Here is a 68,553-nt window from a genome sequence, read left to right on the forward strand (position 1 = left end):
AACCACTTTTCCAAAAACAAGGTCTAAATCATGTTTGATGCACTCTGGATACAATGATTTCAACATAACTGTTCAAACTAGACGTTGGCGACAATTTTCAACAAACTGCAGCAATTAAACTACAGAAATAACCACTTTTCCAAAAACAAGGTCTAAATAATGTTTGATGCACTCTGGATACAATGATTTCAAATAACCACTTTTCCAAAAACAAGGTCTAAATCATGTTTGATTGCACACCGGATACAATGTTTTTAAAACAACTGTTCAAACTAGACGTCGGCGACAATTTTCAGCAAAGTGCAACAATTAAACTACAGAAATAACCACTTTTCCAAAAACAAGGGCTAAATCATGTTTGATGCACTCTGGATACAATGTTTTCAACATAACTTTTCAAAGTTGACGTAGGCGACAATTTTCAGCAAACTGCAGCAATTAAACTACAGAAATAACCACTTTTCCAAAAACAAGGTCTAAATCATGTTTGATGCACTCTGGATACAATGTTTTCAACATAACTTTTCAAACTAGACGATAGGGACAATTTTCAGCAAACTGCAGCAATTAAACTACAGAAATAACCACTTTTCCAAAAACAAGGTCTAAATCATGTTTGATGCACTCTGGATACAATGTTTTCAACATAACTTTTCAAACTAGACGTCGGCGACAATTATCAGCAAACTGCAGCAATTAAACTACAGAAATAACCACTTTTCCAAAAACAAGGTCTAAATCATGTTTGATGCACTCTGGATACAATGTTTTCAACATAACTGTTCAAACTAGACGATAGGGACAATTATCAGCAAAGTGCAGCAATTAAACTACAGAAATAACCACTTTTCCAAAAACAAGGTCTAAATCATGTTTGATGCACTCTGGATACAATGTTTTCAAACTAGACGATTAGGGACAATTTTCAGCAAACTGCAGCAATTAAACTACAGAAATAACCACTTTTCCAAAAACAAGGTCTAAATCATGTTTGATGCACTCTGGATACAATGTTTTCAAAACAACTGTTCAAACTAGACGATTAGGGACAATTTTCAGCAAACTGCAGCAATTAAACTACAGAAATAACCACTTTTCCAAAAACAAGGACTAAATCATGTTTGATGCACACACTGGATACAATGTTTTCAAAACAACTGTTCAAACTAGACGATTAGGGACAATTTTCAGCAAACTGCAGCAATTAAACTACAGAAATAACCACTTTTCCAAAAACAAGGTCTAAATCATGTTTGATGCACTCTGGATACAATGATTTCAACATAACTGTTCAAACTAGACGTTGGCGACAATTTTCAGCAAACTGCAGCAATTAAACTACAGAAATAACCACTTTTCCAAAAACAAGGTCTAAATCATGTTTGATTGCACACCGGATACAATGTTTTTAAAACAACTGTTCAAACTAGACGTCGGCGACAATTTTCAGCAAAGTGCAACAATTAAACTACAGAAATAACCACTTTTCCAAAAACAAGGGCTAAATCATGTTTGATGCACTCTGGATACAATGTTTTCAACATAACTTTTCAAACTAGACGATAGGGACAATTTTCAGCAAACTGCAGCAATTAAACTACACAAATAACCACTTTTCCAAAAACAAGGTCTAAATCATGTTTGATGCACTCTGGATACAATGTTTTCAACATAACTTTTCAAACTAGAACAATTATCAGCAAAGTGCAGCAATTAAACTACAGAAATAACCACTTTTCCAAAAACAAGGTCTAAATCATGTTTGATGCACTCTGGATACAATGTTTTCAACATAACTGTTCAAACTAGACGATAGGGACAATTATCAGCAAACTGCAGCAATTAAACTACAGAAATAACCACTTTTCCAAAAACAAGGTCTAAATTATGTTTGATGCACTCTGGATACAATGTTTTCAACACAACTGTTCAAACTAGACGATAGGGACAATTTTCAGCAAACTGCAGCAATTAAACTACAGAAATAACCACTTTTCCAAAAACAAGGTCTAAATCATGTTTGATGCACACTGGATACAATGTTTTCAAAACAACTGTTCAAACTAGACGATTAGGGACAATTTTCAGCAAACTGCAGCAATTAAACTACAGAAATAACCACTTTTCCAAAAACAAGGGCTAAATCATGTTTGATGCACTCTGGATACAATGTTTTCAACATAACTTTTCAAACTAGTCGTCGGCGACAATTTTCAGCAAACTGCAACAATTAAACTACAGAAATAACCACTTTTCCAAAAACAAGGACTAAATCATGTTTGATGCACACTGGATACAATGTTTTCAACACAACTGTTCAAACTAGACGATAGGGACAATTTTCAGCAAACTGCAGCAATTAAACTACAGAAATAACCACTTTTCCAAAAACAAGGTCTAAATCATGTTTGATGCACTCTGGATACAATGTTTTCAAATAACTTTTCAAACTAGGTCTAAATCATGTTTGATGGGACAATTTTTTAAAACAACAAACTGCAGCAATTAAACTTAAACTACAGAAATAACCACTTTTCCAAAAACAAGGGCTAAATCATGTTTGATGCACTCTGGATACAATGTTTTCAACATAACTTTTCAAACTAGACGTCGGCGACAATTATCAGCAAAGTGCAGCAATTAAACTACAGAAATAACCACTTTTCCAAAAACAATGTCTAAATCATGTTTGATGCACACTGGATACAATGTTTTCAAAACAACTGTTCAAACTAGACGATTAGGGACAATTTTCAGCAAACTGCAGCAATTAAACTACAGAAATAACCACTTTTCCAAAAACAAGGTCTAAATCATGTTTGATGCACTCTGGATACAATGTTTTCAACATAACTTTTCAAACTAGACGATAGGGACAATTTTCAGCAAACTGCAGCAATTAAACTACAGAAATAACCACTTTTCCAAAAACAAGGTCTAAATCATGTTTGATGCACTCTGGATACAATGTTTTCAACATAACTGTTCAAACTAGACGGAAATAACCACTTTTCCAAAAACAAGGTCTAAATCATGTTTGATGCACACTGGATACAATGTTTTCAAAACAACTGTTCAAACTAGACGATTAGGGACAATTTTCAGCAAACTGCAGCAATTAAACTACAGAAATAACCACTTTTCCAAAAACAAGGTCTAAATCATGTTTGATGCACTCTGGATACAATGATTTCAACATAACTGTTCAAACTAGACGTTGGCGACAATTTTCAGCAAACTGCAGCAATTAAACTACAGAAATAACCACTTTTCCAAAAACAAGGTCTAAATCATGTTTGATGCACTCTGGATACAATGATTTCAAATAACCACTTTTCCAAAAACAAGGTCTAAATCATGTTTGATTGCAACTACAATGTTTTTAAAACAACTGTTCAAACTAGACGTCGGGACAATTTTCAGCAAAGTGCAGCAATTAAACTACAGAAATAACCACTTTTCCAAAAACAAGGGCTAAATCATGTTTGATGCACTCTGGATACAATGTTTTCAACATAACTTTTCAAACTAGACGATAGGGACAATTTTCAGCAAACTGCAGCAATTAAACTACAGAAATAACCACTTTTCCAAAAACAAGGTCTAAATCATGTTTGATGCACTCTGGATACAATGTTTTCAACATAACTTTTCAAACTAGACGATAGGGACAATTTTCAGCAAACTGCAGCAATTAAACTACAGAAATAACCACTTTTCCAAAAACAAGGTCTAAATCATGTTTGATGCACTCTGGATACAATGTTTTCAACATAACTTTTCAAACTAGACGTCGGGACAATTATCAGCAAACTGCAGCAATTAAACTACAGAAATAACCACTTTTCCAAAAACAAGGTCTAAATCATGTTTGATGCACTCTGGATACAATGTTTTCAACATAACTGTTCAAACTAGACGATAGGGACAATTATCAGCAAACTAGTGCAGCAATTAAACTACAGAAATAACCACTTTTCCAAAAACAAGGTCTAAATCATGTTTGATGCACTCTGGATACAATGTTTTCAAACTAGACGATTAGGGACAATTTTCAGCAAACTGCAGCAATAACCACTTTTCCAAAAACAAGGTCTAAATCATGTTTGATGCACTCTGGATACAATGTTTTCAAAACAACTGTTCAAACTAGACGATTAGGGACAATTTTCAGCAAACTGCAGCAATTAAACTACAGAAATAACCACTTTTCCAAAAACAAGGACTAAATCATGTTTGATGCACACACTGGATACAATGTTTTCAAAACAACTGTTCAAACTAGACGATTAGGGACAATTTTCAGCAAACTGCAGCAATTAAACTACAGAAATAACCACTTTTCCAAAAACAAGGGCTAAATCATGTTTGATGCACTCTGGATACAATGTTTTCAACATAACTGTTCAAACTAGACGTTGGGACAATTTTCAGCAAACTGCAGCAATTAAACTACAGAAATAACCACTTTTCCAAAAACAAGGTCTAAATCATGTTTGATGCACACTGGATACAATGTTTTCAAAACAACTGTTCAAACTAGACGATCGGGACAATTTTCAGCAAAGTGCAACAATTAAACTACAGAAATAACCACTTTTCCAAAAACAAGGGCTAAATCATGTTTGATGCACTCTGGATACAATGTTTTCAACATAACTTTTCAAACTAGACGATAGGGACAATTTTCAGCAAACTGCAGCAATTAAACTACAGAAATAACCACTTTTCCAAAAACAAGGTCTAAATCATGTTTGATGCACTCTGGATACAATGTTTTCAACATAACTTTTCAAACTAGACGTCGGGACAATTTTCAGCAAAGTGCAGCAATTAAACTACAGAAATAACCACTTTTCCAAAAACAAGGTCTAAATCATGTTTGATGCACTCTGGATACAATGTTTTCAACATAACTGTTCAAACTAGACGATAGGGACAATTTTCAGCAAACTGCAGCAATTAAACTACAGAAATAACCACTTTTCCAAAAACAAGGTCTAAATCATGTTTGATGCACTCTGGATACAATGTTTTCAAAACAACTGTTCAAACTAGACGATAGGGACAATTTTCAGCAAACTGCAGCAATTAAACTACAGAAATAACCACTTTTCCAAAAACAAGGTCTAAATCATGTTTGATGCACACTGGATACAATGTTTTCAAAACAACTGTTCAAACTAGACGATTAGGGACAATTTTCAGCAAACTGCAGCAATTAAACTACAGAAATAACCACTTTTCCAAAAACAAGGGCTAAATCATGTTTGATGCACTCTGGATACAATGTTTTCAACATAACTTTTCAAACTAGACGTCGGCGACAATTTTCAGCAAACTGCAACAATTAAACTACAGAAATAACCACTTTTCCAAAAACAAGGACTAAATCATGTTTGATGCACACTGGATACAATGTTTTCAACACAACTGTTCAAACTAGACGATAGGGACAATTTTCAGCAAACTGCAGCAATTAAACTACAGAAATAAACTTTTCCAAAAACAAGAAATCATGTTTGATGCAATACAATGATTTCAAATAACTTTTCCAAAAACAAGGTCTAAATCATGTTTGATGCACACTGGATACAATGTTTTCAAAACAACTGTTCAAACTAGACTAGACGTAGGGACAATTTTCAGCAAAGTGCAGCAATTAAACTACAGAAATAACCACTTTTCCAAAAACAAGGGCTAAATCATGTTTGATGCACTCTGGATACAATGTTTTCAACATAACTGTTCAAACTAGACGATTAGGGACAATTTTCAGCAAACTGCAGCAATAACCACTTTTCCAAAAACAAGGTCTAAATCATGTTTGATGCACTCTGGATACAATGTTTTCAACACAACTGTTCAAACTAGACGATAGGGACAATTTTCAGCAAACTGCAGCAATTAAACTACAGAAATAACCACTTTTCCAAAAACAAGGTCTAAATCATGTTTGATGCACTCTGGATACAATGTTTTCAAAACAACTGTTCAAACTAGACGATAGGGACAATTTTCAGCAAACTGCAGCAATTAAACTACAGAAATAACCACTTTTCCAAAAACAAGGTCTAAATCATGTTTGATGCACACTGGATACAATGTTTTCAAAACAACTGTTCAAACTAGACGATTAGGGACAATTTTCAGCAAACTGCAGCAATTAAACTACAGAAATAACCACTTTTCCAAAAACAAGGGCTAAATCATGTTTGATGCACTCTGGATACAATGTTTTCAACATAACTTTTCAAACTAGACGGAAATAACCACTTTTCCAAAAACAAGGTCTAAATCATGTTTGATGCACTCTGGATACAATGTTTTCAACATAACTTTTCAAACTAGACGTAGGGACAATTTTCAGCAAAGTGCAGCAATTAAACTACAGAAATAACCACTTTTCCAAAAACAAGGTCTAAATCATGTTTGATGCACTCTGGATACAATGTTTTCAACATAACTGTTCAAACTAGACGATAGGGACAATTTTCAGCAAACTGCAGCAATTAAACTACAGAAATAACCACTTTTCCAAAAACAAGGTCTAAATCATGTTTGATGCACTCTGGATACAATGTTTTCAACATAACTTTTCAAACTAGACGTCGGCGACAATTATCAGCAAACTGCAGCAATTAAACTACAGAAATAACCACTTTTCCAAAAACAAGGTCTAAATCATGTTTGATGCACTCTGGATACAATGTTTTCAACATAACTGTTCAAACTAGACGATAGGGACAATTATCAGCAAAGTGCAGCAATTAAACTACAGAAATAACCACTTTTCCAAAAACAAGGTCTAAATCATGTTTGATGCACTCTGGATACAATGTTTTCAAAACAACTGTTCAAACTAGACGATTAGGGACAATTTTCAGCAAACTGCAGCAATTAAACTACAGAAATAACCACTTTTCCAAAAACAAGGTCTATATCATGTTTGATGCACTCTGGATACAATGTTTTCAAAACAACTGTTCAAACTAGACGATTAGGGACAATTTTCAGCAAACTGCAGCAATTAAACTACAGAAATAACCACTTTTCCAAAAACAAGGACTAAATCATGTTTGATGCACACACTGGATACAATGTTTTCAAAACAACTGTTCAAACTAGACGATTAGGGACAATTTTCAGCAAACTGCAGCAATTAAACTACAGAAATAACCACTTTTCCAAAAACAAGGTCTAAATCATGTTTGATGCACTCTGGATACAATGATTTCAACATAACTGTTCAAACTAGACGTTGGCGACAATTTTCAGCAAACTGCAGCAATTAAACTACAGAAATAACCACTTTTCCAAAAACAAGGTCTAAATCATGTTTGATTGCACACCGGATACAATGTTTTTAAAACAACTGTTCAAACTAGACGTCGGCGACAATTTTCAGCAAAGTGCAACAATTAAACTACAGAAATAACCACTTTTCCAAAAACAAGGGCTAAATCATGTTTGATGCACTCTGGATACAATGTTTTCAACATAACTTTTCAAACTAGACGATAGGGACAATTTTCAGCAAACTGCAGCAATTAAACTACACAAATAACCACTTTTCCAAAAACAAGGTCTAAATCATGTTTGATGCACTCTGGATACAATGTTTTCAACATAACTTTTCAAACTAGACGTCGGCGACAATTATCAGCAAAGTGCAGCAATTAAACTACAGAAATAACCACTTTTCCAAAAACAAGGTCTAAATCATGTTTGATGCACTCTGGATACAATGTTTTCAACATAACTGTTCAAACTAGACGATAGGGACAATTATCAGCAAACTGCAGCAATTAAACTACAGAAATAACCACTTTTCCAAAAACAAGGTCTATATCATGTTTGATGCACTCTGGATACAATGTTTTCAAAACAACTGTTCAAACTAGACGATAGGGACAATTTTCAGCAAACTGCAGCAATTAAACTACAGAAATAACCACTTTTCCAAAAACAAGGTCTAAATCATGTTTGATGCACACTGGATACAATGTTTTCAAAACAACTGTTCAAACTAGACGATTAGAGACAATTTTCAGCAAACTGCAGCAATTAAACTACAGAAATAACCACTTTTCCAAAAACAAGGGCTAAATCATGTTTGATGCACTCTGGATACAATGTTTTCAACATTACTTTTCAAACTAGTCGTCGGCGACAATTTTCAGCAAACTGCAACAATTAAACTACAGAAATAACCACTTTTCCAAAAACAAGGACTAAATCATGTTTGATGCACACTGGATACAATGTTTTCAACACAACTGTTCAAACTAGACGATAGGGACAATTTTCAGCAAACTGCAGCAATTAAACTACAGAAATAACCACTTTTCCAAAAACAAGGACTAAATCATGTTTGATGCACACACTGGATACAATGTTTTCAACACAACTGTTCAAACTAGACGATAGGGACAATTTTCAGCAAACTGCAGCAATTAAACTACAGAAATAACCACTTTTCCAAAAACAAGGTCTAAATCATGTTTGATGCACTCTGGATACAATGATTTCAAATAATCACTTTTCCAAAAACAAGGTCTAAATCATGTTTGATGCACACCGGATACAATGTTTTTAAAACAACTGTTCAAACTAGACGTCGGCGACAATTTTCAGCAAAGTGCAACAATTAAACTACAGAAATAACCACTTTTCCAAAAACAAGGGCTAAATCATGTTTGATGCACACTGGATACAATGTTTTCAACATAACTTTTCAAACTAGACGATAGGGACAATTTTCAGCAAACTGCAGCAATTAAACTACACAAATAACCACTTTTCCAAAAACAAGGTCTAAATCATGTTTGATGCACTCTGGATACAATGTTTTCAACATAACTTTTCAAACTAGACGTCGGCGACAATTATCAGCAAAGTGCAGCAATTAAACTACAGAAATAACCACTTTTCCAAAAACAAGGTCTAAATCATGTTTGATGCACTCTGGATACAATGTTTTCAACATAACTGTTCAAACTAGACGATAGGGACAATTATCAGCAAACTGCAGCAATTAAACTACAGAAATAACCACTTTTCCAAAAACAAGGTCTATATCATGTTTGATGCACTCTGGATACAATGTTTTCAAAACAACTGTTCAAACTAGACGATAGGGACAATTTTCAGCAAACTGCAGCAATTAAACTACAGAAATAACCACTTTTCCAAAAACAAGGTCTAAATCATGTTTGATGCACACTGGATACAATGTTTTCAAAACAACTGTTCAAACTAGACGATTAGAGACAATTTTCAGCAAACTGCAGCAATTAAACTACAGAAATAACCACTTTTCCAAAAACAAGGGCTAAATCATGTTTGATGCACTCTGGATACAATGTTTTCAACATAACTTTTCAAACTAGTCGTCGGCGACAATTTTCAGCAAACTGCAACAATTAAACTACAGAAATAACCACTTTTCCAAAAACAAGGACTAAATCATGTTTGATGCACACTGGATACAATGTTTTCAACACAACTGTTCAAACTAGACGATAGGGACAATTTTCAGCAAACTGCAGCAATTAAACTACAGAAATAACCACTTTTCCAAAAACAAGGACTAAATCATGTTTGATGCACACACTGGATACAATGTTTTCAACACAACTGTTCAAACTAGACGATAGGGACAATTTTCAGCAAACTGCAGCAATTAAACTACAGAAATAACCACTTTTCCAAAAACAAGGTCTAAATCATGTTTGATGCACTCTGGATACAATGATTTCAAATAACCACTTTTCCAAAAACAAGGTCTAAATCATGTTTGATGCACACCGGATACAATGTTTTTAAAACAACTGTTCAAACTAGACGTCGGCGACAATTTTCAGCAAAGTGCAACAATTAAACTACAGAAATAACCACTTTTCCAAAAACAAGGGCTAAATCATGTTTGATGCACACTGGATACAATGTTTTCAACATAACTTTTCAAACTAGACGATAGGGACAATTTTCAGCAAACTGCAGCAATTAAACTACAGAAATAACCACTTTTCCAAAAACAAGGTCTAAATCATGTTTGATGCACTCTGGATACAATGTTTTCAACATAACTTTTCAAACTAGACGTCGGCGACAATTATCAGCAAAGTGCAGCAATTAAACTACAGAAATAACCACTTTTCCAAAAACAAGGTCTAAATCATGTTTGATGCACTCTGGATACAATGTTTTCAACATAACTTTTCAAACTAGACGATAGGGACAATTTTCAGCAAACTGCAGCAATTAAACTACAGAAATAACCACTTTTCCAAAAACAAGGTCTAAAATCAAGGTCTAAATCACAAAAATGAAAAAATAAAGTTAAAAAATCACATTTTTGTGAAAAAATAAAGTTAAAAAATCACTTTTTTGTGAAAAAATAAAGTTAAAAAATCACTTTTTTGTGAAAAAATAAAGTTAAAAAAATGAAAAAATAAAGTTAAAAAATCACTTTTTTGTGAAAAAATAAAGTTAAAAAATCACTTTTTTGTGAAAAAATAAAGTTAAAAAAATGAAAAAATAAAGTTAAAAAATCACTTTTTTGGGAAAAAAATAAAGTTAAAAAAATGAAAAAATAAAGTCAAAAAATCACATTTTTGAGAAAAAATAAAGTTAAAAAATCACTTTTGTGAAAAAATAAAGTTAAAAAAATGAAAAAATAAAGTTAAAAAATCACTTTTTTGTGAAAAAATAAAGTTAAAAAAATGAAAAAATAAAGTTAAAAAATCACATTTTTGTGAAAAAATAAAGTTAAAAAATCACTTTTTTGTGAAAAAATAAAGTTAAAAAATCACTTTTTTGTGAAAAAATAAAGTTAAAAAATGAAAAAATAAAGTTAAAAAATCACTTTTTTGTGAAAAAATAAAGTTCAAAAAATGAAAAAATAAAGTTAAAAAATCACATTAAAAAATCACTTTTTTGTTCTGGTTCTGGTGTTGGTTCTGGTTCTGGTTCTGGTTCTGGTTCTGGTTCTGGACTTGGTTCTGGTCTTGGTTCTGGTTCTGGTCTTGGTTCTGGTTCTGGCCTTGGTCTTGGTCTTGGTTCTGGTTCTGGTCTTGGTCTTGGTTCTGGTCTTGGTTCTGGTTCTGGTCTTGGTTCTGGTTCTGTTCTTTGTTCTGGTTCTGGTCTTGGTCTTGGTTCTGGTCTTGGTTCTGGTTCTGGTCTTGGTTCTGGTTCTGGTCTTTGTTCTGGTTCTGGTATTGGTCTTGGTTCTAGTTCTGATTCTGGTCTTCGTCTTGGTTCTGGTTCTGGTCTTGGTCTTGGTTCTGGTTCTGGTCTTGGTTCTGGTTCTGGTCTTGGTTCTGGTTCTGGTCTTGGTTCTGGTTCTGGTTCTGGTCTTGGTTCTGGTTCTGGTTCTGGCCTTGGTCTTGGTCTTGGTTCTGGTTCTGGTTCTGGTCTTGGTCTTAATTCTGGTTCTGGTCTTGGTTCTGGTTCTGGTCTTGGTCTTGGTCTTGGTTCTGGTTCTGGTCTTGGTTCTGGTTCTGGTTCTGGTCTTGGTTCTGGTCTTGGTTCTGGTTCTGGTCTTGATCTTGGTTCTGGTTCTGGTCTTGGTCTTGGTTCTGGTTCTGGTCTTGGTCTTGGTCTTGGTTCTGGTTCTGGTTCTGGTCTTGGTTCTGGTTCTGGTTCTGGTCTTGGTTCTGGTTCTGGTCTTGGATCTGGTTCTGGTTCTGGTTCTGGTCTTGGTTCTGGTTCTAGTCTTGGTCTTGGTTCTGGTTCTGGTTCTGGTCTTGGTTCTGGTTCTGGTCTTGATCTTGGTCTTGGTTCTGGTTCTGGTCTTGGTTCTGGTTCTGGCTCTGGTACTGGTCTTGGTTCTCGTTCTGGTATTGGTTCTGGTTCTGGTCTTGGTCTTTGTCTTGGTTCTGGTTCTGGTCTTGGTTCTGGTTCTGGTTCTGGTCTTGGTTCTGGTTCTGGTCTTGGTTCTGGTTCTGGTCTTGGTTCTGGTTCTGGCCTTGGTCTTGGTTCTGGTTCTGGTTCTGGTTCTGGTTCTGGTCTTGGTCTTAATTCTGGTTCTGGTCTTGGTTCTGGTTCTGGTTCTGGTCTTGGTTCTGGTTCTGGTCTTGGTCTTGGTTCTGGTCTTGGTTCTGGTTCTGGTCTTGGTTCTGGTTCTGGTCTTGGTCTTGGTTCTAGTTCTGATTCTGGTCTTCGTCTTGGTTCTGGTCTTGGTTCTGGTTCTGGTCTTGGTTCTGGTTCTGGTCTTGGTTCTGGTCTTGGTTCTGGTTCTGGTCTTGGTTCTGGTTCTGGTCTTGGTTCTGGTTCTGGTTCTGGTCTTGGTTCTGGTTCTGGTCTTGGTTCTGGTCTTAGTTCTGGTTCTGGTCTTGGTCTTGGTTCTGGTCTTGGTCTTGGTTCTGGTCTTGGTTCTGGTTCTGATCTTTGTTCTGGTTCTGGTCTTGGTCTTGGTTCTAGTTCTGATTCTGGTCTTCGTCTTGGTTCTGGGTCTGGTCTTGGTTCTGGTTCTGGTCTTGGTTCTGGTTCTGGTCTTGGTCTTGGTTCTAGTTCTGGTTCTGGTTCTGGTTCTGGTCTTGGTTCTTGTTCTGGTTCTGGTTCTGGTCTTGGTTCTGGTTCTGGTCTTGGTTCTGGTTCTGGTTCTGGTCTTGGTTCTGGTCTTGGTTCTGGTTCTGGTCTTGGTTCTGGTTCTGGCCTTGGTCTTGGTCTTGGTTCTGGTTCTGGTTCTGGTCTTGGTCTTGGTTCTGGTCTTGGTCTTGGTTCTGGTTCTGGTCTTGGTTCTGGTTCTGGTCTTGGTTCTGGTCCTGGTTCTGGTCTTGGTTCTGGTTCTAGTTCTGATTCTGGTCTTCGTCTTGGTTCTGGTTCTGGTCTTGGTCTTGGTTCTGGTTCTGGTCTTGGTTCTGGTTCTGGTCTTGGTCTTGGTTCTAGTTCTGGTTCTGGTCTTGGTTCTTGTTCTGGTTCTGGTTCTGGTTCTGGTCTTGGTTCTGGTTCTGGTCTTGGTTCTGGTTCTGGTCTTGGTTCTGGTCATGGTTCTGGTTCTGGTCTTGGTTCTGGTTCTGGTCTTGGTTCTGGTTCTGGTTCTGGTTCTGGTCTTGGTCTTGGTTCTGGTCTTGGTCTTGGTTCTGGTTCTGGTTCTGGTCTTGGTCTTGGTTCTGGTTCTGGTTCTGGTCTTGGTTCTGGTCCTGGTTCTGGTCTTGGTTCTGGTTCTAGTTCTGATTTTGGTCTTGGTCTTGGTTCTGGTCTTGGTTCTGGTTCTGGTCTTGGTCTTGGTTCTGGTTCTGGTCTTGGTTCTGGTCTTGGTTCTGGTTCTGGTTCTGGTTCTGGTCTTGGTTCTGGTTCTGGTCTTGGTCTTGGTTCTGGTTCTGGTTCTGGTCTTGGTTCTGGTTCTGGTTCTGGTCTTTTCTCTGGTTCTGGTCTTGGTCTTGGTCTTGGTTCTGGTTCTGGTCTTGGTTCTGGTTCTGGTATTGGTTCTGGTTCTGTTCTTGGTCTTGGTTCTGTTTCTGGTCTTGGTCTTGGTTCTGGTTCTGGTTCTGGTCTTGGATCTGGTTCTGGTCTTGGTTCTGGTTCTAGTCTTGGTCTTGGTTCTGGTTCTGGTTCTGGTCTTGGTTCTGGTTCTGGTCTTGATCTTGGTCTTGGTTCTGGTTCTGGTCTTGGTTCTGGTTCTGGTTCTGGTCTTGGTCTTGGTCTTGGTTCTGGTTCTGGTCTTGGTTCTGGTTCTGGTCTTGGTTCTGGTCTTGGTTCTGGTTCTGGTCTTGGTCTTGGTTCTGGTCTTGGTTCTGGTTCTGGTCTTGGTCTTGGTCTTGGTCTTGGTTCTGGTTCTGGTTCTGGTCTTGGTTCTGGTTCTGGTTCTGGTCTTTTCTCTGGTTCTGGTCTTGGTCTTGGTCTTGGTTCTGGTTCTGGTCTTGGTTCTGGTTCTGGTCTTGGTTCTGGTTCTGGTCTTGGTCTTGGTTCTGGTTCTGGTCTTGGTCTTGGTTCTGGTTCTGGTCTTGGTTCTGGTTCTGGTACTGGTCTTGGTTCTGGTTCTGGTATTGGTATTGGTATTGGTATTGGTTCTGGTTCTGGTCTTGGTCTTTGTCTTGGTTCTGGTTCTGGTCTTGGTTCTGGTTCTGGTTCTGGTCTTGGTTCTGGTTCTGGTCTTGGTTCTGGTTCTGGTCTTGGTTCTGGTTCTGGTTCTGGTTCTGGTTCTGGTCTTGGTCTTAATTCTGGTTCTGGTCTTGGTTCTGGTTCTGGTTCTGGTCTTGGTTCTGGTTCTGGTCTTGGTCTTGGTTCTGGTCTTGGTTCTGGTTCTGGTCTTGGTTCTGGTTCTGGTCTTGGTCTTGGTTCTAGTTCTGATTCTGGTCTTCGTCTTGGTTCTGGTCTTGGTTCTGGTTCTGGTCTTGGTTCTGGTTCTGGTCTTGGTTCTGGTCTTGGTTCTGGTTCTGGTCTTGGTTCTGGTTCTGGTCTTGGTTCTGGTTCTGGTCTTGGTTCTGGTTCTGGTCTTGGTTCTGGTCTTAGTTCTGGTTCTGGTCTTGGTCTTGGTTCTGGTCTTGGTCTTGGTTCTGGTCTTGGTTCTGGTTCTGATCTTTGTTCTGGTTCTGGTCTTGGTCTTGGTTCTAGTTCTGATTCTGGTCTTCGTCTTGGTTCTGGGTCTGGTCTTGGTTCTGGTTCTGGTCTTGGTTCTGGTTCTGGTCTTGGTCTTGGTTCTAGTTCTGGTTCTGGTTCTGGTTCTGGTCTTGGTTCTTGTTCTGGTTCTGGTTCTGGTCTTGGTTCTGGTTCTGGTCTTGGTTCTGGTTCTGGTTCTGGTCTTGGTTCTGGTCTTGGTTCTGGTTCTGGTCTTGGTTCTGGTTCTGGCCTTGGTCTTGGTCTTGGTTCTGGTTCTGGTTCTGGTCTTGGTCTTGGTTCTGGTCTTGGTCTTGGTTCTGGTTCTGGTCTTGGTTCTGGTTCTGGTCTTGGTTCTGGTCCTGGTTCTGGTCTTGGTTCTGGTTCTAGTTCTGATTCTGGTCTTCGTCTTGGTTCTGGTTCTGGTCTTGGTCTTGGTTCTGGTTCTGGTCTTGGTTCTGGTTCTGGTTCTGGTCTTGGTCTTGGTTCTAGTTCTGGTTCTGGTCTTGGTTCTTGTTCTGGTTCTGGTTCTGGTTCTGGTCTTGGTTCTGGTTCTGGTCTTGGTTCTGGTTCTGGTCTTGGTTCTGGTCATGGTTCTGGTTCTGGTCTTGGTTCTGGTTCTGGTCTTGGTTCTGGTTCTGGTTCTGGTTCTGGTCTTGGTCTTGGTTCTGGTCTTGGTCTTGGTTCTGGTTCTGGTTCTGGTCTTGGTCTTGGTTCTGGTTCTGGTTCTGGTCTTGGTTCTGGTCCTGGTTCTGGTCTTGGTTCTGGTTCTAGTTCTGATTTTGGTCTTGGTCTTGGTTCTGGTCTTGGTTCTGGTTCTGGTCTTGGTCTTGGTTCTGGTTCTGGTCTTGGTTCTGGTCTTGGTTCTGGTTCTGGTTCTGGTTCTGGTCTTGGTTCTGGTTCTGGTCTTGGTCTTGGTTCTGGTTCTGGTTCTGGTCTTGGTTCTGGTTCTGGTTCTGGTCTTTTCTCTGGTTCTGGTCTTGGTCTTGGTCTTGGTTCTGGTTCTGGTCTTGGTTCTGGTTCTGGTATTGGTTCTGGTTCTGTTCTTGGTCTTGGTTCTGTTTCTGGTCTTGGTCTTGGTTCTGGTTCTGGTTCTGGTCTTGGATCTGGTTCTGGTCTTGGTTCTGGTTCTAGTCTTGGTCTTGGTTCTGGTTCTGGTTCTGGTTCTGGTCTTGGTTCTGGTTCTGGTCTTGATCTTGGTCTTGGTTCTGGTTCTGGTCTTGGTTCTGGTTCTGGTTCTGGTCTTGGTCTTGGTCTTGGTCTCTGGTTCTGGTCTTGGTTCTGGTTCTGGTCTTGGTTCTGGTCTTGGTTCTGGTTCTGGTTCTGGTCTTGGTCTTGGTTCTGGTCTTGGTTCTGGTTCTGGTCTTGGTCTTGGTCTTGGTTCTGGTTCTGGTTCTGGTCTTGGTTCTGGTTCTGGTTCTGGTCTTTTCTCTGGTTCTGGTCTTGGTCTTGGTCTTGGTTCTGGTTCTGGTCTTGGTTCTGGTTCTGGTCTTGGTTCTGGTTCTGGTCTTGGTCTTGGTTCTGGTTCTGGTCTTGGTCTTGGTTCTGGTTCTGGTCTTGGTTCTGGTTCTGGTACTGGTCTTGGTTCTGGTTCTGGTATTGGTATTGGTATTGGTATTGGTTCTGGTTCTGGTCTTGGTCTTTGTCTTGGTTCTGGTTCTGGTCTTGGTTCTGGTTCTGGTTCTGGTCTTGGTTCTGGTTCTGGTCTTGGTTCTGGTTCTGGTCTTGGTTCTGGTTCTGGTTCTGGCCTTGGTCTTGGTCTTGGTTCTGGTTCTGGTCTTGGTCTTAATTCTGGTTCTGGTCTTGGTTCTGGTTCTGGTTCTGGTCTTGGTCTTGGTCTTGGTTCTGGTTCTGGTCTTGGTTCTGGTTCTGGTCTTGGTTCTGGTCTTGGTTCTGGTTCTGGTCTTGGTCTTGGTTCTGGTCTTGGTTCTGGTTCTGGTCTTGGTCTTGGTCTTGGTTCTGGTTCTGGTTCTGGTCTTGGTTCTGGTTCTGGTTCTGATCTTTTCTCTGGTTCTGGTTTTGGTCTTGGTCTTGGTTCTGGTTCTGGTCTTGGTTCTGGTTCTGGTCTTGGTTCTGGTTCTGGTCTTGGTCTTGGTTCTGGTTCTGGTCTTGGTCTTGGTTCTGGTTCTAGTCTTGGTCTTGGTTCTGGTTCTGGTTCTGGTCTTGGTCTTGGTCTTGGTTCTGGTTCTGGTCTTGGTTCTGGTTCTGGTCTTGGTTCTGGTCTTGGTTCTGGTTCTGGTCTTGGTCTTGGTTCTGGTCTTGGTTCTGGTTCTGGTCTTGGTCTTGGTCTTGGTTCTGGTTCTGGTTCTGGTCTTGGTTCTGGTTCTGGTTCTGATCTTTTCTCTGGTTCTGGTCTTGGTCTTGGTCTTGGTTCTGGTTCTGGTCTTGGTTCTGGTTCTGGTCTTGGTTCTGGTTCTGGTCTTGGTCTTGGTTCTGGTTCTGGTCTTGGTCTTGGTTCTGGTTCTAGTCTTGGTCTTGGTTCTGGTTCTGGTTCTGGTCTTGGTCTTGGTCTTGGTTCTGGTTCTGGTCTTGGTTCTGGTTCTGGTCTTGGTTCTGGTCTTGGTTCTGGTTCTGGTCTTGGTCTTGGTTCTGGTCTTGGTTCTGGTTCTGGTCTTGGTCTTGGTCTTGGTTCTGGTTCTGGTTCTGGTCTTGGTTCTGGTTCTGGTTCTGATCTTTTCTCTGGTTCTGGTCTTGGTCTTGGTCTTGGTTCTGGTTCTGGTCTTGGTTCTGGTTCTGGTCTTGGTTCTGGTTCTGGTCTTGGTCTTGGTTCTGGTCTTGGTCTTGGTTCTGGTTCTAGTCTTGGTCTTGGTTCTGGTTCTGGTTCTGGTTCTGGTCTTGGTTCTGGTTCTGGTCTTGATCTTGGTCTTGGTTCTGGTTCCTGTCTTGGTTCTGGTTCTGGTACTGGTCTTGGTTCTGGTTCTGGTATTGGTATTGGTTCTGGTTCTGGTTCTGGTCTTGATCTTGGTCTTGGTTCTGGTTCTGGTCTTGGTTCTGGTTCTGGCTCTGGTACTGGTCTTGGTTCTCGTTCTGGTCTTGGTCTTGGTTCTGGTCTTGGTTCTGGTTCTGGTCTTGGTCTTGGTTCTGGTTCTGGTCTTGGTTCTGGTTCTGGTTCTGGTCTTGGTTCTGGTTCTGGTCTTGGATCTGGTTCTGGTTCTGGTCTTGGTTCTGGTTCTAGTCTTGGTCTTGGTTCTGGTTCTGGTCTTTGTTCTGGTTCTGGTCTTGGTCTTGGTTCTGGTCTTGGTTCTGGTTCTGGTCTTGGTCTTGGTCTTGGTCTTGGTTCTGGTTCTGGTTCTGGTCTTGGTTCTGGTTCTGGTTCTGATCTTTTCTCTGGTTCTGGTCTTGGTCTTTGTCTTGGTTCTGGTTCTGGTCTTGGTTCTGGTTCTGGTTCTGGTCTTGGTTCTGGTTCTGGTCTTGGTTCTGGTTCTGGTCTTGGTTCTGGTTCTGGCCTTGGTCTTGGTCTTGGTTCTGGTTCTGGTCTTGGTCTTAATTCTGGTTCTGGTCTTGGTTCTGGTTCTGGTTCTGGTCTTGGTCTTGGTCTTGGTTCTGGTTCTGGTCTTGGTTCTGGTTCTGGTCTTGGTTCTGGTCTTGGTTCTGGTTCTGGTCTTGGTCTTGGTTCTGGTCTTGGTTCTGGTTCTGGTCTTGGTCTTGGTCTTGGTTCTGGTTCTGGTTCTAGTCTTGGTTCTGGTTCTGGTTCTGATCTTTTCTCTGGTTCTGGTCTTGGTCTTGGTCTTGGTTCTGGTTCTGGTCTTGGTTCTGGTTCTGGTCTTGGTTCTGGTTCTGGTCTTGGTCTTGGTTCTGGTTCTGGTCTTGGTCTTGGTTCTGGTTCTAGTCTTGGTCTTGGTTCTGGTTCTGGTTCTGGTCTTGGTCTTGGTCTTGGTTCTGGTTCTGGTTCTGGTCTTGGTTCTGGTTCTGGTCTTGGTTCTGGTCTTGGTTCTGGTTCTGGTCTTGGTCTTGGTTCTGGTCTTGGTTCTGGTTCTGGTCTTGGTCTTGGTCTTGGTTCTGGTTCTGGTTCTGGTCTTGGTTCTGGTTCTGGTTCTGATCTTTTCTCTGGTTCTGGTCTTGGTCTTGGTCTTGGTTCTGGTTCTGGTCTTGGTTCTGGTTCTGGTCTTGGTTCTGGTTCTGGTCTTGGTCTTGGTTCTGGTCTTGGTCTTGGTTCTGGTTCTAGTCTTGGTCTTGGTTCTGGTTCTGGTTCTGGTCTTGGTTCTGGTTCTGGTCTTGATCTTGGTCTTGGTTCTGGTTCCTGTCTTGGTTCTGGTTCTGGTACTGGTCTTGGTTCTGGTTCTGGTATTGGTATTGGTTCTGGTTCTGGTCTTGGTCTTTGTCTTGGTTCTGGTTCTGGTCTTGATCTTGGTCTTGGTTCTGGTTCTGGTCTTGGTTCTGGTTCTGGCTCTGGTACTGGTCTTGGTTCTCGTTCTGGTCTTGGTCTTGGTTCTGGTCTTGGTTCTGGTTCTGGTCTTGGTCTTGGTTCTGGTTCTGGTCTTGGTTCTGGTTCTGGTTCTGGTCTTGGTTCTGGTTCTGGTCTTGGATCTGGTTCTGGTTCTGGTCTTGGTTCTGGTTCTAGTCTTGGTCTTGGTTCTGGTTCTGGTCTTTGTTCTGGTTCTGGTCTTGGTCTTGGTTCTGGTCTTGGTTCTGGTTCTGGTCTTGGTTCTGGTTCTGGTCTTTGTTCTGGTTCTGGTCTTGGTCTTGGTTCTAGTTCTGATTCTGGTCTTCGTCTTGGTTCTGGTTCTGGTCTTGGTCTTGGTTCTGGTTCTGGTCTTGGTTCTGGTTCTGGTCTTGGTTCTGGTTCTGGTCTTGGTTCTGGTTCTGGTTCTGGTCTTGATCTTGGTCTTGGTTCTGGTTCTGGTCTTGGTTCTGGTTCTGGCTCTGGTACTGGTCTTGGTTCTCGTTCTGGTATTGGTTCTGGTTCTGGTCTTGGTCTTTGTCTTGGTTCTGGTTCTGGTTCTGGTCTTGGTTCTGGTTCTGGTCTTGGTTCTGGTTCTGGTCTTGGTTCTGGTTCTGGCCTTGGTCTTGGTTCTGGTTCTGGTTCTGGTTCTGGTCTTGGTCTTAATTCTGGTTCTGGTCTTGGTTCTGGTTCTGGTTCTGGTCTTGGTCTTGGTCTTGGTTCTGGTTCTGGTCTTGGTTCTGGTTCTGGTCTTGGTTCTGGTCTTGGTTCTGGTTCTGGTCTTGGTCTTGGTTCTGGTCTTGGTTCTGGTTCTGGTTCTGGTCTTGGTTCTGGTTCTGGTCTTGGTCTTGGTTCTAGTTCTGATTCTGGTCTTCGTCTTGGTTCTGGTCTTGGTTCTGGTTCTGGTCTTGGTTCTGGTTCTGGTCTTGGTTCTGGTCTTGGTTCTGGTTCTGGTCTTGGTTCTGGTTCTGGTCTTGGTTCTGGTTCTGGTCTTGGTTCTGGTTCTGGTCTTGGTTCTGGTCTTAGTTCTGGTTCTGGTCTTGGTCTTGGTTCTGGTCTTGGTCTTGGTTCTGGTTCTGGTCTTGGTTCTGGTTCTGATCTTTGTTCTGGTTCTGGTCTTGGTCTTGGTTCTAGTTCGGATTCTGGTCTTCGTCTTGGTTCTGGTTCTGGTCTTGGTTCTGGTTCTGGTCTTGGTTCTGGTTCTGGTCTTGGTCTTGGCTCTAGTTCTGGTGCTGGTTCTGGTTCTGGTCTTGGTTCTTGTTCTGGTTCTGGTTCTGGTCTTTGTTCTGGTTCTGGTCTTGGTTCTGGTTCTGGTTCTGGTCTTGGTTCTGGTCTTGGTTCTGGTTCTGGTTCTGGTCTTGGTTCTGGTTCTGGCCTTGGTCTTGGTCTTGGTTCTGTTTCTGGCCTTGGTCTTGGTCTTGGTTCTGGTTCTGGTTCTGGTCTTGGTCTTGGTTCTGGTCTTGGTCTTGGTTCTGGTTCTGGTTCTGGTCTTGGTTCTGGTTCTGGTCTTGGTTCTGGTCTTGGTTCTGGTCTTGGTTCTGGTTCTAGTTCTGATTCTGGTCTTCGTCTTGGTTCTGGTTCTGGTCTTGGTCTTGGTTCTGGTTCTGGTCTTGGTCTTGGTCTTGGTCTTGGTTCTGGTTCTGGCCTTGGTCTTGGTCTTGGTTCTGGTTCTGGTCTTGGTCTTGGTTCTGGTCTTGGTTCTGGTTCTGGTCTTGGTTCTGGTTCTGGTCTTTGTTCTGGTTCTGGTCTTGGTCTTGGTTCTGGTCTTGGTTCTGGTTCTGGTCTTGGTTCTGGTTCTGGTCTTTGTTCGGTTCTGGTCTTGGTTCTGGTTCTGGTCTTGGTTCTGGTCTTAGTTCTGGTTCTGGTCTTGGTCTTGGTTCTGGTCTTGGTCTTGGTTCTGGTTCTGGTCTTGGTTCTGGTTCTGATCTTTGTTCTGGTTCTGGTCTTGGTCTTGGTTCTAGTTCTGATTCTGGTCTTCGTCTTGGTTCTGCTTCTGGTCTTGGTTCTGGTTCTGGTCTTGGTTCTGGTTCTGGTCTTGGTCTTGGCTCTAGTTCTGGTGCTGGTTCTGGTTCTGGTCTTGGTTCTTGTTCTGGTTCTGGTTCTGGTCTTGGTTCTGGTTCTGGTCTTGGTTCTGGTTCTGGTTCTGGTCTTGGTTCTGGTCTTGGTTCTGGTTCTGGTCTTGGTTCTGGTTCTGGCCTTGGTCTTGGTCTTGGTTCTGGTTCTGGTTCTGGTCTTGGTCTTGGTTCTGGTTCTGGTTCTGGTCTTGGTCTTGGTTCTGGTCTTGGTCTTGGTTCTGATTCTGGTCTTCGTCTTGGTTCTGGTTCTGGTCTTGGTCTTGGTCTTGGTTCTGGTTCTGGTTCTGGTCTTGGTCTTGGTTCTGGTTCTGGCCTTGGTCTTGGTCTTGGTTCTGGTTCTGGTCTTGGTCTTGGTTCTGGTCTTGGTTCTGGTTCTGGTCTTGGTTCTGGTTCTGGTCTTTGTTCTGGTTCTGGTCTTGGTCTTGGTTCTGGTCTTGGTTCTGGTTCTGGTCTTGGTTCTGGTTCTGGTCTTTGTTCTGGTTCTGGTCTTGGTCTTGGGTCTAGTTCTGATTCTGGTCTTCGTCTTGGTTCTGGTTCTGGTCTTGGTCTTGGTTCTGGTTCTGGTCTTGGTTCTGGTTCTGGTCTTGGTTCTGGTTCTGGTCTTGGTTCTGGTTCTGGTTCTGGTCTTGATCTTGGTTCTGGTTCTGGTCTTGGTTCTGGTTCTGGCTCTGGTACTGATCTTGGTTCTCGTTCTGGTATTGGTTCTGGTTCTGGTCTTGGTCTTTGTCTTGGTTCTGGTTCTGGTCTTGGTTCTGGTTCTGGTTCTGGTCTTGATTCTGGTTCTGGTCTTGGTTCTGGTTCTGGTCTTGGTTCTGGTTCTGGCCTTGGTCTTGGTTCTGGTTCTGGTTCTGGTCTTGGTCTTAATTCTGGTTCTGGTCTTGGTTCTGGTTCTGGTTCTGGTCTTGGTCTTGGTCTTGGTTCTGGTTCTGGTCTTGGTCTTGGTTCTGGTCTTGGTTCTGGTTCTGGTCTTGGTTCTGGTTCTGGTCTTGGTCTTGGTTCTAGTTCTGATTCTGGTCTTCGTCTTGGTTCTGGTCTTGGTTCTGGTTCTGGTCTTGGTTCTGGTTCTGGTCTTGGTTCTGGTCTTGGTTCTGGTTCTGGTCTTGGTTCTGGTTCTGGTCTTGGTTCTGGTTCTGGTCTTGGTTCTGGTTCTGGTCTTGGTTCTGGTCTTAGTTCTGGTTCTGGTCTTGGTCTTGGTTCTGGTCTTGGTCTTGGTTCTGGTTCTGGTCTTGGTTCTGGTTCTGATCTTTGTTCTGGTTCTGGTCTTGGTCTTGGTTCTAGTTCTGATTCTGGTCTTCGTCTTGGTTCTGGTTCTGGTCTTGGTTCTGGTTCTGGTCTTGGTTCTGGTTCTGGTCTTGGTCTTGGTTCTAGTTCTGGTGCTGGTTCTGGTTCTGGTCTTGGTTCTTGTTCTGGTTCTGGTTCTGGTTCTGGTTCTGGTCTTGGTTCTGGTCTTGGTTCTGGTTCTGGTCTTGGTTCTGGTTCTGGCCTTGGTCTTGGTCTTGGTTCTGGTTCTGGTTCTGGTTCTGGTTCTGGTCTTGGTCTTGGTTCTGGTCTTGGTCTTGGTTCTGGTTCTGGTTCTGGTCTTGGTTCTGGTTCTGGTCTTGGTTCTGGTCCTGGTTCTGGTCTTGGTTCTGGTTCTAGTTCTGATTCTGGTCTTCGTCTTGGTTCTGGTTCTGGTCTTGGTCTTGGTTCTGGTTCTGGTCTTGGTCTTGGTTCTTGTTCTGGTTCTGGTTCTGTTCTTGGTTCTGGTTCTGGTCTTGGTTCTGGTTCTGGTTCTGGTCTTGGTTCTGGTCTTGGTTCTGGTTCTGGTCTTGGTTCTGGTTCTGGCCTTGGTCTTGGTCTTGGTTCTGGTTCTGGTCTTGATTCTGGTTCTGGTCTTGGTTCTGGTTCTGGTCTTGGTCTTGGTTCTGGTTCTGGTTCTGGTTCTGGTCTTGGTTCTGGTTCTGGTTCTGGTCTTGGTTCTTGTTCTGGTTCTGGTTCTGGTTCTGGTCTTGGTTCTGGTTCTGGTTCTGGTCTTGGTTCTGGTTCTGGTATTGGTTCTGGTTCTGGTTCTGGTCTTGGTTCTGGTTCTGGTTCTGGCCTTGGTTTTGTTCTTGGTTCTGGTTCTGGTCTTGGTCTTAATTCTGGTTCTGGTCTTGGTTCTGGTTCTGGTTCTGATCTTGGTCTTGGTCTTGGTTCTGGTTCTGGTTCTGGTTCTGGTCTTGGTTCTGGTTCTGGTTCTGGTTCTGGTTCTGGTCTTGGTTCTGGTTCTGGTCTTGGTCTTGGTTCTGGTTCTGGTTCTGGTCTTGGTTCTGGTTCTGGTTCTGGTCTTTTCTCTGGTTCTGGTCTTGGTCTTGGTCTTGGTTCTGGTTCTGGTCTTGGTTGTGGTTCTGGTATTGGTTCTGGTTCTGTTCTTGGTCTTGGTTCTGTTTCTGGTCTTGGTCTTGGTTCTGGTTCTGGTCTTGGATCTGGTTCTGGTCTTGGTTCTGGTTCTAGTCTTGGTCTTGGTTCTGGTTCTGGTTCTGGTCTTGGTTCTGGTTCTGGTCTTGATCTTGGTCTTGGTTCTGGTTCTGGTCTTGGTTCTGGTTCTGGTTCTGGTACTGGTCTTGGTTCTGGTTCTGGTATTGGTATTGGTTCTGGTTCTGGTCTTGGTCTTTGTCTTGGTTCTGGTTCTGGTCTTGGTTCTGGTTCTGGTCTTGGTTCTGGTTCTGGTCTTGGTTCTGGTCTTGGTTCTGGTTCTGGCCTTGGTCTTGGTCTTGGTTCTGGTTCTGGTCTTGGTCTTAATTCTGGTTCTGGTCTTGGTTCTGGTTCTGGTTCTGGTCTTGGTCTTGGTCTTGGTTCTGGTTCTGGTCTTGGTTCTGGTTCTGGTTCTGGTCTTGGTTCTGGTCTTGGTTCTGGTTCTGGTCTTGGTCTTGGTTCTGGTCTTGGTTCTGGTTCTGGTCTTGGTCTTGGTCTTGGTCTTGGTTCTGGTTCTGGTTCTGGTTCTGGTCTTGGTTCTGGTTCTGGTTCTGGTCTTTTCTCTGGTTCTGGTCTTGGTCTTGGTCTTGGTTCTGGTTCTGGTCTTGGTTCTGGTTCTGGTCTTGGTTCTGGTTCTGGTCTTGGTCTTGGTTCTGGTTCTGGTCTTGGTCTTGGTTCTGGTTCTGGTCTTGGTTCTGGTTCTGGTACTGGTCTTGGTTCTGGTTCTGGTATTGGTATTGGTATTGGTATTGGTTCTGGTTCTGGTCTTGGTCTTTGTCTTGGTTCTGGTTCTGGACTTGGTTCTGGTTCTGGTTCTGGTCTTGGTTCTGGTTCTGGTCTTGGTTCTGGTTCTGGTCTTGGTTCTGGTTCTGGCCTTGGTCTTGGTCTTGGTTCTGGTTCTGGTCTTGGTCTTAATTCTGGTTCTGGTCTTGGTTCTGGTTCTGGTTCTGGTCTTGGTCTTGGTCTTGGTTCTGGTTCTGGTCTTGGTTCTGGTTCTGGTCTTGGTTCTGGTCTTGGTTCTGGTTCTGGTCTTGGTCTTGGTTCTGGTCTTGGTTCTGGTTCTGGTTCTGGTTCTGGTCTTGGTTCTGGTTCTGGTTCTGGTTCTGGTCTTGGTTCTGGTTCTGGTTCTGGTTCTGATCTTTTCTCTGGTTCTGGTCTTGGTCTTGGTCTTGGTTCTGGTTCTGGTCTTGGTTCTGGTTCTGGTCTTGGTTCTGGTTCTGGTCTTGGTCTTGGTTCTGGTTCTGGTCTTGGTCTTGGTTCTGGTTCTAGTCTTGGTCTTGGTTCTGGTTCTGGTTCTGGTTCTGGTCTTGGTCTTGGTCTTGGTTCTGGTTCTGGTCTTGGTTCTGGTTCTGGTCTTGGTTCTGGTCTTGGTTCTGGTTCTGGTCTTGGTCTTGGTTCTGGTCTTGGTTCTGGTTCTGGTCTTGGTCTTGGTCTTGGTTCTGGTTCTGGTTCTGGTCTTGGTTCTGGTTCTGGTTCTGATCTTTTCTCTGGTTCTGGTCTTGGTCTTGGTCTTGGTTCTGGTTCTGGTCTTGGTTCTGGTTCTGGTCTTGGTTCTGGTTCTGGTCTTGGTCTTGGTTCTGGTCTTGGTCTTGGTTCTGGTTCTAGTCTTGGTCTTGGTTCTGGTTCTGGTTCTGGTCTTGGTTCTGGTTCTGGTCTTGATCTTGGTCTTGGTTCTGGTTCCTGTCTTGGTTCTGGTTCTGGTACTGGTCTTGGTTCTGGTTCTGGTATTGGTATTGGTTCTGGTTCTGGTCTTGGTCTTTGTCTTGGTTCTGGTTCTGGTCTTGGTCTTGGTTCTGGTTCTGGTCTTGGTTCTGGTTCTGGCTCTGGTACTGGTCTTGGTTCTTGTTCTGGTCTTGGTCTTGGTTCTGGTCTTGGTTCTGGTTCTGGTCTTGGTCTTGGTTCTGGTTCTGGTCTTGGTTCTGGTTCTGGTTCTGGTCTTGGTTCTGGTTCTGGTTCTGGTCTTGGATCTGGTTCTGGTTCTGGTCTTGGTTCTGGTTCTAGTCTTGGTCTTGGTTCTGGTTCTGGTCTTGGTCTTGGTTCTGGTCTTGGTTCTGGTTCTGGTCTTGGTTCTGGTTCTGGTCTTTGTTCTGGTTCTGGTCTTGGTCTTGGTTCTAGTTCTGATTCTGGTCTTCGTCTTGGTTCTGGTTCTGGTCTTGGTCTTGGTTCTGGTTCTGGTCTTGGTTCTGGTTCTGGTTCTGGTCTTGGTCCTGGTTCTGGTCTTGCTTCTGGTTTTGGTCTTGGTTCTGGTTCTGGTCTTGGTCTTGGTTCTGATTCTGGTCTTCGTCTTGGTTCTGGTTCTGGTCTTGGTCTTGGTTCTTGTTCTGGTCCTGGTTCTGGTCTTGGTTCTGGTTCTGGTGTTGGTTCTGGTTCTGGTCTTGGTTCTGGTTCTGGTTCTGGTCTTGGTTCTGGTTCTGGTCTTGGTTCTGGTTCTGGTTCTGGTCTTGGTTCTGGTTCTGGCCTTGGTCTTGGTCTTGGTTCTGGTTCTGGTCTTGGTCTTAATTCTGGTTCTGGTCTTGGTTCTGGTTCTGGTTCTGGTCTTGGTCTTGGTTCTGTTTCTGGTTCTGGTTCTGGTTCTGGTCTTGGTTCTGGTTCTGGTCTTGGTTCTGGTTCTGGTCTTGGTTCTGGTCTTGGTTCTGGTTCTGGTCTTGGTCTTGGTTCTGGTTCTGGTCTTGGTTCTGGTTCTGGTCTTGGTTCTGGTTCTGATCTTGGATCTGGTTCTGGTTCTGGTCTTGGTTCTGGTTCTAGTCTTGGTCTTGGTTCTGGTTCTGGTCTTGGTTCTGGTTCTGGTCTTGATCTTGGTCTTGGTTCTGGTTCTGGTCTTGGTTCTGGTTCTGGTACTGGTCTTGGTTCTGGTCTTGGTTCTGGTTCTGGTTCTGGTCTTGGTCTTGGTCTTGGTTCTGGTTCTGGTCTTGGTCTTGGTTCTGGTTCTGGTCTTGGTCTTGGTTCTGGTCTTGGTTCTGGTTCTGGTTCTGGTCTTGGTTCTGGTTCTGGTTCTGGTTCTGGTCTTGGTTCTGGTTCTGGTCTTGGTCCTGGTTCTGGTCTTGGTTCTGGTTCTGGTCTTGGTTCTGGTTCTGGTCTTGGTCTTGGTTCTGGTTCTGGTCTTGGTCTTGGTTCTAGTTCTGATTCTGGTCTTCGTCTTGGTTCTGGTTCTGGTCTTGGTCTTGGTTCTGGTTCTGGTTCTGGTCTTGGTTCTGGTTCTGGTCTTGGTTCTAGTTCTGGTTCTGGTCTTGGTCTTGGTCTTGGTTCTGGTTCTGGTCTTGGTCTTGGTTCTGGTTCTGGTTCTGGTCTTGGTTCTGGTTCTGGTCTTGGTTCTGGTTCTCATCTTGGATCTGGTTCTGGTTCTGGTTCTGGTCTTGGTTCTGGTTCTAGTCTTGGTCTTGGTTCTGGTTCCGGTCTTGGTGCTGGTTCTGTTCTTGATCTTGGTCTTGGTTCTGGTTCTGGTCTTGGTTCTGGTTCTGGTCTTGGTCTTGGTTCTAGTTCTGGTGCTGGTTCTGGTTCTGGTCTTGGTTCTTGTTCTGGTTCTGGTTCTGGTCTTGGTTCTGGTTCTGCTCTTGGTTCTGGTTCTGGTTCTGGTCTTGGTTCTGGTCTTGGTTCTGGTTCTGGTCTTGGTTCTGGTTCTGGCCTTGGTTCTGGTCTTGGTTCTGGTTCTGGTCTTGGTCCTGGTTCTGGTCTTGCTTCTGGTTTTGGTCTTGGTTCTGGTTCTGGTCTTGGTCTTGGTTCTGATTCTGGTCTTCGTCTTGGTTCTGGTTCTGGTTCTGGTCTTGGTTCTGGTTCTGGTCTTGGTTCTGGTTCTGGTCTTGGTTCTGGTTCTGGCCTTGGTCTTGGTCTTGGTTCTGGTTCTGGTCTTGGTCTTAATTCTGGTTCTGGTCTTGGTTCTGGTTCTGGTTCTGGTCTTGGTCTTGGTCTTGGTTCTGTTTCTGGTTCTGGTTCTGGTCTTGGTTCTGGTTCTGGTCTTGGTTCTGGTTCTGGTCTTGGTTCTGGTCTTGGTTCTGGTTCTGGTCTTGGTCTTGGTTCTGGTTCTGGTTCTGGTCTTGGTTCTGGTTCTGGTCTTGGTTCTGGTTCTGATCTTGGATCTGGTTCTGGTTCTGGTCTTGGTTCTGGTTCTAGTCTTGGTCTTGGTTCTGGTTCTGGTCTTGGTTCTGGTTCTGGTCTTGATCTTGGTCTTGGTTCTGGTTCTGGTCTTGGTTCTGGTTCTGGTACTGGTCTTGGTTCTGGTCTTGGTTCTGGTTCTGGTTCTGGTCTTGGTCTTGGTCTTGGTTCTGGTTCTGGTCTTGGTCTTGGTTCTGGTTCTGGTTCTGGTCTTGGTCTTGGTTCTGGTCTTGGTTCTGGTTCTGGTTCTGGTTCTGGTCTTGGTTCTGGTTCTGGTTCTGGTCTTGGTTCTGGTTCTGGTCTTGGTCCTGGTTCTGGTCTTGGTTCTGGTTCTGGTCTTGGTTCTGGTTCTGGTCTTGGTCTTGGTTCTGGTTCTGGTCTTGGTCTTGGTTCTAGTTCTGATTCTGGTCTTCGTCTTGGTTCTGGTTCTGGTCTTGGTCTTGGTTCTGGTTCTGGTCTTGGTTCTGGTTCTGGTCTTGGTTCTGGTTCTGGTCTTGGTTCTGGTTCTGGTCTTGGTCTTGGTTCTGGTTCTGGTTCTGGTCTTGGTCTTGGTTCTGGTCTTTTTTCTGGTTCTGGTTCTGGTTCTGGTCTTGGTTCTGGTTCTGGTTCTGGTCTTGGTTCTGGTTCTGGTCTTGGTCCTGGTTCTGGTCTTGGTTCTGGTTCTGGTCTTGGTTCTGGTTCTGGTCTTGGTCTTGGTTCTGGTTCTGGTCTTGGTCTTGGTTCTAGTTCTGATTCTGGTCTTCGTCTTGGTCTTGGTTCTGGTTCTGGTCTTGGTCTTGGTTCTGGTTCTGGTCTTGGTTCTGGTTCTGGTCTTGGTTCTGGTTCTGGTCTTGGTTCTGGTTCTGGTCTTGGTTCTGGTTCTGGTTCTGGTCTTGATCTTGGTTCTGGTTCTGGTCTTGGTTCTGGTTCTGGCTCTGGTACTGATCTTGGTTCTCGTTCTGGTATTGGTTCTGGTTCTGGTCTTGGTCTTTGTCTTGGTTCTGGTTCTGGTCTTGGTTCTGGTTCTGGTTCTGGTCTTGATTCTGGTTCTGGTCTTGGTTCTGGTTCTGGTCTTGGTTCTGGTTCTGGCCTTGGTCTTGGTTCTGGTTCTGGTTCTGGTCTTGGTCTTAATTCTGGTTCTGGTCTTGGTTCTGGTTCTGGTTCTGGTTCTGGTCTTGGTCTTGGTTCTAGTTCTGGTGCTGGTTCTGGTTCTGGTCTTGGTTCTTGTTCTGGTTCTGGTTCTGGTTCTGGTTCTGGTCTTGGTTCTGGTCTTGGTTCTGGTTCTGGTCTTGGTTCTGGTTCTGGCCTTGGTCTTGGTCTTGGTTCTGGTTCTGGTTCTGGTTCTGGTCTTGGTCTTGGTTCTGGTCTTGGTCTTGGTTCTGGTTCTGGTTCTGGTCTTGGTTCTGGTTCTGGTCTTGGTTCTGGTCCTGGTTCTGGTCTTGGTTCTGGTTCTAGTTCTGATTCTGGTCTTCGTCTTGGTTCTGGTTCTGGTCTTGGTCTTGGTTCTGGTTCTGGTCTTGGTCTTGGTTCTTGTTCTGGTTCTGGTTCTGTTCTTGGTTCTTGGTTCTGGTTCTGGTCTTGGTTCTGGTTCTGGTTCTGGTCTTGGTTCTGGTCTTGGTTCTGGTTCTGGTCTTGGTTCTGGTTCTGGCCTTGGTCTTGGTCTTGGTTCTGGTTCTGGTCTTGATTCTGGTTCTGGTCTTGGTTCTGGTTCTGGTCTTGGTCTTGGTTCTGGTTCTGGTCTTGGTTCTGGTTCTGGTTCTGGTCTTGGTTCTTGTTCTGGTTCTGGTTCTGGTTCTGGTCTTGGTTCTGGTTCTGGTTCTGGTCTTGGTTCTGGTTCTGGTATTGGTTCTGGTTCTGGTCTTGGTTCTGGTTCTGGTTCTGGCCTTGGTTTTGTTCTTGGTTCTGGTTCTGGTCTTGGTCTTAATTCTGGTTCTGGTCTTGGTTCTGGTTCTGGTTCTGATCTTGGTCTTGGTCTTGGTTCTGGTTCTGGTTCTGGTCTTGGTTCTGGTTCTGGTCTTGGTTCTGGTCTTGGTTCTGGTCTTGGTCTTGGTTCTGGTCTTGGTTCTGGTTCTGGTCTTGGTCTTGTTCTTGGTTCTGGTCTTGGTTCTGGTTCTGGTCTTGGTTCTGGTTCTGGTCTTTGTTCTGGTTCTGGTCTTGGTCTTGGTTCTGGTCTTGGTTCTGTTTCTGGTCTTGGTTCTGGTTCTGGTCTTGGTCTTGGTTCTGGTTCTGGTCTTGGTTCTGGTTCTGGTCTTGGTTCTGGTTCTGGTCTTGGTTCTGGTTCTGGTTCTGGTCTTGATCTTGGTCTTGGTTCTGGTTCTGGTCTTGGTTCTGGTTCTGGTCTTGGTTCTGGTTCTGGTTCTGGTCTTGATCTTGGTCTTGGTTCTGGTTCTGGTCTTGGTTCTGGTTCTGGCTCTGGTACTGGTCTTGGTTCTGGTTCTGGTATTGGTTCTGGTTCTGGTCTTGGTCTTTGTCTTGGTTCTGGTTCTGGTCTTGGTTCTGGTTCTGGTTCTGGTCTTGGTTCTGGTTCTGGTCTTGGTTCTGGTTCTGGTCTTGGTTCTGGTTCTGGCCTTGGTCTTGGTTCTGGTTCTGGTTCTAGTCTTGGTCTTAATTCTGGTTCTGGTCTTGGTTCTGGTTCTGGTTCTGGTCTTGGTCTTGGTCTTGGTTCTGGTTCTGGTCTTGGTCTTGGTTCTGGTCTTGGTTCTGGTTCTGGTTCTGGTCTTGGTTCTGGTCTTGGTCTTGGTTCTAGTTCTGATTCTGGTCTTCGTCTTGGTTCTGGTCTTGGTTCTGGTTCTGGTCTTGGTTCTGGTTCTGGTCTTGGTTCTGGTCTTGGTTCTGGTTCTGGTCTTGGTTCTGGTTCTGGTCTTGGTTCTGGTTCTGGTCTTGGTTCTGGTTCTGGTCTTGGTTCTGGTCTTAGTTCTGGTTCTGGTCTTGGTCTTGGTTCTGGTCTTGGTCTTGGTTCTGGTTCTGGTCTTGGTTCTGGTTCTGATCTTTGTTCTGGTTCTGATCTTGGTCTTGGTTCTAGTTCTGATTCTGGTCTTCATCTTGGTTCTGGTCTTGGTTCTGGTTCTGGTCTTGGTTCTGGTTCTGGTCTTGGTCTTGGTTCTAGTTCTGGTGCTGGTTCTGGTTCTGGTCTTGGTTCTGGTTCTGTTCTGGTTCTGGTTCTGGTCTTGGTTCTGGTTCTGGCTCTTGGTTCTGGTTCTGGTTCTGGTCTTGGTTCTGGTCTTGGTTCTGGTTCTGGTCTTGGTTCTGGTTCTGGCCTTGGTCTTGGTCTTGGTTCTGGTTCTGGTTCTGGTCTTGGTCTTGGTTCTGGTCTTGGTCTTGGTTCTGGTTCTGGTTCTGGTCTTGGTCTTGGTTCTTGTTCTGGTTCTGGTTCTGTTCTTGGTTCTGGTTCTGGTCTTGGTTCTGGTTCTGGTCTTGGTTCTGGTCTTGGTTCTGGTTCTGGTCTTGGTTCTGGTTCTGGCCTTGGTCTTGGTCTTGGTTCTGGTTCTGGTCTTGATTCTGGTTCTGGTCTTGGTTCTGGTCTTGGTCTTGGTTCTGGTTCTGGTTCTGGTCTTGGTTCTGGTTCTGGTTCTGGTCTTGGTTCTTGTTCTGGTTCTGGTTCTGGTTCTGGTCTTGGTTCTGGTTCTGGTCTTGGTCTTGGTTCTGGTTCTGGTTCTGGTCTTGGTTCTGGTTCTGTTCTTGGTTCTGGTTCTGATCTTGGATCTGGTTCTGGTTCTGGTCTTGGTTCTGGTTCTAGTCTTGGTCTTGGTTCTGGTTCCGGTCTTGGTGCTGGTTCTGTTCTTGATCTTGGTCTTGGTTCTGGTTCTGGTCTTGGTTCTGGTTCTGGTACTGGTCTTGGTTCTGGTCTTGCTTCTGGTTCTGGTGTTGGTTCTGGTTCTGGTCTTGGTTCTGGTTCTGGTCTTGGTTCTGGTTCTGGTCTTGGTTCTGGTTCTGGTTCTGGTCTTGATCTTGGTTCTGGTTCTGGTCTTGGTTCTGGTTCTGGCTCTGGTACTGATCTTGGTTCTCGTTCTGGTATTGGTTCTGGTTCTGGTCTTGGTCTTTGTCTTGGTTCTGGTTCTGGTCTTGGTTCTGGTTCTGGTTCTGGTCTTGATTCTGGTTCTGGTCTTGGTTCTGGTTCTGGTCTTGGTTCTGGTTCTGGCCTTGGTCTTGGTTCTGGTTCTGGTTCTGGTCTTGGTCTTAATTCTGGTTCTGGTCTTGGTTCTGGTTCTGGTTCTGGTCTTGGTCTTGGTCTTGGTTCTGGTTCTGGTCTTGGTCTTGGTTCTGGTCTTGGTTCTGGTTCTGGTCTTGGTTCTGGTTCTGGTCTTGGTCTTGGTTCTAGTTCTGATTCTGGTCTTCGTCTTGGTTCTGGTCTTGGTTCTGGTTCTGGTCTTGGTTCTGGTTCTGGTCTTGGTTCTGGTCTTGGTTCTGGTTCTGGTCTTGGTTCTGGTTCTGGTCTTGGTTCTGGTTCTGGTCTTGGTTCTGGTCTTAGTTCTGGTTCTGGTCTTGGTCTTGGTTCTGGTCTTGGTCTTGGTTCTGGTTCTGGTCTTGGTTCTGGTTCTGATCTTTGTTCTGGTTCTGGTCTTGGTCTTGGTTCTAGTTCTGATTCTGGTCTTCGTCTTGGTTCTGGTTCTGGTCTTGGTTCTGGTTCTGGTCTTGGTTCTGGTTCTGGTCTTGGTCTTGGTTCTAGTTCTGGTGCTGGTTCTGGTTCTGGTCTTGGTTCTTGTTCTGGTTCTGGTTCTGGTTCTGGTTCTGGTCTTGGTTCTGGTCTTGGTTCTGGTTCTGGTCTTGGTTCTGGTTCTGGCCTTGGTCTTGGTCTTGGTTCTGGTTCTGGTTCTGGTTCTGGTCTTGGTCTTGGTTCTGGTCTTGGTCTTGGTTCTGGTTCTGGTTCTGGTCTTGGTTCTGGTTCTGGTCTTGGTTCTGGTCCTGGTTCTGGTCTTGGTTCTGGTTCTAGTTCTGATTCTGGTCTTCGTCTTGGTTCTGGTTCTGGTCTTGGTCTTGGTTCTGGTTCTGGTCTTGGTCTTGGTTCTTGTTCTGGTTCTGGTTCTGTTCTTGGTTCTGGTTCTGGTCTTGGTTCTGGTTCTGGTTCTGGTCTTGGTTCTGGTCTTGGTTCTGGTTCTGGTCTTGGTTCTGGTTCTGGCCTTGGTCTTGGTCTTGGTTCTGGTTCTGGTCTTGATTCTGGTTCTGGTCTTGGTTCTGGTTCTGGTCTTGGTCTTGGTTCTGGTTCTGGTTCTGGTCTTGGTTCTGGTTCTGGTTCTGGTCTTGGTTCTTGTTCTGGTTCTGGTTCTGGTTCTGGTCTTGGTTCTGGTTCTGGTTCTGGTCTTGGTTCTGGTTCTGGTATTGGTTCTGGTTCTGGTCTTGGTTCTGGTTCTGGTTCTGGCCTTGGTTTTGTTCTTGGTTCTGGTTCTGGTCTTGGTCTTAATTCTGGTTCTGGTCTTGGTTCTGGTTCTGGTTCTGATCTTGGTCTTGGTCTTGGTTCTGGTTCTGGTTCTGGTCTTGGTTCTGGTTCTGGTCTTGGTTCTGGTCTTGGTTCTGGTCTTGGTCTTGGTTCTGGTCTTGGTTCTGGTTCTGGTCTTGGTCTTGTTCTTGGTTCTGGTCTTGGTTCTGGTTCTGGTCTTGGTTCTGGTTCTGGTCTTTGTTCTGGTTCTGGTCTTGGTCTTGGTTCTGGTCTTGGTTCTGTTTCTGGTCTTGGTTCTGTTTCTGGTCTTTTCTGGTTCTGGTCTTGGTCTTGGTTCTAGTTCTGATTCTGGTCTTCGTCTTGGTTCTGGTTCTGGTCTTGGTCTTGGTTCTGGTTCTGGTCTTGGTTCTGGTTCTGGTCTTGGTTCTGGTTCTGGTCTTGGTTCTGGTTCTGGTTCTGGTCTTGATCTTGGTCTTGGTTCTGGTTCTGGTCTTGGTTCTGGTTCTGGCTCTGGTACTGGTCTTGGTTCTGGTTCTGGTATTGGTTCTGGTTCTGGTCTTGGTCTTTGTCTTGGTTCTGGTTCTGGTCTTGGTTCTGGTTCTGGTTCTGGTCTTGGTTCTGGTTCTGGTCTTGGTTCTGGTTCTGGTCTTGGTTCTGGTTCTGGCCTTGGTCTTGGTTCTGGTTCTGGTTCTAGTCTTGGTCTTAATTCTGGTTCTGGTCTTGGTTCTGGTTCTGGTTCTGGTCTTGGTCTTGGTCTTGGTTCTGGTTCTGGTCTTGGTCTTGGTTCTGGTCTTGGTTCTGGTTCTGGTTCTGGTCTTGGTTCTGGTCTTGGTCTTGGTTCTAGTTCTGATTCTGGTCTTCGTCTTGGTTCTGGTCTTGGTTCTGGTTCTGGTCTTGGTTCTGGTTCTGGTCTTGGTTCTGGTCTTGGTTCTGGTTCTGGTCTTGGTTCTGGTTCTGGTCTTGGTTCTGGTTCTGGTCTTGGTTCTGGTTCTGGTCTTGGTTCTGGTCTTAGTTCTGGTTCTGGTCTTGGTCTTGGTTCTGGTCTTGGTCTTGGTTCTGGTTCTGGTCTTGGTTCTGGTTCTGATCTTTGTTCTGGTTCTGATCTTGGTCTTGGTTCTAGTTCTGATTCTGGTCTTCGTCTTGGTTCTGGTCTTGGTTCTGGTTCTGGTCTTGGTTCTGGTTCTGGTCTTGGTCTTGGTTCTAGTTCTGGTGCTGGTTCTGGTTCTGGTCTTGGTTCTTGTTCTGGTTCTGGTTCTGGTCTTGGTTCTGGTTCTGCTCTTGGTTCTGGTTCTGGTTCTGGTCTTGGTTCTGGTCTTGGTTCTGGTTCTGGTCTTGGTTCTGGTTCTGGCCTTGGTCTTGGTCTTGGTTCTGGTTCTGGTTCTGGTCTTGGTCTTGGTTCTGGTCTTGGTCTTGGTTCTGGTTCTGGTTCTGGTTCTGGTCTTGGTTCTGGTTCTGGTCTTGGTTCTGGTCCTGGTTCTGGTCTTGGTTCTGGTTCTAGTTCTGATTCTGGTCTTCGTCTTGGTTCTGGTTCTGGTCTTGGTCTTGGTTCTGGTTCTGGTCTTGGTCTTGGTTCTTGTTCTGGTTCTGGTTCTGTTCTTGGTTCTGGTTCTGGTCTTGGTTCTGGTTCTGGTCTTGGTTCTGGTCTTGGTTCTGGTTCTGGTCTTGGTTCTGGTTCTGGCCTTGGTCTTGGTCTTGGTTCTGGTTCTGGTCTTGATTCTGGTTCTGGTCTTGGTTCTGGTCTTGGTCTTGGTTCTGGTTCTGGTTCTGGTCTTGGTTCTGGTTCTGGTTCTGGTCTTGGTTCTTGTTCTGGTTCTGGTTCTGGTTCTGGTCTTGGTTCTGGTTCTGGTCTTGGTCTTGGTTCTGGTTCTGGTTCTGGTCTTGGTTCTGGTTCTGTTCTTGGTTCTGGTTCTGATCTTGGATCTGGTTCTGGTTCTGGTCTTGGTTCTGGTTCTAGTCTTGGTCTTGGTTCTGGTTCCGGTCTTGGTGCTGGTTCTGTTCTTGATCTTGGTCTTGGTTCTGGTTCTGGTCTTGGTTCTGGTTCTGGTACTGGTCTTGGTTCTGGTCTTGCTTCTGGTTCTGGTGTTGGTTCTGGTTCTGGTTCTGGTTCTGGTCTTGGTCTTGGTCTTGGTTCTGTTTCTGGTCTTGGTCTTGGTTCTGGTTCTGGTCTTGGTCTTGGTTCTGGTCTTGGTTCTGGTTCTGGTTCTGGTCTTGGTTCTGGTTCTGGTCTTGGTTCTGGTTCTGGTCTTGGTCCTGGTTCTGGTCTTGCTTCTGGTTTTGGTCTTGGTTCTGGTTCTGGTCTTGGTCTTGGTTCTGATTCTGGTCTTCGTCTTGGTTCTGGTTCTGGTCTTGGTCTTGGTTCTTGTTCTGGTCCTGGTTCTGGTCTTGGTTCTGGTTCTGGTGTTGGTTCTGGTTCTGGTCTTGGTTCTGGTTCTGGTTCTGGTCTTGGTTCTGGTTCTGGTCTTGGTTCTGGTTCTGGTCTTGGTTCTGGTTCTGGCCTTGGTCTTGGTCTTGGTTCTGGTTCTGGTCTTGGTCTTAATTCTGGTTCTGGTCTTGGTTCTGGTTCTGGTTCTGGTCTTGGTCTTGGTCTTGGTTCTGTTTCTGGTTCTGGTTCTGGTCTTGGTTCTGGTTCTGGTCTTGGTTCTGGTTCTGGTCTTGGTTCTGGTCTTGGTTCTGGTTCTGGTCTTGGTCTTGGTTCTGGTTCTGGTCTTGGTTCTGGTTCTGGTCTTGGTTCTGGTTCTGATCTTGGATCTGGTTCTGGTTCTGGTCTTGGTTCTGGTTCTAGTCTTGGTCTTGGTTCTGGTCTTGGTTCTGGTTCTGGTTCTGGTCTTGGTCTTGGTCTTGGTCTGGTTCTGGTCTTGGTCTTGGTTCTGGTTCTGGTCTTGGTCTTGGTTCTGGTCTTGGTTCTGGTTCTGGTTCTGGTCTTGGTTCTGGTTCTGGTTCTGGTCTTGGTTCTGGTTCTGGTCTTGGTCCTGGTTCTGGTCTTGGTTCTGGTTCTGGTCTTGGTTCTGGTTCTGGTCTTGGTCTTGGTTCTGGTTCTGGTCTTGGTCTTGGTTCTAGTTCTGATTCTGGTCTTCGTCTTGGTTCTGGTTCTGGTCTTGGTCTTGGTTCTGGTTCTGGTTCTGGTCTTGGTTCTGGTTCTGGTCTTGGTTCTAGTTCTGGTTCTGGTCTTGGTCTTGGTCTTGGTTCTGGTTCTGGTCTTGGTCTTGGTTCTGGTTCTGGTTCTGGTCTTGGTTCTGGTTCTGGTCTTGGTTCTGGTTCTGATCTTGGATCTGGTTCTGGTTCTGGTTCTGGTCTTGGTTCTGGTTCTAGTCTTGGTCTTGGTTCTGGTTCCGGTCTTGGTGCTGGTTCTGTTCTTGATCTTGGTCTTGGTTCTGGTTCTGGTCTTGGTTCTGGTTCTGGTCTTGGTCTTGGTTCTAGTTCTGGTGCTGGTTCTGGTTCTGGTCTTGGTTCTTGTTCTGGTTCTGGTTCTGGTCTTGGTTCTGGTTCTGCTCTTGGTTCTGGTTCTGGTTCTGGTCTTGGTTCTGGTCTTGGTTCTGGTTCTGGTCTTGGTTCTGGTTCTGGCCTTGGTTCTGGTTCTGGTCTTGGTTCTGGTTCTGGTCTTGGTCCTGGTTCTGGTCTTGCTTCTGGTTTTGGTCTTGGTTCTGGTTCTGGTCTTGGTCTTGGTTCTGATTCTGGTCTTCGTCTTGGTTCTGGTTCTGGTTCTGGTCTTGGTTCTGGTTCTGGTCTTGGTTCTGGTTCTGGTCTTGGTTCTGGTTCTGGCCTTGGTCTTGGTCTTGGTTCTGGTTCTGGTCTTGGTCTTAATTCTGGTTCTGGTCTTGGTTCTGGTTCTGGTTCTGGTCTTGGTCTTGGTCTTGGTTCTGTTTCTGGTTCTGGTTCTGGTCTTGGTTCTGGTTCTGGTCTTGGTTCTGGTTCTGGTCTTGGTTCTGGTTCTGGTCTTGGTTCTGGTTCTGGTCTTGGTCTTGGTTCTGGTTCTGGTTCTGGTCTTGGTTCTGGTTCTGGTCTTGGTTCTGGTTCTGATCTTGGATCTGGTTCTGGTTCTGGTCTTGGTTCTGGTTCTAGTCTTGGTCTTGGTTCTGGTTCTGGTCTTGGTTCTGGTTCTGGTCTTGATCTTGGTCTTGGTTCTGGTTCTGGTCTTGGTTCTGGTTCTGGTACTGGTCTTGGTTCTGGTCTTGGTTCTGGTTCTGGTTCTGGTCTTGGTCTTGGTCTTGGTTCTGGTTCTGGTCTTGGTCTTGGTTCTGGTTCTGGTTCTGGTCTTGGTCTTGGTTCTGGTCTTGGTTCTGGTTCTGGTTCTGGTCTTGGTTCTGGTTCTGGTTCTGGTCTTGGTTCTGGTTCTGGTCTTGGTCCTGGTTCTGGTCTTGGTTCTGGTTCTGGTCTTGGTTCTGGTTCTGGTCTTGGTCTTGGTTCTGGTTCTGGTCTTGGTCTTGGTTCTAGTTCTGATTCTGGTCTTCGTCTTGGTTCTGGTTCTGGTCTTGGTCTTGGTTCTGGTTCTGGTTCTGGTCTTGGTTCTGGTTCTGGTCTTGGTTCTAGTTCTGGTTCTGGTCTTGGTCTTGGTCTTGGTTCTTGTTCTGGTTCTGGTCTTGGTTCTGGTTCTGGTTCTGGTCTTGGTTCTGGTTCTGGTCTTGGTTCTGGTTCTGGTTCTGGTCTTGGTTCTGGTTCTGGTCTTGGTTCTGGTTCTGGTCTTGAATCTGGTTCTGGTTCTGGTCTTGGTTCTGGTTCTAGTCTGGGTCTTGGTTCTGGTTCTGGTCTTGGTTCTGGTTCTGGTCTTGATCTTGGTCTTGGTTCTGGTTCTGGTCTTGGTTCTGGTTCTGGTACTGGTCTTGGTTCTGGTCTTGGTTCTGGTTCTGGTTCTGGTCTTGGTCTTGGTCTTGGTTCTGTTTCTGGTCTTGGTCTTGGTTCTGGTTCTGGTCTTGGTCTTGGTTCTGGTCTTGGTCTGCTGAGCACTTGAAGGTTGGAAAATTCTGTGCAACTTCCAGCGCGCATTTCCTGTGAACACTGAGGCTGTACCTGCTTTAAGTTACTGTTTTAAAAGTGACCAAGTAGGCTACTGTGGCTATTTGATCGTAATGTGGGCCTACCAGTGGCCTACCATAAAAAGCAATAGAGGAAAAGCATCCCATAGCATTTTAACATAGAAACAGCTGTTCTATCATTCAACCATCATTATGTGGTGTTCAATGTAGGCCTAAATTCCATGAGACTTTGAAAAAGACATGCAGGGCTTGACAATAACCTGTTCATCCACTTGTCCTTCAGATAAGGAGGTGACTGAAAATAAAATGCTTTTTGTATTCCCATACCATTATTACAGAGAATGAGATATATTGTGCTACCCTCTGCCTATTGGCCACATAGCTTACTCATGCCTCTCTCAAAATATAACACTGCCCATTTAAGACAAAAAAAAGTTTCTAGACATCGCTTTTCAAAGATGTCTAGAACTGGACACGTTTTGTGTTCTTGTAGGAAGCAATCACTCCCCTATTGCTGACTACAAATGATATATAACTGGGCTAATAACTCCCTAACTAGAAAAGGATATTAACTAAATGTACACACGTGGTTACATGCAGCTCTCGCTTTGATCTCAAAACAAGCACATCTACTGTCCAGTTCAAAGTAAATGGTACAGATCCATATATGGTAATGATCTATTTGCATATAGGTCTACAGCAGCCCTGAATGGTATTTTAAAAAAATGATATATAAAAAAATTGAGGTAGACTATATGATAACACTAGTAATAGATCCATTGTTGTATTACCTGTGAGGCACAGCTGAGTGAGCATACATTTAAATCATTTTATTTTTATTTTACTGGGCTTGCATCTGATGGTCAGTCTCAGCGGAGGGAGAGAGCAGCAGACTGAGGGTCCACCTCTCAACATTCCCCAACTGACACTGACCAAAAAGGGACACCGTCTTCCAGCTGATGGCGTAACTCGAGTCGCACAACATTATTTCTGCCTCATGCACAAAACATAAGAACATGGAGAATGGTCAGTGGCGATCTAAAGAATAATAATGGCATTATGGGTTGTTATTTTGTGATGTCCTTAAAAATGTCATAAATGAAATACTGTAACTTGAAAGGTATATACACTACATGTACAGCGTCTCCATCCTCTACATTGTATATGAAATATGAACAATTATGAAAGTATTTTTGATAATATATGAATGTGATATTAGGAGCCATAATATAATTTGTCTCCTATAAACTTTGCACAGTAAGTAGCCAAATCCCATGTGACGTCAGAGCGTGTCAGCCTAACGGAACCATCCCTGTTGACCAGAGTGCAAAAAAGGATTGGTAAAGAAATGAACATTTAGACCAGTACAACTCTTCTCAAATCACTGTATTCTACTACTTTCATCACTAATGGGAACTGTCTGCATGGCTGGCTAGCCAATCTTCCAAGGAGCATCTTCCAGAGTGAACAACAGTAGAAGACGGGGGGAGGGGGACCCCTTTTGAACAATCAGAGCCTTACAAGCGTGCTGCTTGGTTCTGGTGGATCTCTGTCAGAGCTGGTTCTGACAGAGATCCACTGCGAACAAAGGAATTCACATGTAAATACATTCATGATTTCTTACTCCAAACGGGCGGCTGTTCGTGTGCAAACTAGGAATGCCTTGGAGATCCACCAGTTCATCGCAATTAACCGGTTGGTGACCACTGTTCTAGAAAGTTGAGTGAAGTTCAATTTTGTGCTTCTCTGTGTGGGCTGATGTTTCTTCTGTGCAGCAGTCCTGGGAGAGCTGCACAGAAGTCTCTGGACTACTGTACGCCCGTGCCCGCGTGCAGTTTAGAGGGAACATTGTTATTCATAATTTGTAGAGTGGCTTTATTTGCCCTCATTATGTTTTTTCACTATTCTGAATGTCTGAAGAATCCATATGTTGTTCAGAAATATGAAAACAGAAATACTGTACATTTTGAACTCTTATTATGGCGGTGATTTGCCAAAAATATGAACACAGAAATACTGGACATTTTGGATTCTTATGGAGAACAAAGTGTTGCTTGGTATTCCCCCTCAAAATAATAAATATTTTGTTAGTGGAGACCCTATTGAGTATTTTCCACCCCGCTTAAGCTGAGACAGGTAGTAAGGTTCCCTCTCTACCGTGCTATATTTTTACCGTATAGTGCAAAGGAGGTTGATGACACCTTAATTGGGGAGAACCAGCTTGTGGTAATGGCTGGAGTGGAATTAATGGAATGGTATCAAATACATCAAACACATGGATGGCCCTTCCATTTGCTCCGTTCCGGCCATTATTATGAGCCGTTCTCCCCTCAGCAGCCTCCTGTGGTATAGTGTCCCGGTGCCCATGCAACCTGTTTGACCACAGTAAAAAAGTCCACTTGCTATGACCTAGCTTTTTGTTAAAACTCCCCTGTAGGGACTCTAGTGAGTAGACAGGATCCTGGTTTTACGGACACAACCAATCATTTCTTCTGGACAATGCAATTGGTTTGTGCAATACAACAAAAATACGATGAGACTTTCTTAAACATTACATTTAAAAATTGCATCCTTGAACAAAAGTACCAGTAAATAAACAGGAATCATACAATCAATATGATTGTAATTGTATCTTATTTTTTTCTTCACCAGAAGGCTATTATGCTCTTGACATTCATTTACATATGCTCCAACCATTTCTCTCTGCTCTACCTTATATTCTTTATCTTATATAAAGTAGCAATTCTCTTTCATTTAGATTTTCCCCACTGTAGTTATAATTTGTTTTTACATAAATTATGCACGATGCAAAGCTGAAAAAAAATATTGATTTCGTGTCATACACATAACGTTTTTACAACGGACCTTTATTTTGAAGGCAAAACCCCAAAACCGGAAGTCTTAATGTGGTTAGGATCCAGCTAGTGTTGCTTCAGGGAAGCTAATGCCAAAGACAGTACAGTATTGTCAAAGACGGAACAATGAGACAGATATTTCACCGGATGTATAAATGTGAAGCATCCGCTTGGTGTTTCCACTCACATGGTAGTGAGAGGAAGCACAGTAGCCGGCGGTGGAAGAGGATGGAACAGATGGATTTTAGCCGATATTCTACAAATGTTCTCATAGGTGAAACATTTGATCTCAAAATAAAGTCTCCTGTTCCCAAAATAATCTGTTAAGAGAGTGGACTAAGTTTGGTAGACTTTAACCTTTTACCAAAGTTTTACAAAATTGCGTTGATTTGGAGTGCAAAGGCGAATTGAATTATAGCACACACGCACCTCAAAGTAGGCGTTCCATACGGTAATATGCAAATGTGGGCTAGAACACACCAATAAAATCTTGCTAGCTCGTGCTTAACTACCTTGCGTGTTCTGCCCACTATAACTCGTTTGTTCCCATTTGAAACGACGGACTGTGGTCTATCTTGGTTTAATTATAAACATATTTGGTATCACCACGTTTCAGTGCTAGTCAGAACTTGGAATCTCAGAAATGTTCGACCTGCTAACTGGTTGTAGTCAACCAGTTTGCAAATCTGACAAATACGAGTTCAGAACTCGTGAACGCGGCATTAGAAGATAGGGTAAAACTGCCTCTACAATAGAAATCCCCGATCACACTTGTAGGCGATGTCATGGCAAGATTGGGTAGCACAGCTCATGAGTAGACACACGTCATTGGGTCTAACTGTCGTCTCACTCCGAGCTGCGCAAGCCATCAAATCAAAGGCAATCTGATATTAAGACAAAGATAAAAACGTGTCAGTTTGTCACTTTCACGAGGTTGAAGTAATAACATGTTCAACTACTTAAGACATTGGCTCGAATCTAGGTTGTGCCTTTAGATTGAGAGAAAATGAACCAAAAGGAAGAATATTTCACTTCTCATTGACTTTTCAAACCCGGGCCTGGTCTGTTTCGCAGGCGTAATGTTGCGCCTCTGCTTTTAGAAACGCCGTGCTAATCAGCATCTCGTCAGCAATCTTGTCTGCAACACAAAGCATTTTTTATTTATTTAAGTGCCCCACTTAATAGTAGAAAAGTGTCAATAACCTGTATTTATTCATGATATGTGAAATATAATTGTCTAAACAGACCGGAACCCTGGCCCATTGATCCTATTGCATGAGAGTCGAGTAAGCCAGGAATTGTGGTGGCCTTTTTCTTTAAACTGTTTATTTTACAAAATCCTAAATTGCCAGGGGCAATTAAACTGTTCTGTTGTGTGCAACAGAATATATATTTAAAAATTGAGTTGGAGGACTGTTTTTCCTAAAGAGAGGTAGTACTTTATATATATATATATTTTTAAACACACACACACACACACACACAAAAAGTTTGGACACGCCTACTCATTCAAGGGTTTTTATTTTTACTGCTTTATACATTGTAGAATAGTGAAGACATCAACACTTAGAAAAAAACAAATATGGAATCATGTAGTAACCAAAAAAGTGTTAAACAAATCAAAATCCATTCTCTGTATTTGAGATTCTTCAAAGCAGCCACCTTGATGACAACTTTGCACACTCTCTGGCTTTCTCTCAACCAGCTTCATGAGGTAGTCACCTGGAATGAAATTCAATTAACAGGCGTGCATTGTTAAAATTATAAATTTAATTTTTGAACATTCCTTCTTAATTTCATTAGAGCGATTCCATGGTGTTGTGACAAGGTAGAGGGGTATACAGAAGATAGCCCTATCTGGTAAAAGAACAAGTCCATATTATGTCAAGAACAGCTCAAATAAGCAAAGAGAAATGACACTCCATCATTACTTGAAGACGTGAAGGTCAGTCAATCCGGAAAATGTAAAAAACAGTCTCAAAAATCATCAAGAGCTATGGTGAAACTGGCTCTCATGAGGACCTCCGCAGGAAAGGAAGACCCAGAGTTACTTCTGCTGCAGAGGATAAGTTAATTAGAGTTGCCAGCCTCAGAAATTTTAGCCCAAATAAATGCGTCACAGAGTTCAAGTAACAGACACATCTCAACATCAACTGTTCAGAGGAGACTATGTGAATTAGGCCTTAATGGTTAAATTGCTGCAAAAAAAACACCACTAAAGAAAACCGTAAGAAGAAGAGACTTGCTTTGGCCAAGAAACATGAGCAATGGACATTAGACCGGTGGAAATCTGTCCTTTGGTCAGATGAGTCCAAATTTGAGATTTTTGGTTCCAACCGCCGCAGATCTCTGCATGTGTGGTTCCCACTGTGAAGCATGGAGGAGGATGTGTGATAGTGTCACCAGCAAAGCAGACCCACACCATCAGTGATGTATTTAGAATTCAAGGCACACTTAACCAGCATGGCTACCACAGCATTCTGCAGCGGTACGCCATCCCATCTGGTTTGCGCTTAGTGGGACTATCATTTGTTTTTCAACAGGACAATGACCCAACACACCTCCAGGCTGTGTAAGGGCCATTTGACCAAGAAGGAGAGTGATGCATCAGATGACCTGGCCTCCACAATCACCCGACCTCAACCCAATTGAGATGGTTTGGGATGAGTTGGACCGCAGAGTGAAGGAAAAGCAGCCAACAAGCACTCAGCTTGTGGGAACTCCTTCAAGACTGTTGGAAAAGCATTCCAGGTGAAGCTGGTTGAGAGAATACCCAGAGTGTGCAAAGCTGTCATCAAGGAAAAGGGTGGCTACTTTGAAGAATACCAAAACATTTCCGCAGCATTAAAGGTCCCCAAGAATACTGTGGCCTCCATCATTCTTAAATGGAAGAAGATTGGAACCACAAACTCTTCCTAGGGCTGGCAGCCCGGCCAAACTGAGCAATATGGGTAGAAGGGCCTTGGTCAGGGAGGTGACTCTGAGAGAGCTCCAGAGTTCCTCTGTGGAGATGGGAGAACCTTCCAGAAGGACATCCATCTCTGCAGCACTCCACCAATCAGGCCTTTATGGTAGAAGCCACTCCTCAGTAAAAAGGCACAACAGCCCGTTTGGAGGAGTTTGCCAAAAGGCCCCCGAAAGACACTCAGACTATAAGAAACAAGATTCTCTGGTCTGATGAAAACAAGATTGAACTTTGGCCTGAATGCCAAGATTCACGTCTGGAGGAAACGTGGCACCATCCCTACGGTGAAGCATGGTGGTGGCAGCATCATGCTGTGGGGATTTTTTTCAGCAGCAGGTACTGGGAGACTAGTAGGGAAATATGAACAGAGCAAAGTACAGAGAGATCCTTGATGAAAACCTGCTCCAGAGCACTCAGGACCTCAGACTGGGGCGAAGGTTCACCTTCCAACAGCACAACGAACCTAACCACACAGCCAAGACAGCGCAGGAGTGGCTTTGGGGCAAGTCTCTGAATGTCCTTGAGTGGCCCAGCCAGAGCCCGGACTTGAACATCTCTGGAGAGACCTGAAAATAGCTTGAGAGGATCTGCAGAGAAGAATGAGAGAAACTCACCAAATACAGGTGTGCCAAGCTTGTAGCGTCATACCCAAGACGACTCAAGGCTGTAATCACCGCGAAAGGTATGTCAACAAAGTACTGGGTAAAGGGTCTGAATACTTATCTAAATGTGATATTTTAGTTTAATATATACAAACTAGGGATGCACAATATAGTCAGTGAACATATCGGAATCGGACGATATTAGCTAAAAATGCAAACATCTGTATTGGCTGATGTCTAGTTTAACGCCGATGTTTAAAAACCAATGTCAAAAGGTACTGACAATACCTATATAACGTAGGTACATGACATAATGACGCCACGTAAAATTTTGCACTACACGTGCAACACAGCATTCCTAACCTAGCCCAAGGAAAATATCGGATATCGGACAAAAATGTCATATCGGTCAATAATACAAACATTTCTGTAAACCAGTTTTTGCTTTGTCATTATGGGGTATTGTGTGTGTAGATTGATTAGAATTTTTTTTTTTTATCCATTTTAGAATAAGGCTGTAATGTGGAAAAAGTCAAGGGGACTGAATACTTTCAGAATGCACTGTAGCAACTGAATGAGTTAAACATGGGAACTGACCTCTTCAATCTCCAGCGGTTATTGTTATGCCATTCCTTTTATGACCAGTGTTCTCCTGCTGCGACTGATTTGGATGGAGACCTTCACCTGGTGGGACTGCTTCTGTAACAACAGCTTGAGTTCTCACTTTCCCATCGCTTCATTGGGAAATTATAAGTCCTCATTTTCCTTTCCAATTGCAAAATTGCATAACCTTCATCAACAACTTCACACATGTCAGCCACTGCTGCCTTGGTCAACACACCAAAGCAGGATGCAAACTGCTTGTGCAAAGCCTTGGAATTCCACATGGGTCCGGGTATCTGTTCATTTTCAGGGCTAGTCTGTTACAGTTTGTTTGACACTTTAAAATGTCAAATTATATTTGGGTGGTACTATGGATTTGGAAATGCCAATGTGTGAATAATTTGTCCATCTGGAGAATAGTATGCCACAAACAATAGGAAAGGGGCGAAGAAAAGATACTGCCTGTACCCAAGTTTTAAAACAGCAGCCTTGGTGACAGCCTGTGTTCTCATCACACAAATATTGCAGGTGGAACCTCTGAATCTACACAGGCAAGAACCTGATAAATGTGGTTAGGTTCTCTTTATTATACAGTGGCAAGAAAAAGTATGTGAACCATTTGGAATTACCTGGATTTCTGCGTAAATTGGTCATCACATTTGATCTAATCTTCATCTAACTCCCAACAGACAAGCAGTGTGCTTAAACTAATAACAAACATTCAGTGTAGGTTGGGAAAAGTATGTAAACCCCTACGCTAATGACTTCTCCAAAAGCTCATTGGAATCAGGAGTGGGGTTCGATCCCCGGGACCACCCATACGTAGAATGTATGCACACATGACTGTAAGTCGCTTTGGATAAAAGCGTCTGCTAAATGGCATATATTATATTATTATATTATTATATATTAGGAGTCAGCTAACCTGGTGTCCAATCAATGAGACGAGACGAAAAACACTCAAAATTTGAGTTTGCTATTCACCAGAATCATTGCCTGATATGAACCATGCCCCGAACAAAAGAGATCTCAGAAGACCTAAGATTAAGAATTGTTGACTTGCATAAACCTGGAAAGGGTTACAAAAGTATCTCTAAAAGCCTTGATGTTCATCAGTCCACGTAAGACAAATGGTCTATAAATGGAGAAAGTTCAGCACTGTTTTTACTCTCAGGAGTGGCCGTCCTGCAAAGATGACTGCAAGGGCACAATAATACAAACATTTCTGTAAACCAGTTTTTGCTTTGTCATTATGGGGTATTGTGTGTAGATTGATGAGGAAAAAAAAGAATTTAATCCATTTTAGAATAAGGCTGTAATGTGGAAAAAGATGACTGCAAGGGCACAGCGCAGGATGCTCAATGAGGTTAAGAATTCTAGTGTCAGCTAAAGACGTACAGAAATCTCTGGAACATGCTAACATCTCTGACAAGTCTACAATACTTAAAACACTAAACAAGAATGGTGTTCATGGGAGGACACCACGGAAGAAGCTACTGCTGTCCAAAAAAAAACATTGCTGCATGTCTGAAGTTTGCAAAAGTGCACCTGGATGTTCCACAGCGCTACTGGCAAAATACACTATGGACAGATGAAACTACAGTTGAATTGTTTGGAAGGAACACACAACATGTGTGGAGAAAAAAAAGGCACAGCACACAAACATCAACCTCATCCCAACTGTAAAGTATGATGGAGGGAGCATCATGGTTTGGGGCTGTTTTGTTGCCTCAGGGCCTGGACAGCTTGCTATCATCAACAGAAATGTATTCCCACGTTCATTAAGACATTTTTCAGGAGGATGTAAGGTTCTGTCTGCCAATTGAAGCTCAACAGAAGTTGGGTGATGCAACAGGACAACGACCCAAAACACGGAAGTAAATCAACAACAGAATGGCTTTAACAGAAGAAAATACACCTTCTGTCAGAGCCCAGTCAGAGTCCTGACCTCAACCCAATTGAGATGCTGTGGCATGACCTCAAGAGAGCAGTTCACACCAGACATCCCAAGAATATTCCTGAACTGAAACAGCTTTGTAAAGAGGAATGGTCCAAAATTCCTCCTGACTGTTGTGCAGGTCTGGCCAGCAACTACAGAAAATGTTTTGTTGAAGTTATTGCTGCCAAAGGAGGGTCAACCAGTTATGAAATCCAAAGGTTCACATTTTTTCCACCCTGCACCGTGAATGTTTACACAATGTTTTCAATAAAGACAAGAAAACATATCATTGTTTGTGTGTTATTAGTTTAAGCAGACTTTGTCTATTGTTGTGACCTAGATGAAGATTAGATCAAATGTTATCAATTTATGCAGAAATCCAGGTATTTCCAAAAGGTTCACATACTTTTTCTTGCCACTGTATACAAGTCTTGTTTTTAAATTGTGAAGTATATTACCTGACAGTTATGTAAATGCATTATAAAAGGAACTCTGAATTTACAAGACAGATATTCATGAATATTAGAAATATATTGCAATGCACAAGTTCAACAATTGCCTGATGGTGAGCTAGAATTGACTTATTCCTGACTATTTTTTTATTGCATATGAACAACTAATAAAACATTGTTCTGACTCACTAATTTCAGACATATTATGGAAGTTATTCAACCTTCAATGTCAACACACTGCCAAACCCAAATATTGACAATCTCGGACTAAATAAACAGGTAAATCAATACATTTAAAAAGGTAAATTAGAATTTTATCCGAACATATCCACATTTCTATGATCTGCAAATAGTTAGTGAATGCCATTACGTAGTTATTTTGTTAGATACTGTACTTTTAGGGTTTAGCTGAAATTGTATTTTGTTCAAACTGCTGTTTGACAAATATAAATATTCTCAGTCTTATCCATAATAATCTCATGTAGACTAGCATACTGTATCTGCGAGCTGTTGGCTAGAGCACACGTGTCAAGACCAGAGTAGGCACATTTGCTATTTAATGCAACAGTTTGTAACAAAGCTATCGGTAGAGTTGAAAATGCAATGGAAACACATTGAACACATTTTATTCGGTACCTGAAAACTTAAACGGAAAAGTAAATTGTATGCACTACGTCATCAGGCACTGATTTGTATACGCAACAAGTCAGTTTGGTGAAAACAGACCACTGGTTGGAAAACGCGCATTTTCGGCATGCAGATTTTATAATTTTGCATGAAAATCGCCAATTGGATGGAAACCTAGCTACTGACCCACAAAACGTCTTTGTAGATTCATGATAGTGTTAGACAAAACAATGAAAGTGAACTTCAAAACATGTTGTTTAACTGGGAATTGCAGATGTTGGCAAGTAATGAATCTTCTAGCTTCTGAACTGACTCATCCTTTAAATAAACTTTCCTACTGTCTGTATTATAAAAATGTAAGTTTACTGGGAGAACACATTTTCTCTTACAGTTCTGGCCTGACATGAGTCATCTTCTTGCAAGCACACTAATAATGTTATATTGTTTACAACCCTTTGTAAAGCACAGCTTTATTGAGAATTTCCATAGTAGGATATGATGCACTCTATAGTTCTTATTAAGACTTTATGTATGCTATATTAAGCCTTTATGAATTGTGGTAAATTTAAAGTGTGACCATTATCCTAACAACTTATATGGAAGGACTGTTCCATTTTCAAAATACATTCCAGTGGTAATAATGTCTCATCAAATAGCTTTGTTTCATTGGGTTAAATATTATCAATTGTATCATTTCAAAGGCAATTAAATGGAACAAAAATTTTAATTAGAGCATCGCAATGTTAGACCATGTTTTTCACCTCCACCATTCAAAACATATCATGAGTGTGAAAATACAAAATAGCCTTTTCTTCATGACTAATGTTCAAACTTAGATGTCAAACAGTGTCACGGTTCTGGTCTAATGCTTCTAAAAATGTTAGGCATAACGGTTCGTGGAGCTCTCAACTAGCCTTACACCTCACAGATTAGGGTGGTTTTTCTGTTGGTGTAACCTCAAATTCTGTTTCCCTGCAAACCTTTTACCACACTGCTCACAGGCAAATGGCCGCTCTCCGGTGTGTACGCTCTGATGCGTTTTCAGATGGCCAGACTGGGTGAACCTCTTCCCGCACTGGGTGCAGCTGTATGGTCTCTCTCCCGTGTGAACCCGCAGGTGCGTCTCCAGATTTCGCGACGATGTAAAACACTTGCTGCAGAAGGTACAAATAAAACGCTTGCTGTCTCTGCTGTCATACTTGGCTGCAGCGTGAAGTCCGGCGGCAGTCATTTGATAATGGGCAGAGCTCAAGTCTGCAACCTTGTCAAGCAGCAATTCCCTGCGGTCCGGTTTCAGGTATTTCCCGTCCTGCATGGAAACCATTCCCAGCATATCCTGGTTGCTCCATGAAGAACACATATCCAGTTCCACGTCGTAGGGTAGAGGGCTGACCATGGAAACTTCTCTTTTCATTTCAAAATTCCCAGCGAGAGAATTTGGACTACTGTCTCGTTCAAAGGGAAACCGCTTCCCTGTCGGGTGAGTAGAGGGGACGGTGTCGGTTTCTGAAGGGAAATCATAAACGGGTTCCACTGTCTCCATTTCATTATTCCCCCCCGGTGGACTGGACCCAGACTCACTAGGTGTCTCGTGCAGCGTGTAGTTAAGGCTCAGGGGGTTCCATCTTCCGGCCGTGAATTTAGAACGCAAAAACTGGGGAGTCCTCTGAGAACTCTCATTCCCCTGCTCGGATCGGTGGCCACTATCCTCTCCACTTCTGTCCCACTCCCTCGTAGTTATGGTGGAGGAGGTTATTCTGGAAGGTCCTTCACCGTCATCCACTTCACCATACGATGCCTCAGTACCTTAGTGAAGAGATTGGAGCAAATAGGGATGTCAAACACAGCAATGTACCTGTGTTTCCATTGTTTTGTAAGGGGAGAAGTAGGAGATGTGGCTGGCAACAGGGTGGGGGAACATATTGCCCTACACAAGCAATAATAAATGTAGATAAAGCTTTTTCCTATGTCTCAAAAACATTTAAAATTGGGTTATAGCTCAGCCATCTACAACTAATGTCAGGGAGACGCAGTCGAACTAGTTTGGGCCACAACGCTCACGACAAATGACTGTCAGCATTGATGCGGGGAGCAATATTGCCAGTAATGGGGGACATTGTGTAGGCCTACACTTACTTTTGTGTGTGATAATGTTAGGAGTGTGATTCAACTAAGTTCACTTTACCACTTGACATCGGGGAGAGAAAAGCAGTTGACATAACAGACAATTTGCAACGTCCATGCAATTCCACCTGGCTAACAATTCATGTGTACACGTTTCACTTACCCTTCTCACTGAATAGCAGAACATCCTGTGTGTCATTACTACTATCCAAGTCCCCGCCCAGCTTCTCCTCCTTGATCAAGACTATGTCAGGTCCGATCTTCTCCTCGTCAGGTACCTGCAAAACCACCTGATATGGCGAGAGAGCATATTTAATTGAAAATACAGGAAGATGCAGGGTTTGCAGAATGAGTTGTAGAGGCAGCAAAATTGGGGGCATGTTTGTCTTTTACCTTTTAATCATGACTTACAGTACAAGACATTAATACCATAACATTTTTGTACAGACCAGGGGTTGCATATGGTTTCAATCCACACTGAAAGTACTAAAACCCAATAAAATGGAACTATATTAATAATCTCTTCACTCTGTCCAAATTGCTAACAATTACCAAAATAAATGTTAGGTCAGGGAGGATTGAAAATTCTGAAAATAATGGATAGAGGACTAGCACATTTTGAAGGAAATATAAACACATTTTCGGTGCGTTCCTCCGGAGCTCCCAAGTGGCGCAGTGGTCTAAGGCACATCTCAGTGCTAGAGGCATCACTACAGACACCCTGGTTTGAATCCAGGCTGTATCACAATCGGCCATGATTGGGAGTCCCATAGGGCAGAACACAATTGGCCCAGCGTCGTCCGGGTTTGGCTGGTGTAGGCCGTCATTGTAAAATAAGAATTTGTTCTTAACTGACTTGCCTAGTTAAATAAATAGAAAAATAAAATAAAAAATTGAAGACCGAATGCAGCCTGCAGGGCAAAATTAGTTTGACACCCCTGGTATAGACATTGTGATTTCACCAGTAGAGACCATTACTTCCTAATGTAAAATGTCTCAAGACACTCAATGTAATGGAACCACCAAGTAATGGTTGTAGTGGAAACCATTAGACTGCGGTCTAGTGGTCACTGATGTTTTTTTAAGTTGGGCTCTCAACAGGATTTATCATCAATAAAACATGGATGGCAAAACAGAACATGAGAAAGCCATAAACCAGCTCTAATAAAGCTTCATGTAGATTTTTTTAATATATTTTTTTATTTACCTCTTTATTTTCAGACTGTTCTGTGGCTTCCCGAACAGCTGTGATCTTTCCAGCTCTTCTTAGATTTTCATTTGACTGCTTGGTACAGGCAGCCCTTCCAGATGAAGAGGGATGTTCTAGGACAAAGTGAGAAGTAGGCCTGATAACTAAGTAAGCTACGTCGCTCTGGATAAGAGCGTCTGCTAAATGACTTAAATGTAAATGTAAATGTAATGAAGACAGTATGTGCCATCAATGAATCACACATGATGGACAAGACCATCAAAACGCACACACGACCAAAAATTTGAGGACACCTGCTCGTCTCATTCCAAAATCATGGGCATTAATATGGAGTTGGTCCTCCCTTAGCTTCTATAACAGCCTCCACTCTTGTGGGAAGGCTTTCACTAGATGTTAGAACATTGCTGCAGGGACTTGCTTCCATTCAGCCACACAAGCATTAGTGAGGTTGGGCACTGATGTTGGGCGATTAGGCCTGGCTCGCAGTCGGCGTTCCAATTCATCCCAAAGGTGTTTCGATGGAGTTGAGGTCAGGACTTTGTGCAGGCCAGTCAAGTTCTTCCACTCCAACTGAGCACGGGGGCACAAAGTTGGAAGCACAGAAACATCTAGAATGTCATTGTATGCTGTAGCGTTAAGATTTCCCATCACTGGAACTAAGGGGCCTAGCCGGAACCATGAAAAACAGCCCCAGACCATTAATCTCCTCCACCAAACTTTACAGTTGGCACTATACATTGGGGAAGGTAGCTTTCTTCTGACATCTGCCAAACCCAGGTTTGTCTGTCGGACTGCCAGATGGAGCATGATTCATCACTCCATAGAACGCATTTCCAGTGCTCCAGAGTCCAACGGCAACAAGGTTTACACCACTCCAGCAGACACTTGGCATTGCGCATGGTGATCTTAGGCTTGTGTGTGGCTGCTCTGCCATGGAAACCGATTTCATGAAGCTCCCAACAAACAGTTCGGCTGACGTTGCTTCCAGAGGCAGTTTGGAACTTGGTAGTGAGAGTTGCAACAGAGGACACAATTTTTTTGTTCTACGCGCTTCAGCAGTTCCGTTCTATGAACTTGTGTGGCCTACCACTTCACAGCTGAGCCGTTGTTGCTCCTAGACGTTTCTACTTCACAATAACAGCACTTACAGTTGACTGGGGCAGCTCGAGCAAGGCAGAAATTTGACGAACTGACTTGTTGGAAAGTTCAAATCCTATGGATGGTGACACATTGAAAGTCACTTTGCGCTTCAGTAAGGCCATTCTACTGCCGATGTTTGTCTATGGAGATTGTATGGCTGTGTGCTCGACTTTATACACCTGTCAGCAATGGGTGTGGCTGAAATAGCCGAATCCACTAATTTGAAGGGGTGTGCACATATATTATTTTGTGTGTATGTATGTATACACAAAAAAGTTTGGTTTTTGAAAGCACATTTTTTGTCTATTAAGGTAACATCAAATTGATCAGAATTAGTGTAGACATTGTCAATGTTTTAATGACTATTGTAGCTGGAAACAAGATTTTTAACGGAATATCTACATAGGCACACAGAGGCCCATTATCAGCAACCATCACACCTGTGTTCCAATGGCACGTTGTGTAAACTAATGCAAGTTTATAATTTAAAAGGCTAATTGATAATTAGAAAACCCTTTTGCAATTATTGTTAGCACAGGTTTATTTTTATTTTTAATATTATCTACATTGTAGAATAATAGTAAATACATCAACTATGAAATATAGCATATGGAATCATGTAGTAACCAAAAAAGTGTTAAACATATCAAAATATATTTTACATTTGAGATTCCTCAAAGTTGCCACCCTTTGCCTTGATGACAGCTTTGCACCCTCTTGGCATTCTCTTAACCAGCTTCACCTGGAAAGCTTTTCCAACAGTCTTGAACATATGCTGGGCACTTTTACTTTACTCTGCGGTCAAACTCATCCCAAACGATCTCAATTGAGTTGAGGTGTGATTGTGAAGGCCAGGTAACCTGATGCAGCACCATCCCTCTCCTTATTAGTCAAATAGCCCTTACACAGCCTGGACGTGTGTTGGGTCATTGTCACGTTGAAAAACAAATGATAGTCCCACTAAGCGCAAACTAGATGGGATGGCGTTTATTTGAGCTGTTCTTGCCATAATATGGACTTGGTCTTTTACCAAATAGGACTATATTCTGTATACCACCCCTACCTTGTTGCAACACAACTAATTGGCTCAAACACATTAAGGAAAGAAATTCCACAAATTAACTTTTAACAAGGCACACCTGTTAATTGAAATGCATTACAGGTGACTACCTCATGAAGCTGGTTGAGAGAATGCCAAGCGTGGCCACTTTGAGGAATTTCAAATATAAAATATATTTTGATTTGTTTAACAATTACTACATGATTCCATATGAGTTATTTCATAGTTTTGATGTATTCACTATTGTTCAACAATGTAGAAAAAAAATATATTTAAAAAATAAAGCAAGACCCTTGAATGAGTAGGTGTCCAAACCTTTGACAGGTACTGTATATATACACACAGACTTCGGAAAGTATTCAGACCACTTGACTTTTCCAGATTTTGTTAGGTTACAGCCTTATTCTAAAACAGATTAAATTGTTCCCCCCCCTTATAAATATATACACAATTACCCCCATGATGATATGGTCCTTCTGTAGCTCAGTTGGTAGAGCATGGCGCTTGTAACGCCAGGGTAGTGGGTTCGATCCCCGGGACCACCCATACGTAGAATGTATGCACACATGACTGTAAGTTGCTTTTGCTAAATGGCATATATTATGATAGCAAAGGGTCTGAATACTTATGTAAATAAGGTATTTCAGAATTCTTTTAAATTATACATTTGCAAAAATGTCTAATGACCTGTTATCTTTGTCATTATGGGGTATTGTAGTTAACTAATGCACTTTTTTACATTGCGCTGTAACGTACAACTTACCTTATTTTAGTGCCCTAAAAAACATAATATGAATACCATTGTAAAGCACAATTTCTCCCCTTTCCAGCTAAATCCAAGACGAGAACTTCAATGCTGCCTGTCTTTGCATGATTGAAGGAGGCAATGAGCTCAGTCAGGTCTTTTTAAAAATTTCAGGTGGGGAAGCGATACCTACTGCGTGATAGTGAAAGGAGGAGATCAGCCGTGTGGGGAAACAGCTTTTTTTCACCCAATCTGTCCAACTCATCACCTCTAAAATGTAAATAAAACACTATAAAGAGTTTATATTAAGTGTCATTACATATCTACTTGAAGGTTTGTGTCGAATTATAAATCGGGGTTTTAGGGCGGCGCTACAGTTATCTTCAGAAGTAAACAGCGGCTGTGGCGGCTTTTGAGTCTTGATGGCTTGCAGTGACAACGCAAAAAATGCATGCATTCAGTTGTACAATTGACTAGGTATCCCCGTTACCCTGTCCCTTTCTTGTTTTTAATTTGTGAGAGAAGCGCTACACCTGGTGGAGAGGCTGTACGACACAGAATAAGTTGTATTGCATTGCATGACACATCACAATTTAACGTACAGCTTCAGAGGGGTCCATTTTTTCAACTCTTCTCCAATACTATCGGGTTATTCCCATGTCAATCAACGCTTGAACGAAACGTAGTTCACACCCCGGATTTTGAAGCCAACACAGTCACTACAGTCCATTAGTTTTCATTGCAGTCTCGTTTGTGCAAATTTGTGCGTAATGGGGCTAGTCAACAGTAGATTGATGAGGAAAAAATCTATTTAATACATTTTAGAATAAGGCTGTAACGTAACAAAATGTTGAAAAGGGGAAGAGGTCTGAATACTTTCCGAATGCACTGTGTTTATATATAAATACATTGGGACAGTTAAATTGCACTTCAGAACGATTCTGGGACAGTGATGAAAAAAGTTTGTTTTGGAGCCCTGTATGTAGCAAGCTAGCTACCTAACATTGCCCAAAAATCTGAAGTCAGAGGAGAAACAGTCTCCTGCAGGTGAGGACAGAGAGAAACTGATTAACTCTATTACTGACTATCAAATTATAAGAGTTGATGAATTGATCGTAGAATGAAACAATGTACTTGACTCATTATGAATACAGTGGGACAAAAAAGTATTTAATCAGCCACCAATTGTGCAAGTTCTCCCACTTAAAGATGAGAGGCCTGTAATTTTCATCATAGGTACACGTCAACTATGACAGACAAAATTATTTAAAAAATCCAGAAAATCACATTGTAGGATTTTTAATGAATTTATTTGCAAATTATGGTGGGGAAAAAAGTATTTGGTCACCTACAAACAAGCAAGATTTCTGACTCTCACAGACCTGTAACTTCTTTAAGAGGCTCCTCTGTACTCCACTCATTACCTGTATTAATGGCACCTGTTTGAACTTGTTATCAGTATTAAAGACACCTGTCCACAACCTCAAACAGTCACACTCCAAACTCCACTATGGCCAAGACAAAAGAGCTGTCAAAGATCACCAGAAACAAAATTGTAGACCTCACCAGGCTGGGAAGACTGAATCTGCAATAGGTAAGCAGCTTGGTTTCAAGGCATCAACTGTGGGAGCAATTATTAGGAAATGGAAGACATACAAGACCACTGCTAATCTCCCTCAATCTGGGGCTCCAGGCAAGATCTCACCCCGTGGGGTCAAAATGATCACAAGAACAGTGAGCAAAAATCCCAGAACCACACGGGGGGGACCTAGTGAATGACCTGCAGAGAGCTGGGACCAAAGTAACACATCCTACCATCAGCAAGGGCATTGAAGATGAAACGTGGCTGGGTCTTTCAGCATGACAATGATCCCAAACACACCGCCTGGGCAACGAAGGAGTGGCTTCGTAAGAAGCATTTCAAGGTCCTGAAGTGGCCTAGCCAGTCTCCAGATCTCAACCCCATAGAAAATCTTTGGAGGGAGTTGAAAGTCCGTGTTGCCCAGCAACAGCCCCAAAACATCACTGCTCTAGAGGAGATGGGCCAAAATACCAGCAACAGTGTGTGAAAACCTTGTAAAGACTTACAGAAAGCATTTGACCTCTGTCAATACTAACAAAGGGTATATAACAAAGTATTGAGATAAGTATTTGGTCAATAACAAAAGTTTATTTTCCACCATAATTTGCAAATAAATTCATTAAAAATCCTACAATGTGATTTTCTGGATTTTTTTTCTATTCTCATTTTGTCTGTCATAGTTGAAGTGTACCTATGATGAAAATTACAGTCCTCTCTCATCTTTAAGTGGGAGAACTTGCACAATTGGTGGCTGACTAAATACTTTTTTTGCCCCACTGTATCTTCGCTTTCCATCTTAAGAGGGATAGATGACTGGGACGTCAGGCTACAGCCATTACATGAATTACATTTTTTTTATGAAATGCAAACGGTTGGGGCTTTTTGATTTACATACTCCTGTTGAAAATGTGATTATATTACAGCAATGTGACTTGTATTATTACTATTTCACAATGTTTAACATTGTGTTATTTTACAATGTTTTCTGGGGGGGGGGGCATACATATTACCAATCACTTCTATGGTTCAGATTAAAATAATTTGGTATGATTAATCAATAACGAAGGGAGAAATGCTGAAAACAAGGTAAAGCAAGTTTACCAGTTGTATTTAGATTGTCATTATGGAGACACCTATTGGAATAATGTGGCAACTTCATCTTTTGGGTTTTTTTGGGGTTACGTTTTCAGGCATGTTAATTTCAGATAGAGCTGGCCACACACACACACACACACACACACACACACACACACACACACACACACACACACACACACACACACACACACACACACACACACACACACACACACATACATACATACCGGCATTGAGGGAATCAATGTTAGCTTGGTGGTTTGTTTCTGCCATATTGCCTCTCTGCCCCCGCGCAATGATGGTCTCGATCAACTCGAGTTTCCTTCTCAATGCCTCATTCTCTTTGTGGCTTCGAGAGAGTTCCAATTGTAAAACAGCATAACTGTCATCTACGAGCTCGCAGATATCTGCCACCGCCGCTTTGGTCAATGCATCCATGATGGACGACAGTTGTGTATGAAAAGCTCTGTAGTTGGTCATTGTGTTAGGTAGAAATTGGCGCACAGCTAGCATCTTCTCCAGCGACCATAGGTGTTCTCCCGTGGAAATATGGTGTAAACAGCCTCTTCGAGTTGAAACCTAATCTGCGTTTTTGATATCTGTGAATTTAGCAAGTGCTGGTCGTAGATAATTGAGCTAGCTATCTAACAAGTTGTCCTCCTGAACCACAACAAATAAAATAGATTTTCCGTTTTTTTTCTTCTTCTGTGGTTTTGTTGGCGTTCACGAACTTTCAAAATAAAAGCCCTCATCTATGAAATTCGCCAGCCAGAGGGGATAAGCATCGAAGGGCACGGCAGTGGCGATTTTAGCATGCAAATCTGGTTAGTGCAAACTCAAAAAATGTATATGCCTGCCAGCAAAGCCACTAAACAACACAACACAACACTAAACAATACATTAATTGCACAATAACGGCGACAAGCAGTGCCCACAAACTGTTCGGGCCTACATACAGCTGTCCCAACAGCAGGACTCTCTTTTCAGCACCATGGAGTGAATCCTTACCACTGCTACACCTGGCTATCAGTGGAGCCTTTTCTGGCAGCAAAACAATGAATTCAGCCTCGCTTACTGCCTTTAAAAAAACATAGCTGATATAGCTGACTTGATTAAACAAATGTAGTTTCTACTGACAATTGAGATTTACAAACTATGGCATTAAAGAACGATGAGTGGATAAGAGGCATTCCGTAATTTGGATTAAGACATTAATGAGCGAGCTAAGACAGACGTAGTCAATATAATGTGTTCAGCACTTTTAATTTGTACAGTGACATAATTCAGAACATGGGCTGTTCTTACAGTATTTTCCCTGTACACCAAGTCAGCACCGTAGGATAAATAAAGGGGCCATATAAGCAGACATTGAAAGCTCTTAATATTAGATGATGACATTTCTCAAAAACAGCTACATGTGCACCGCCGAGTCAGAACAGTAATGATAGGCGAAATTAAGAGGTGAAAATAGACCAAATTATTAGGGTGAGTCACATGGGCTAACATCTTATTACACAACATACACTTAGTATTACTTTCTTAGCTACAGTATACATATCTCCCTAGCATATTACATAATTTATGCAGCAGCATATAAGACATTTTTGGACTCACCTTGTGATGTGCTCACTTGAACAGGAAGGTGGCGCGGCCGTCCTTCATGGGCAAATTTTGTCATCAAAGAAAGATTTACAATTACGAGTTGGATGACCGTTCAAACGTATTATCCTAGTCTGAGCTCGTTTATTCCCGACTTCCCAGTTGCAATGCTTGCAGTTAGCCACTGTCACCGGTTCCTTCCAAATCACTCGTTGTGTAATGTTTATGTCCAATGGCTGATGAGCACCGATACGTTTTATCTATAATGTATCTTCATTATTTATCTTCATATGACAAGGATTAAAAAGGATTTGCCAGTAGATTGTCGACTTGATTTATGATGACTGCTAGCTAAGACTTTGAAAGTAATATGTTGACATGATCAGTCCAATCAAAGCTACTGTACATATAACGCAATTTTACATCATTTTATCTGTGGCCAATGACCTTGAGCCTTCTTGGAAGGGCACTTTTAATATAACTCTATGGCAGGACCCAAAGGGTTGACATTTTGGATGTCTACCCTTACTAAGGACATACACTTGGCGATGACGTAGTGTCCCCATGAGTGACAGAACACTGAGCCAATCACGGCGCAATGCTCCTATTTTCTGCTGGCTCGCCACACCACCACAGAAAGCACTGAGCTAGGCTGAAACACCTGCATTTTGGATCTGCCTTACTCAAGAAAACAAAAGAAAGACCATGTTTGTGCACGGTTTTATTACCTTAATGATATATATATATATATTTTTACATTGTTTTCAAATCGATATGTGACTCGTATTAATGCCAAAATAACATGCAAAACAGGCAAGCCCCTGCTGCCCTGAATGACGGGTCGCCATTGGGCACGGCTGTTATTATTTTAATTGCAACAAAACACAAAACATATCAATACAAAAAAGCATTATTAGGTGGACCCTTGTTCAACAGGCAGTGATATAAAGGGTAAAATACCATATAATAAATCTGATTTTAGTAGGCCACATTCCAATATTAAATTCAGCTGTGAGCAGCAATGAACTGATTTCACAGGATGACAGAAACCCAGTTATCAATAAGCACTCAGGAGGCCGGTGTCCCTCCAGAGTGGTCGAGTGCCGTGCGACAGCTTTTTTGCCCTTTGGCCTCATTCACGGCCACTTTCTCAAGCGGCAGCCGTGCTCCTGCTGTTCACGTGCCGTTTCCTCACACAGCCCACCTGCCATTCTCCAGACCGACGACACTACAGCTGCCAGGTGGAGACGAGACACTTTTTCATCTTGAAGCCATCGGTTTTCCTACTAACTGTCGCCATTTATTTGTATATATTGATTGATTTTTATTATTTAAGATACATTGGAAGCTATTTGAAAAACGTATGTGGAATAGTACTGTAAATGATTGCGTGTGCTAAATATATCAGATATCAAGGGCCAGTCCTGGTCACCTGGATCCACTGGTAACGACAAATCAAATCCAAATCCAGTCAAATCAAATATTATTATCATATACTTGCAGGCTCCTCACACAGTGTGACAAAAGTGACATAGTAATCAAATAAGTAACATAGGAAAGCATTGAAATATAAAACAAAGTAATATGCAGATAAAATAAAATAAGATTTAAAAATTGCCTGTAGGGTTATAGTATGGACATTGTTTGCCCATATGCATAGTGAGTGGAATAAGGTACAGTGCAGTAGCAGCATAGAATTATATTAAGTATATAAAAAAGTATATACATTAGTACTGCAGTAATGTGACATAACTATTTCATTGGTCCGGTAGACAAAGGTCATTTCAGTGTGTACAGAATATAAATAAATAGTAAGTGTGTGGTAAGGTGCAGTAGTCAGCCCAGGGTTCAGCTGTTGGAACAGTCTCATGGCTTGCAGGTTGAAGCTGGCTTTGAGACAGATGGTCTGAGACTTGATTTTGACCCTCACTGCAGCGGATCCCTCTCCGACGTGCGCCACCGCCTCCCACATTCACAATCAGAGGCCCCTTTCATGTAATGGGTGACCTAAATCTGGACCCCCTCATCCGTGGCATCCCTGGTTGGAGCATTCTTCCGAATGGAAAGGAAAGACCATTGAGTTACAGTTGAATCGCACATGGTCTTACACATGAGTTTAAGAATTTACTTAAAAAAAGAGAAAACAAGTGTTACACATTTAATAATATTAATTCTTACTGTGAAGAATGGTCTTCAGAAACAAATCTCTGAAACAGGTCTTATACCCTGCCCCAGTCCAGGTTGTGGCGATGGCAAGACGGTTTGACAGAATGCAGGGGGGGATAGCATGTTGGAGTGAACAGCCGTGTTTGAGAGAGGCTCCCGCAACGTTTTATGAAGCAGTCTAACTTAACCTACTTTACTGCACTTTTTGCACCATAAGTCTCTTTTTAATACAATAGTATAATTTTTATGACAACATGTTGGGTTGTAAGCGACTAAAGGCCTCCTCCCTACCGCACAATGAGACAGCTATAGCGGAAGGCACATGTAATAACGTGAAACTTTCAGAACTTACCCTGGCTTTGGGAGAATTACGTGTTGCTATAGCTGAGGATTTCAATGCTGCTATTGCTAAACTGGATGCCAAAATCATGATCGCTAACCGAACGGTTGCTTCGCAGGGCCAGAGTATTTTGGATGTTGAGAAGGCTGCTAAATTCAACGCTGGTAGGCTTGATGAATTAGAGAAGCTATGGACGTCTTTTCAGGAGAGTGTGCAGAGGCTTTCCGTGAAAGTAGTCGACTTAGAGGGCCGGTCTAGACATCATAACCTTCGCATTGTTGGTCTAGCAGAGGGTGGATGCTGGATCTCGCCATACCAACGTCTTGCCTGTTTGATTGGCTTGCCAGGTCTGATCATTGACACTTTCGAATGAATGTCCTTAAATTCACCCCTTTTTGTTTTTATTTTGTAGTTATTTGTTTATATATTTGTACATTGTTTTTTTTCGGAGGTCCGGGCATGTATGTGTTCATTAGCCAGCCTGCCAGCTTAGTGGAGTCTGCTACTAGCACAGTCAGTGTAGTCAGTTCAGCTATCCCCATTGAGACCGTGTCTGTGCCTCGACCTTTGTTGGGCAAAACTAAACATGGGGGGTGTTCGCCTTAGCAATCTCACTAGGATAAAGACCTCCTCCATTCCTGCCTGCCATTATTGAAAGAGATCGTGATACCTCACATCTCAAAATAGGGCTACTTAATGTGGACACCAGGCGAGGCCACACAGATTCCTGTTGAACACTGTCTCTTTAACTTCCTTACTTTCTCAATAACAGTCTCTCCTTCACTTCATCCCTCTCTCCCCTTCTCCCTAAATCCTCAAGGTTATATCAGCTGTGTCGGTGAAACCCTTCCCACATCTGAGCTGGGCACAGCATGATCAGAGGTCACTTGAGAGGTCACTTGGTCAGGTCAACAGGAAGTATTATTAAAGAGATGCTTTACATTGAAAATATGTAGTCCCAGAGTTAATGATTCATTCATTTTTTTATTTTTGTATCTGTCGGCCACAGCCCCGAACTCAGGCTCTGTGTGTAGTTAACCGACCCTCTCTGCCCATTCATCACCATTTTACCTGTTGTTGTTTTAGCTGATTAGCTGTTGTCTCACCCGTTGTTGTCATAGTTAGCACTCAAAATCAACACCTGTGATTACTCTATGCCTCGCTGTTATGTCTCTCTCATATGTCAATATACCTTGTATACTGTTGTTTAGGTTAGTTATCATTGTTTTAGTTTACAATGGAGAGCCTATTCCACTCATTATACCTCTGATACCTCCTTTGTCACCACCTCCCACACATTCACTGACCTCATACATTATAACCAGCTTATCCAGAGATACAACCTCTCTCATCATCACTCAGTGCCTGGTCTTACCTCCGCTGTACCTGCACCCCACCATTCCCCTGTCTGCACATTATGCCCTGAATCTATTCTACCACGCCCAGAAATCTGCTCCTTTTATTCTTTGTCCCCAACGCTCTAGGCGACCAGTAGCCTTTAGCCGTACCCTCATCCTACTCCTCGTCTGTTCCTCGGGTGATGTGGAGGTAAACCCAGGCTCTGCGTGTCCCCAGGCACCCTCATTTGTTGACTTCTGTGATCAAAAAAACTTTGGTTTCATGCATGTCAACATCAGAAGCCTCCCCTCTAAGTTTGTTATACTCACTGCTTTAGCACACTCCGCAACCCTGATGTGTTTGAATCCTGGCTTAGGAAGGCCACCAACAATTCTGAGATTTCCATACCCAGCTACAACATTTTCCGTCAAGATAGAACTGCCAAAGGGGGAGGAGTTGCAATCTACTGCAGAGATAGCCTGCAAAGTTCTGTCATACTTTCCAGGTCTATACCCAAACAGTTTGAACTTCTAATTTAAAAAATTTACCTCTCCAGAAATAAGTCTCTCACTGTTGCCGCCTGCTATCGACCCACCCTCTGCTCCCAGCTGTGCCCTGGACACCATTTGTGAATTTATCTCCCCCATCTAGCTTCAGAGTTCGTTCTGTTAGGTGACCTAAACTGGGACATGCTTAACAGTCCTACAATCTAAGATAGATGCCCTCAATCTCACACAAATTATCAAGGAACCCACCAGGTACAACCCTAAATCCGTAAACATGGGCACCCTCATAGACATTATCCTGACCAACTTGCCCTCCAAACACACCTCCGCTGTTTTCAATCAGGATCTCAACGATCACTGCCTCATTGCCTGTATCCGCTATGGGTCCACGGTCAAACGACCACTCCTCATCACTGTCAAACGCTCCGTAAAACACTTCTGCGAGCAGGCCTTTCTAATCAGCCTGGCCCGGGATGAGGATATTGACCTCATCCCGTCGGTCGAGGATGCCTGGTCATTCTTTAAAAGTAATTTCCTCACCATCTTAGCTAAAAATGCCCCGTTCAAAAAATGCAGAACTAAGAACAGATATAGCCCTTGGTTCACTCCAGACCTGACTGCCCTTGACCAGCATAAAAACATCCTGTGGCGGTCTGCAATAGCATCGAATAGTCCCCACGATATGCAACTGTTCAGGGAAGTTAGGCACCAATACACACAGTCAGTCAGGAAAGCAAAGGCTAGCTTTTTCAAGCAGCAATTCGCATCCTGTAGCTCTAACTCCAAAACGTTTTGGGACACTGTACAGTCCATGGAGAACAAGAGCACCTCCTCCCAGCTGCCCACTGCACTGAGGCTAGGTAACACGGTCACCACTGATAAATCCATGATAATCGAACATTTCAATAAGCATTTCTCAACGGCTGGCCATGCCTTCCTCCTGGCTACTCCAACCCCGGCCAACAGGTTCGCCTCCTCCGCAGCTACTCGCCCAAGCCTCCCCAGCTTCTCCTTGACCCAAATCCAGACAGCAGATGTTCTGAAAGAGCTGCAAAACCTGGACCCGCACAAATCAGCTGGGCTAATCAATCTGGACCCTCTCTTTCTAAAACTATCCACCACCATTGTTGCAACCCCTTACCAGCCTGTTCAACCTCTCTTTCATATCGTCCGAGATCCCTAAAGATTGGAAAGCTGCCACGGTCATCCCCCTCTTCAAAGTGGGTGACACCCTAGACCCAATCTGTTTGAGACCTATATCCATCCCGCCCTGCCTATCTAAAGTTTTCGAAAGCCAAGTTAATAAACAGATCACTGACCATTTCGAATCCCACCATACCTTCTCCGCTGTGCAATCCGGCTTCTGAGCCGGTCACGGGTGCAACTCAGCCACGCTCAAGGTACTAAATGATATCATAACCGCCATTGATAAAAGACAGTACTGTGCAGCCGTCTTCATTGACCTGGCCAAGGCTTTCGACTCTGTCAATCACCGTATTCTTATCGGCAGACTCAATAGCCTTGGTTTTTCTAATGACTGCCTCGCCTGGTTCACCAATTACTTTGCATGTTGTCCGGACCTCTGGCAGTCTCTATGGGGGTACCACAGGGTTCAATTCTCGGGCCGACTCTTTTCTCTGTATATATCAATGATGTCGCTCTTGCTGCGGGCGATTCCCCGATCCACCTCTAAGCAGACGACACCATTCTGTATACTTCTGGCCCTTCCTTGGACACTGTGCTAACTAACCTCCAAACAAGCTTCTATGCCCTACAACACTCCTTCTGTGGCCTCCAACTGCTCTTAAATGCTAGTAAAACCAAATGCATGCTTTTCAACCGTTCGCTGCCTGCACCCGCCCGCCCGACTAGCATCACCACCCTGGATGGTTCTGAGCTAGAATATGTACCTAGGTAAATACCTAGGTGTCTGGCTAGACTGTAAACTCTCCTTCCAGACTCATATTAAACATCTCCAATCCAAAGTCAAATCTAGAATCGGCTTTCTATTTCGCAACAAAGCCTCCTTCACTTTACGCCGCTAAACTTACCCTAGTAAAACTGACTATCCTACCGATCCTCGACTTCGGAGATGTCATCTACAAAATAGCTTCCAACACTCTACTCAGCAACCTGAATGCAGTCTATCACAGTGCCATCCGTTTTGTTACCAAATCACCTTATACCACCCACCACTGCGACCTGTATGCTCTAGTCTGCTGGCCCTCACTACACATTCGTCGCCAGACCCACTGGCTCCAGGTCATCTATAAGTCTATGCTAGGTAAAGCTCCACCTTATCTCAGTTCACTGGTCATGATAACAACACCCACCCGTAGCACACATTCCAGCAGGTATATCTCACTGATCATCCCTAAAGCCAACACCTCATTGGCCGCATTTCCTTCCAGTTCTCTGCTGCCAGTGACGAATTGCAAAAATCGCTGAAGTTGGAGACTTTTATTTCCCTCACCAACTTTAAACATCAACTACCTGAGCAGCTAACCGATCGCTTCAGCTGAACATAGTCCATCTGTAAATAGCCCACCCAATCTACCTACCTCATCCCATACTGTTTTTATTTTATTTACTTTTCTGCTCTTTTGCACACCAGTATCTCTACTTGCACATCATCATCTGCTCATTTATCACTCCAGTGTTAATCTGCTAAATTGTAATTATTCGCTCCTATGTCCTATTTATTGCCTACCTCCTCATGCCTTTTGCACACACTGTATATTCTTTTTTCTACTGTGTCATTGACTTGTTTATTGTGTAATTGGCTTGTTTATTGTTTACTCCATGTGTAACTCTGTGTTGTTGTCTGTATCACACTGCTTTGCTTTATCTTGGCCAGGTGTAACGAAGTTCGTCTGTTGTTTGTAGAGAGTCAGACCGAAATGCAGCGTGTAGGTTACTCATGACTTTTAATGAAGAAAATGATGTACATGAAATAACAGAAAATACGAAAACAACAAACGAGTGAAACTAATTACAGCCTATCTGGTGACTAACACAGAGACAGGTACAATCACCCACGAAATACAACGCGCACTCAGGCTGCCTAAATACGGTTCCCAATCCGAGACAACAAGAATCAGCTGACTCCAATTAGGAATCGCCTCAGGCAGCCAAGCCTAACTAGACACACCCCTAATAATACACACTCCCAATTAATACAAACCCCAATACGAAATACAACATATAAACCCATGTCACACCCTGGCCTACCCAAACAATTAACAAAAACACAAGATACAATGACCAAGGCGTGACACCAGGTCGCAGTTGCAAATGAGAACTTGTTTCCAACTAGCCTACCTGGTTAAATAAAGGTGAAATTTAAAAAATACAATTTCACCTCCTGATGATTGATGACTGGCAGAATAAATAATTAAAAACAAGGCTTAAACATGCTCTCTATCTCCATCTGTCATCACCACCTCACCCTTTGTCATCACCACCTCACCCTTTCTTAAGATAACCTGTGGGCTGACTGGGAGCCCAAGGCTGGTTAGGAGACACCACTAGAGACACTATTATGTAATTGTGATGAACTGAGAGAATATTAGTGTAGCACTGTGATTCATTAATCATATGCTGTCTTCCCTGATCCTCTGTTACCTCTGTTACCTCTTTCCCATTCTCTTTTACATTTCTCTCGCCACCTCTTTCTTCCTGTTTTTATAATGCACACCATTGAAGTACAGATTGAACTTGTATTTATAAAATTACAATTATAATACATGTATTATGTATTCATAACACTTGGATAATTAACTTCTTTCAATAAATTGTTTCACATTCTCTAATGGTTGAAATTAAGTCTCATTTGATTAAATGCTACACCTATCCTGTGTTTCTCAGATCAATGCAGATGAAGGAAATTAGATATAGAGACTAACAGGTTTTAGAGTATTTACATGATACAAAGTGTAGTGTACTGTTTTTTATATTCTATTTCTGTATATATGAATTAGAAATCAGCCTTTAACTAGTTTAATAATGTTTATAGTCTTTTTTTGAGGACATTTTACAACTCAAACTATGGATTTTACACAAGAGGCTACAAGATTTTCCTATTCCCATGAAGAGGGCCAAAGGATTATTACCACTACCTCATTGCTAGATGAGATGACAGCCACAGAGAATACTGGAATGGATTTTAACAAGGCTTAGAGACTTGCAACAACTTATGGAGAAAGATACCAAACTTGACCTCAATTATATCGCCTTGTGTGACTATTGGAGGAAATGCCTAATCCCCAGAGGCCTCCGTATTATGGAGTTTCCAGCTAATGGAGCACAAGGTAAAACTGAATTTAGAGATAAATGGGAGGCTATTCTCAACAAGTGTTCTTTTGACCTAATGCTACTTCTAATAGAATAATCTAAAAAGGACGGATAAATAGTCCAAACTGTCACGGCCTGACCTTAGTTATCTTTGTTTTCTTTATTGTTTTGGTTAAGTCAGGGTGTGACAAGTGTGGTTGGTTTAGTTTTTGTATTGTCTAGGTGTTTTTGTATATCTTTGGGGTTTTAGTATGTCTAGGTATATGTAGGTCTATGGTGGCCTAAATTTGGTTCCCAATCAGAGACAGCTGTTTATCGTTGTCTCTGATTGGGGATCCTATTTAGGTTGCCATTTTCCATTTTGGTTTTGTGGTTTATTTTCTATGTGTAGTTGCATGTCATCACTCCTTATTATCAGCGGTTTGTTTTGTGTTATTCGTAAATAAAGAAGAATGTATTAAAATCTGGCTGCGCCTTGGTCTCATCATTACGAAGAACGTGACACAACCAGAAATTGAAGAAGTAAAAAGGGAAATCACAGAACACAGTGACAATTCTAAAGAAGCACAATGTGATGAGATCTTGAAAGAGAAAGTAGACACATTCACTCTGACATTGAATCAAGACAAGCTAAGAAAATTTAGAAGGGAAGAAGTAGACCATAGAGATGGCAAGGTCTTTGCCTGGAGAAAACCAACACGCAAGACTTCAGAATAACATCTGCAGAGAAGGAAGCCTAGAAATGTTTCTTTCAACTTTACAAGCAGTGACGATGAGGATCACCCCAGACGCTCAGAGGCCAGCTCCTCTCAAGATTTTTTAGATCAGGAAGAGGAGTCACGCAGGTTCCTCAACAAGAGGGGGAGAGGACGCGGAAGAGGCCAACATGGAGGGGGAAGAAGAAATCAAGACTATCCAACCATACGGAGCAGGACAAGAACAAGGCTGTGATCAACATTTCTGGAGAACCCCTTTCTGATGATTGCATAAGGGTATTGTCTACAGGACTGTCCTTTGCCCCCACATATTCAACTAATGAATTTAATACAAAGATTGACCTATTTAGTTTCTACAGGAATCTACATCTGAAGGCCTGGTACAAGCAAAACATCTGTCCAACTACAGACGCCAGTGTCTCAGGTCAGGCAGTTTCTGTTCCCTCAAAAACACCTTTCAAGCCCAAGTCCACTTTTTGTCCCATCGTCCAGAATGCCACACTAAAAACATTTGCCAAGAAAGTTAATTTTGATGTGGAGAATATGTTTAAGGGAGAGAGGGATGCAGTTGAATCATTGTTGAATCATTATCCAAAATGTCCAAAAATTAGCGGATATAGTTAAAAAAGCAGACAAAGGTGTTGCTACAGTAGTGTGGAGTAAAGACAAATACACTGCTCAAAAAATAAAGGGAACACTTACACAACACAATGTAACTCCAAGTCAATCAAACTTCTGTGAAATCAAA

General features: G+C 42.9%; 10 protein-coding genes and 2 pseudogenes across 10 annotated transcripts; all 12 read right to left on the reverse strand.

The window, feature by feature from the left end:
• Window positions 1-11,019: 11,019 nt before the first annotated feature.
• On the reverse strand, window positions 11,020-12,255 carry LOC124035116 (basic proline-rich protein-like; the record flags this gene model as incomplete). The annotated part of the gene is made up of 1 exon (XM_046348535.1): window positions 11,020-12,255. A coding segment is annotated over one exon (1,236 nt), but the record flags the coding sequence as incomplete, so codon positions are not given.
• A 2,196-nt stretch (window positions 12,256-14,451) lies between these two features.
• LOC124035117 lies at window positions 14,452-15,582 on the reverse strand (annotated as a pseudogene).
• A 280-nt stretch (window positions 15,583-15,862) lies between these two features.
• Window positions 15,863-17,182, reverse strand: LOC124035342 (basic proline-rich protein-like; the record flags this gene model as incomplete). The annotated part of the gene is made up of 1 exon (XM_046348810.1): window positions 15,863-17,182. A coding segment is annotated over one exon (1,320 nt), but the record flags the coding sequence as incomplete, so codon positions are not given.
• Window positions 17,183-17,416: 234 nt separating this feature from the next.
• Window positions 17,417-18,640, reverse strand: LOC124035118 (cell surface glycoprotein 1-like; the record flags this gene model as incomplete). The annotated part of the gene is made up of 1 exon (XM_046348537.1): window positions 17,417-18,640. A coding segment is annotated over one exon (1,224 nt), but the record flags the coding sequence as incomplete, so codon positions are not given.
• A 216-nt stretch (window positions 18,641-18,856) lies between these two features.
• On the reverse strand, window positions 18,857-20,284 carry LOC124035120 (cell surface glycoprotein 1-like; the record flags this gene model as incomplete). The annotated part of the gene is made up of 2 exons (XM_046348539.1): window positions 18,857-19,202; window positions 19,479-20,284. Coding segments are annotated over 2 exons (1,152 nt in total), but the record flags the coding sequence as incomplete, so codon positions are not given.
• A 539-nt stretch (window positions 20,285-20,823) lies between these two features.
• LOC124035119 (vegetative cell wall protein gp1-like) lies at window positions 20,824-22,209 on the reverse strand (the record flags this gene model as incomplete). The annotated part of the gene is made up of 2 exons (XM_046348538.1): window positions 20,824-21,601; window positions 21,824-22,209. Coding segments are annotated over 2 exons (1,164 nt in total), but the record flags the coding sequence as incomplete, so codon positions are not given.
• Window positions 22,210-22,455: 246 nt separating this feature from the next.
• On the reverse strand, window positions 22,456-23,853 carry LOC124035121 (vegetative cell wall protein gp1-like; the record flags this gene model as incomplete). Its single annotated transcript, XM_046348541.1, has 2 exons — window positions 22,456-23,360; window positions 23,643-23,853. Coding segments are annotated over 2 exons (1,116 nt in total), but the record flags the coding sequence as incomplete, so codon positions are not given.
• Window positions 23,854-24,063: 210 nt separating this feature from the next.
• Window positions 24,064-30,346, reverse strand: LOC124034881 (annotated as a pseudogene).
• Window positions 30,347-30,766: 420 nt separating this feature from the next.
• Window positions 30,767-32,416, reverse strand: LOC124035125 (cell surface glycoprotein 1-like; the record flags this gene model as incomplete). Its single annotated transcript, XM_046348544.1, has 3 exons — window positions 30,767-31,176; window positions 31,549-32,040; window positions 32,203-32,416. Coding segments are annotated over 3 exons (1,116 nt in total), but the record flags the coding sequence as incomplete, so codon positions are not given.
• A 1,036-nt stretch (window positions 32,417-33,452) lies between these two features.
• On the reverse strand, window positions 33,453-35,717 carry LOC124035123 (cell surface glycoprotein 1-like; the record flags this gene model as incomplete). The annotated part of the gene is made up of 2 exons (XM_046348542.1): window positions 33,453-33,852; window positions 34,171-35,717. Coding segments are annotated over 2 exons (1,947 nt in total), but the record flags the coding sequence as incomplete, so codon positions are not given.
• A 206-nt stretch (window positions 35,718-35,923) lies between these two features.
• On the reverse strand, window positions 35,924-37,237 carry LOC124035124 (vegetative cell wall protein gp1-like; the record flags this gene model as incomplete). Its single annotated transcript, XM_046348543.1, has 2 exons — window positions 35,924-36,182; window positions 36,369-37,237. Coding segments are annotated over 2 exons (1,128 nt in total), but the record flags the coding sequence as incomplete, so codon positions are not given.
• Window positions 37,238-47,319: 10,082 nt separating this feature from the next.
• On the reverse strand, window positions 47,320-57,545 carry LOC124035126 (zinc finger protein 37-like). The gene is made up of 4 exons (XM_046348546.1): window positions 57,075-57,545; window positions 51,220-51,335; window positions 50,176-50,302; window positions 47,320-49,694 (listed from the first exon to the last, which is right to left on the reverse strand). The coding sequence occupies exons 1-4, from the start codon at window positions 57,358-57,360 to the stop codon at window positions 48,811-48,813; spliced, it is 1,413 nt and encodes a 470-aa protein (XP_046204502.1). The 5' UTR covers window positions 57,361-57,545; the 3' UTR covers window positions 47,320-48,810.
• Window positions 57,546-68,553: the final 11,008 nt, after the last annotated feature.

Source organism: Oncorhynchus gorbuscha, linkage group LG05 (assembly GCF_021184085.1).
Source record: "Oncorhynchus gorbuscha isolate QuinsamMale2020 ecotype Even-year linkage group LG05, OgorEven_v1.0, whole genome shotgun sequence".
Taxonomy (NCBI): Eukaryota; Metazoa; Chordata; class Actinopteri; order Salmoniformes; family Salmonidae; genus Oncorhynchus; species Oncorhynchus gorbuscha.

Bases quoted from the DNA above. Each gene is read 5' to 3' on its own strand.
- LOC124035126 (XM_046348546.1), bottom strand. From the start codon at position 57,360: ATGCTAGCTGTGCGCCAATTTCTACCTAACACAATGACCAACTACAGA. The intron at 51,336-57,074 runs GTATGTATGTAT...ACTTTGTCCTAG, and splicing joins CATTGATTCCCTCAATGCCG to AACATCCCTCTTCATCTGGA. The intron at 50,303-51,219 runs GTAAATAAAAAA...TCGCCATATCAG, and splicing joins AACAGTCTGAAAATAAAGAG to GTGGTTTTGCAGGTACCTGA.